Source organism: Bidens hawaiensis, unplaced genomic scaffold (genome assembly GCF_021521415.1).
Source record: "Bidens hawaiensis isolate Kalapana, Puna unplaced genomic scaffold, B.hawaiensis_p1.1 tig00013426_1, whole genome shotgun sequence".
Classification (NCBI taxonomy): domain Eukaryota; kingdom Viridiplantae; phylum Streptophyta; class Magnoliopsida; order Asterales; family Asteraceae; genus Bidens; species Bidens hawaiensis.
The window spans coordinates 331,961-404,049 of record NW_027492138.1 but is presented as its reverse complement, the minus strand read 5'-3'; the positions used below and the strand labels follow the sequence as shown (position 1 = coordinate 404,049).

General features: G+C 36.0%; 5 protein-coding genes and 2 pseudogenes across 7 annotated transcripts; 4 read left to right on the top strand and 3 right to left on the bottom strand.

Annotated features, from left to right (window-relative positions):
* The first annotated feature begins 11,987 nt into the window (after nt 1-11,987).
* Nucleotides 11,988-15,296, top strand: LOC143544086 (receptor-like cytoplasmic kinase 176). Its single transcript, XM_077036245.1, has 6 exons — nt 11,988-12,278; nt 13,012-13,319; nt 14,011-14,146; nt 14,234-14,376; nt 14,527-14,650; nt 14,748-15,296. Exons 1-6 carry the CDS (start codon nt 12,227-12,229, stop codon nt 15,182-15,184), a joined length of 1,200 nt encoding a protein of 399 aa, XP_076892360.1. The 5' UTR covers nt 11,988-12,226; the 3' UTR covers nt 15,185-15,296.
* Nucleotides 15,297-15,416: 120 nt separating this feature from the next.
* Nucleotides 15,417-19,791, bottom strand: LOC143544088 (serine/threonine-protein kinase PCRK1-like; annotated as a pseudogene). Its single transcript, XR_013137191.1, has 4 exons — nt 19,117-19,791; nt 17,565-17,825; nt 17,357-17,479; nt 15,417-16,563 (listed from the first exon to the last, which is right to left on the bottom strand). The product of XR_013137191.1 is annotated as a serine/threonine-protein kinase PCRK1-like (transcript).
* A 19,962-nt stretch (nt 19,792-39,753) lies between these two features.
* On the bottom strand, nt 39,754-42,876 carry LOC143544085 (expansin-A4-like). The gene is made up of 3 exons (XM_077036244.1): nt 42,699-42,876; nt 41,674-41,992; nt 39,754-40,410 (listed from the first exon to the last, which is right to left on the bottom strand). The coding sequence occupies exons 1-3, from the start codon at nt 42,841-42,843 to the stop codon at nt 40,101-40,103; spliced, it is 774 nt and encodes a 257-aa protein (XP_076892359.1). The 5' UTR covers nt 42,844-42,876; the 3' UTR covers nt 39,754-40,100.
* A 6,362-nt stretch (nt 42,877-49,238) lies between these two features.
* LOC143544055 (putative xyloglucan galactosyltransferase GT12) lies at nt 49,239-51,091 on the top strand. Its single transcript, XM_077036223.1, has one exon. The coding sequence runs from the start codon at nt 49,388-49,390 to the stop codon at nt 51,089-51,091; it is 1,704 nt and encodes a 567-aa protein (XP_076892338.1). The 5' UTR covers nt 49,239-49,387.
* Nucleotides 51,092-55,451: 4,360 nt separating this feature from the next.
* LOC143544054 (telomere repeat-binding protein 5-like) lies at nt 55,452-59,516 on the top strand. Its single transcript, XM_077036222.1, has 9 exons — nt 55,452-55,590; nt 55,678-56,386; nt 56,466-56,660; nt 56,904-56,966; nt 57,044-57,123; nt 57,266-57,501; nt 58,220-58,558; nt 58,634-58,697; nt 58,762-59,516. Exons 1-9 carry the CDS (start codon nt 55,510-55,512, stop codon nt 58,936-58,938), a joined length of 1,944 nt encoding a protein of 647 aa, XP_076892337.1. The 5' UTR covers nt 55,452-55,509; the 3' UTR covers nt 58,939-59,516.
* A 1,900-nt stretch (nt 59,517-61,416) lies between these two features.
* On the bottom strand, nt 61,417-61,869 carry LOC143544033 (uncharacterized). Its single transcript, XM_077036211.1, has one exon. The coding sequence runs from the start codon at nt 61,867-61,869 to the stop codon at nt 61,417-61,419; it is 453 nt and encodes a 150-aa protein (XP_076892326.1).
* A 4,834-nt stretch (nt 61,870-66,703) lies between these two features.
* LOC143544084 (scarecrow-like protein 14) lies at nt 66,704-70,870 on the top strand (annotated as a pseudogene). Its single transcript, XR_013137190.1, has 3 exons — nt 66,704-66,884; nt 67,546-69,844; nt 70,643-70,870. The product of XR_013137190.1 is annotated as a scarecrow-like protein 14 (transcript).
* Nucleotides 70,871-72,089: the final 1,219 nt, after the last annotated feature.

Genomic DNA, 72,089 nt, shown 5'->3' with positions numbered 1-72,089 from the left:
TGATCAAAATAGTTATTTCCGCAATTAGTGTTTCACCACGTATATTGTATAGTCTACGTGGAATCAGGGCCGGCCTTGGGGGGTGGCGGGGTGGTCGACGGCCACAGGCCCGACACTCCGCTAGGCCCGAATTTTTTTTTTAATTATATGTATTTTTATTAAATAAAATATGTATATTTAGTGTTTAAACTCAATTATATAACTACTAACTTGGTCTAGTGGCAAATGGTATTACTCACAACCAAAGATTACGGGTTCTAGTCTCATTTGAAACATTTTTAATCATACTTTTATACAAAAGTTTTTTACACAACCCAAATTATAAACAAGTAAACCCATATAAAAATTAAATTATTTAAACCTAACAAAATACTTATTTTACTTAAGGCCCAAAAAAATTTCGCCTTTAACCTAAAACTTTTTTTGCTTTTTCGGAGCCGGCTCTGCGTGGAATTCACTAACCAAATTTGACTTAGGCCAGTTTACCTCATAAGAGGTGAAAAGTCCTCTTGTTTCCCGGTTTCTCCCAGTTTCCTCCAAAATCACACGCTGTCTAGAAAAGTTTGGTGTTTACCACATTATTTATTGAAGTTATTTAGCTTGGATCTAAATTTGTATTCAAGTTTATTAAAAAGTGGTTTAGATGGCACAATGCCATAACTATAGGGTTGTTTAGTTTTGTTGAATGAAGAAGATATTTGGTTTACTTAAAATGGTTATATTATCTTGTTTAAGTAATAGCGATTTTTTTTAATTAAAATATTGTAATTCACGCGATTGGCTGACGTGGTATTGACAGGTCATACCATTTGTATATTTAAAAGGACAACAAAATTAGGGACCATTTATTTATATTTTGTTTCATGTGTGATTCACTTTATATCAACTAGTAATTTACCATCCCGCATTCTGGCGGGAATTCGAACGATATCTACTCAATAAATTACAGTGTTGATATGTTACCTGAAACTCAGTATAGCAATCTAAAAAGGAAAACCGCCCAAAAGAATAAAGTTGTGATATATGCCATGATAAAAAAAATAAAGCATACCTTATTTATATTTCAAAGAAAAACGAAAAAGAATACTCTAAAAGTAAAATCCTAGTATTTCAAAAATATCTTGACACGTGTTCGGTTTGTGAAAAAGGTCAAACTGAAACCAAATAAAAAGAATAATTAAGCATAGACAAACAAAAATGAATTAAACTAAAGCCATAAGAAAACAAATACTTAATTAACGGCAAACAACAAAAATTAAATTAAAGCTTGACAACACTCATCGTTCAACTGTGCCAATTACGCTTGCTATCATATATAGCTAGAGGTTGCCATTGGCGCGTTTCGTTGGTTTCTTTTAAAACTAACAATAGAAATAGAAATTGAGCACTACTTTATCAGACATGTGGTTTATAACATCAAAACCACACCACCAGACCATCTTCCATTTTTTTGTTAAGTTGTAGTCTAAAATCAATAAATACTAAAGTAATATCGTAAATATAAAAAAAAAGAAATTCAGTAGCTGCCACAACATGGCAGCCACTTATTGGACCTCCACTAAAGTACTGTAGCTTTATGTTTCCCTTTATATATAGTATTATGTTTATATAAGGACAACATAGACTACTTTTGTTTGGTTGATAAGGTTTAGCATTGTCGTCGTTAAACCAACACTTTTGCATACTAAGGGGCATTAAGGGGGTGGCAAGGGCGTGAGCGGTAGAAGGTTAACACTCGAAGAGGAAAAGAGGGACCGTAAGGGAACGTGGCCGGTGGTTGTACCCCGACGTTACTCCATAACATTCAGCCTAATAGGAAAAGAAAAAAAGGCCAACTAAATTAACTATTGCAACACTTATAATCTTGTTGATTTGTTTTTTTTAATAGCGTTTGGAATAACCACCAATACCCGAGTGAGCCTTCCTGAGAAGATATGTCAGCCGTTTATTTTGATTAGGCTTGTTTAATTTCTAAATGCATATAACTTGGATTTGTTTAATTTCTAAATTCAAATATTTCTTAGACTGTAAAAAATAATTTAATCACACGTAAATTAAGTTGATGTATGTAATTATAAGAGTTAAAATTGTTAAAGATAATTAAAAATATTAATTTTATTAATATGGGGATATTATTTTATTTTCCCGCAACTATAGTTATTACTTTTATGAGTGTAAATATCATTAAAAATTAACACATAGTGACATTGAAGGTGGACATAGCACATGAACTATTCGTATATTTTTTCTTCTTAAATTTATAGCATGCATGATATAACATTGTTCTTGAATAAGATAAACACCTACGTACCTAGTCTAGTTAAGTACCGTATAGTTACTTTGATTTAGGTCGACCGATTATTAATTAGACTGGTTAAGTTCATGATCTATACAGATGATAGAACATGATTAGATATACAAATACATATAGACACGACACAATCCACTTATGAATAACTTTATAAACACACATCAAAATTAAAATACTTTTGTATGTTTCATTTATGTTCATGATCATTTAACTAAATAAACACAAAACTTTTGTTCATATTCATTCGGTTATTAAAATGAATTTACATAAACAAACTTCTCATCAAACAGTTTAGTTAACGCTTGGTTCATTTGCAGGCATAAATAAGCATTGTTCTTGAAATCAGACAAGATAACGCCTATGTAACAAGTCTAAATAAGTGTCCCCAAACAACCTCGATCTAGGCCGACTGGGTTATAGACTAATTAGACTGGTTAAACTCATGATCTAGACATTAGATTTGTTTAACTTCTAAATTCATATATCTTGGATTTGTTTAATTTTTAAATTCAAATATTTCTTACTGTAAAAAATAATTTAATCACACGTAGAGTAAATTGATGTATGTAATTATAAGAGTTAAAATTGTTAAAAGATAAGAAAAAATTACAAATTTTGTCCTTTTAAATTTGCTAAATTATGGAACGGGTCCTTTTCGGAAATGAGTTTCACTTTTTATCCTTTATTTGAATGTTTAGCTCGGTTTTAGTCCTTTACACTAACGAATGTTAAGTTTTTCAGTTAAGTCACACGATGTGCAATTAATACAACCTTGAAGGGCTATTTGTCTAATTAACAAAACCTTTATCAATTTAGAATTTCCTTATTATTATGGGATATTGGTTTTTAATACTCCCAACTTTCCCTCATTGGTAGATAACACTCATAACTTTCGATTTATCACCCAACACTCCCAACTTTCACCCTATTTTCCTGTACCACTCCCCGTCTAAATGAACACTAATCTCGTTAACATTTTGGACTAAAAATGTCATTCAAAATAGTTGAGGGGGTGAAAAAGAAAATTAAATTGTTTAACATATACCAAATATGTCTCAAACCAACCCTAGATCAAGCATCACCACTCCATCCTCATCTGTTACCACCACCACTACACCTCTGGTTCAACACAAACCCATCTGCAACATATCAATTCGAAGTAACCCTTTACGCTGGAAAACGAGTTGCAGGTTTTCGGCGAACACCATATCCATCATTTCACCGCCCACCGCCCAAAACCGCAATCCCCGCCCCCGCCACCACCAGTGTCTCACCCAGCCACCTTCCGGGATCGCCTATATGCCGGAAACATGAGTTGCAGGTTTTCGGCGAGCACCATCTTCATCATATCTTCACCGGCGCACAATCTTCATGATCTCCATTACCTTTTTGCACCTCTGAACCATCTCCATTTTTCTAAAAGACGAGATAGCCGGAAAACTCAAATTCGCCGAAAAAACGAGGTCGCCGGAAAAACGAGGTCACCGGAAATGGAGGTTGTTGAGGTTGTACAATTACCATCGGAAAAACTCAAATCTCATTTTTCCGGCGAATTTGAGTTTTCCGGTTATCTCGTCTTTCAGAAAATGGTGGTGCTTGATCTAGGGTTGGTTTGAGGCAAATTGGTATATGTTAAACAATTTAATTTTCTTTTTCACACCCTCAACTAATTTGAATGACATTTTTAGTCCAAAACATTAACGAGGTTAGTGTTCATTTATATGGGGAGTGGTACAGGAAAATATGGTGAAAGTTGGGAGTGGTGGGTGATAAATCAAAAGTTGAGAGTGTTATCTACCAATGAGGGAAAGTTGAGAGTATTAAAAACCAATATCCCTATTATTAATAAATAACATTGGTAATATCTAATGTTGAAAAACTTATAATATATATTATTAAAAAAACCATGTTATCATTTCCAGAAAACAACCTCTTTATTCATCCACCAACTACCACCATCACCACCAATGGCCACCGCCACTACAACCACCGACTCACTGCCGTCATCAACAACCCAACATTAACAGTCCACACCTGCAAATCCCATTGGACACCCTCCACCACCGACTCCAACCCCAATCCCCTTTTCCCATTATAGCCGAGCATCAACAAAGTTCCATCATCGCCGGTGCCCAAGCACCACCAAATCTTCATCTTCATCTTCATCCACGCACTATCAACCCCTTTCACCATCACTGTTTTGTCCGATTGGCCTGAAAAACGGAACTAAGGCCCTAGTTATGTCTGATTCAGGTTTGATTTGGTCGCTAACCTCCAATTTGGTACGATTCAAGTATGATTTGGTATGTGTTGTTTCAAATCTGAACGATCAGAAGAAGGTGGTGGTTGTCGTTTTGTGTTTTCCGGCAATGAGTCACAACCATCAAACACATTCTGATTTCTAGTCCCTTTTTATTGTATGATGGTCATGTGTGTGGGGTGGTAGGAGAGTTGTGGTGGCGGCGGTGGTGATATGAGGAGGTAACCCTAAATATTTGGGGAAATAGGTTTAAATTGATAAATATCATGTTATAAAACCTGAAAAGAATATTGAAATTTTGAATTGATAAAGGTTGTGTTAATTACAAAAATAGTCTTTTTAAAGGGTGAAAAGGCTAAAATGACTCGTGTGAAGTGCACATGATTATTTAACTGAAAAACTTAACATACGTTAGTATAAAGGACTAAAACCGAGCTAAACATGCAAATAAAGGATTAAAAGTGAAACTCATTTTCGAAAAGGACCCATTCTATAATTTAGCAAATTCATATGGACAAAATTTGTATTTTTTTCTAAAGATAATTAAAAATATTAATTTTATTAATATGGGGATATTATTTTATTTTCCCGCAACTATAGTTATTACTTTTGTGAGTGTAAATATCATTAGAAATAAAACATAGAGACATCGAATGTGGACATAAAGCATGAACTATTCATGTATTTTTTCTTCTTATAATTTATATCATACATGATATACACTATTCTTGAATTAGATTAACACTTATTACCTAGTCTAGTTAAGTACCATTGAACTACTTTGATTTAGGTCGACCGATTATTGATTACTGGTTAAGCTCATGATCTAGACAGATGACAAAACTTGATTACATATACAAATACATATAGACATGCCAAAATCCACTTATGAATATCATTATAAACACGCATCAAAATTAAAATACTTGTACATGTTTCATTTTTGTTCATGATCATTTAATTAAATGAACACAAGCCTTTTGTTCATGTTTGTTCAGTTATTAAAATGAATATACATAAACGAACTTCCCATCAAACAGTTCACGAACGCTTTAGTCAACGCCCGGTTCATTTACATGCATAGATATAGCAGTGTTCTTGAAATCAGACAAGATAACACCTACGTAACAGGTCTAGATAAGCGCCCCCAAACTACCTCGATCTAGTCCGACTGGGTTATAGACTAGTTAGACTGGTTAAACTCATGATCTAGACAGATAATGTTACAAGACTTAGATTATATATACATATAGTTATACGGACACGCCACAAGCCCACAATCCACTAACAAATCTCTCTTACTAATAAATGAGTGGATTTTCCACAAAATTCTCCTCTTACTTTTCACCAAAACTCATTTTTTGTCCACGTGTAATTTTCTTCTTTTATTGTTAATTTTAATTTTAATCAATTAGTATAATCCCAAATCTGTTAGTTCTCTCTCTTTCTTCAATCTCAATTGCTCTGATAAATATCCTCTAACCCTAATGATTTCATAACGAGGCGGCCGCTGATCTTTAATCATGCATTCATCATCAACAAATCAGGTATTAATTATCTACATATTCGGTTGTCTTCAACATTAGAAGAAAGGGGTTATATTTAAAACCCAAATATTTTGATCTATTTCATCTGTTATTGGGTTTTCAGATCTGTCGTTTCTCATTCAATTCGGATGTTCTAGGAATCTCCTTCATTTCTAACTGTTCTACAATCATCAATCTACCTCATCTGTGTTTCGTCTGGTTAGGGTTTTGTTAGATTATTTTTTATTTTTGATTGTTTCTTGCTCTATGTGCTGAATTGGGTTGACCTGAACAATTCATGATCGTTCTAAATTCATCTTCTATGTTTTTGTTGTCTGTTGCACTGTTCGATTGTGGAGCAATATCACTTATCAATACTTTGTGTCTCCGTCAATTTCAGTATTCAAAGGTATGTTATGTTCCAACTCTAAATTAGTTTTCTTGATTGAGTAATTTTATTAGGTTACCTGAAATTTATTGTTTGATGATATTCGATTTGGTAAACTGTTTGTTTGGTTAGGCTCGATTGGGTGCTTGATGAATGAACTATTTGGAGATAAACCATCTAAAAATTATAGTTGAGAATAAATTTATCTTTGAAAATTTGAGATGGACCATCTAAAAATTATCTTTGGAAATGAACCATTAGAAAATTGTGTTAGGATTAAACGCACACACGAAACCGAACACACACACGAAAGCAGTAAACGAACACGAGGATTTAACGTGGTTCGGTCTAAAATGACCTACGTCCACGGGTTGCAACTAGATATATCTTTATTGAGTGACCAAATATTACAAGTACATAATGTTGTTTATATATAGACTGAACTAGGGTTAGTAAATTATTATGCAAGAAATCTAAACCGGGCCGGGCTTGGGCCCGACCGCCCACACCCGTCTCCTCTTTTGACTTCATATAATAAACCGGGCCAACAAGGCCTACGAACCCAACAATCTCCCACTCGGAGGCCTTGAGTACTCTCGTCTGCACTCCTGATTGTACTTCTGTAATCTGAACATTAAACTTCTTCTAGTTGCCACCGCCTTCTTATCAATTAACCTGAAGGCGCGTTGAAGCTCCCCGGAGCTCCAACACGTCAGTCATGGCTGAAACTGCCCCTGACCCGTTCTCTGTCCCTACCGGCTCCCACTGTAACGAACTACCGGATCCTGAGATAACCTGAGAACAAACACTCTCCATATTCAGCAAGTAATTCATTGGAGAGACTTTTACAGCTGGAATACTGGTTTTCTTAATCCACTGTCGACCTGGAACTGTAACTGAAACACGACCTGTGCTCCCACTGTCACGATGTCCCCCAACTGATTTAACCTTCCTAGCTCGTTCATCCTGAATCTTCACTTTGGCTCTGGGTTTGTTACTTGCAAAACGAACCTTCTTCTGCCCACGAGATTCTGTGAACCGGATTTTGTCTTTCACCAAAACTGGATCCACTCCTTTCGATGACATATCGACCATATACAACGAACCCATTTTCTTGCCACGAGCAACAACGAGATTCCCTTTGACTACTTTCCACTGCCCATTCCCGTACTTAACATCGTGCCCCTGGTCATCCAACTGCCCAACTGAAATCAAACGTTTCTTCAAACTTGGAATAACCCTCACGTCTTAAAAATCCAAGAAGTACCGGCTGAAGTTATCAAATCAACGTCTCCCATACCCGTAACCTCTAAAATATCATCATTCGCTAGTCGAACCTTTCCAAAATCCCCAAATTTAAGATTCTTCATCGTTTCACTACAGTGAGTGGCATGAAACGATGCACCAGAATCCATCACCCAAGCATCAACGCTACTCTCAACACTACAAACCAAAGCCTCATCACTACTGACCCCGTCATCTGTGTCGTCTTCTGTAACGTTCACCTCTTTCTTACCATTCGGACACTGATTCCTGAAGTGTCCTTTCTCTTTACAACCCCAACATTCAATATCCTTACGAGTCTTAGACTGACTCCTCTTCCTGCTCCCACTGCCTCGCTGTTTTCCCCTACCTCTACCTTCTGTGACTAGCATATTGCCTGATGATTCACCTGAACTTCTGCGTCTTGAATCTTCTCCCAGAATCAGATCTCGAATCCCATCGAAAGTAATATTTGTAGACGAACTACAAACTGCAGTCACTGTTTGCGACCAACTGTCGGGCAAAGAGGATAATAACAAGAGGCCTTGAACTTCATCATCAAACTTAATGTCAACTGACACTAAGCGGGACAAGATCGAATTAAGATTATTGATATAAGTTGTAACTGACCCACCCTCTTTCATTCTTGTTGTCACTAGCTCTCGGATAAGATAGACTTTATTCGCTGCCGAAGGCTTCTCATACATGTTGGATAGTGCGTCCATCATACCACGGGCTGTGGTTTCTTTCATGACGTTAAACGCCACATCTTCCGACAACGACAATGTAATACAAGCCCTAGCTTTCTTGTCTAACTTCTTCCAATCTGCTTCTGACAACTTTTCTGGTTTTTCATCCTCAAGTACTACATCCAAGTCTTTCTGACAAAGTAGTGCCTCAATCTGCATCTTCCACCAACCGAACTTCTGTCCGTCAAACTTCTGTATCGAAACCTTTCCGTCTTCTGCCATGGCAATGACTAAAACAAAAAACTGGATAAAACAGAGACAGACACAACAATGGCACGAGCCTGAACTTAACGGCTGTTCAACTGAACTCTGTTAAACAATCAACCTATTTTAAACGTGCAGCAGAATAACGAACTGTAAATCAGAAACCGAAACTTTAAACTGAAACGATAAACCTGACAAACGCGGTTGGCACTGGTTCTCCGTTTCTTTAAACGACTTCAACTGTTCTTCAACAAAAAAAGGATCTTGATTGGCTCGTTCTTGACTCGTTGAAACTGTTAAAAAATATCTTGTCCTTGTGCCTCGGCTAAACTGCCCGATAAAACTTTCGAACCTAAATAGAGAAAACTTGGCCCACACAAAAAATTGATCTTTTAAAACAAAAAAGAATCAAGAATTTTGGTCAAATCTGGCTATTGGTCAAAAGGTATGCTGCAACTTGAACAAATATAATTAACCATGGTCACGTCTCTCTCTACCAAGCACACGCTCTTAGTGAGAAAATATCGATTAAGCTTCTGCCTCAAAATCAATATCTTACAAAAAACTCCGGCGTCTGACCCACAACTAAACAACGGTACACGGTGGTTATGCGGTGGTAAAATGCTTTCGAAAATAAAACCGAACCTGAACAACTCCGGCGACTGGGTATGGCGGAACCCTACCGGAGATCACCCCTTTCTTCCCTGCGGCTGAGTCGGTAAGACTCTAGCGGTGTTGCGAAAGCAACAGCAAGGTTTTCTCGCGGCGAAAAAAAAACGATGACGGCGGAACCCTAGCGCAGTAGGGTGGCGGCGGCGGAAGGTTGGTTCCCGTGTTCTTCGTGTGATCCGAACCTAAGCTCTAGATACCACTTGTTATGATTAAACGCACACACGAAACCGAACACACACACGAAAGCAGTAAACGAACACGAGGATTTAACGTGGTTCGGTCTAAACTGACCTACGTCCACGGGTGGCAACTAGATATATCTTTATTGAGTGACCAAATATTACAAGTACATAATGTTGTTTATATATAGACTGAACTAGGGTTAGTAAATTATTATGCAAGAAATCTAAACCGGGCTGGGCTTGGGCCCGACCGCCCACACCCGTCTCCTCTTTTGACTTCATATAATAAACCGGGCCAACAAGGCCTACGAACCCAACAAATTGTTCTTATGATATGAAAGCTAACAATTTGAAAATTTTGCTCTTTTGTTATCTTCGATTTTTTGCTGGGAAAGATACATACATGTTGGCTTCTTAAGAATCAAATAAAACATATTTTTTAAGTACTAAAAATGATAGGTTTTGTATTGGTTTTTGTTGTGAAAGATTGATACATTTTTTCTCATGAATGACTTGTTATTGCAATGTATTATTGTAGCTACTGTGCAACAATCATCTCAGTGACGATTAAACATGCAAAATTAATTAGTGATACCTCAAGTTGTTGGCCTATGCTAAAACATTGGTTACTTAAAGTCAATAAAAGGTATAATTTAATATTGGCTTATGTATTTAGAATTACATGGTTCAAGTCAGTTCTAATAATCATGCTGTTAGGACTCTAAAATTAGTGTAATATGGAAACGTTTGATGCATTTATATTAATATTAATTGATTGATATACTAGGGGTGTTCATCGATTCAGGTTATTCCGTTTGGTTTGGTTTTCGTTGTAATGAGACGATATCGTTGTAGATTTTTTAGAAGAAGTTACAAATAAAAATGAAGCTGTGATTGCAACATTGGAATGAATTACATGTAGTCATGTGTGTTCTTCAGAATGTGAGAATATTGAGGCGGTTTTGATGATTGGTGTGAATTTAATTTCAAAATAAAGGTTGTCCTCAAAAGATTAGTAAGCATGTATTTATGATACTTGATTGTTGCCGGTGTATTAACTAAGAAAGTTTCATACTTGACCTTCTGCTAACATTATTAACCTCATTTCATGTTGCCAATTTGCAGTTCAAAAACATGTAAATGTTTCATATATGAAATCTTTTGTGGCTAGGATTGTAGCATGGTTTACTGGATATTTACTTCTCAGGTTAGTTATTTTTTTAATTTTATTTTTTTTCCTTTTGATGATTTTGGCCACTTTTTTTTTAAATTGGCCTATTTTGATCGAAACCTATTTTGATCAAATCAATTTTTTTTGACACATATTGGATTTCCAAGGTCCTTTTTGTAGTAAAACTTAAATTGTTGTGCCATTGTATTAATGCTATTATAGTGTTGTAGATTTTTTTTTTATTAAAATGTAGATTTTTGAACAAATTGATTTCAGATGTATTATTTACTGAATACACATTGTGGGTTGTGGGCGAATAATTATTTGTTTGTCTTTAGGTCAAAATTGAGGCCTTAAGTGGATGTGGTTTGTATTGAATAAAAGATCTTGAATCCATGGGTTATGTTTGCCAAATAATATAATTTCCTTCCACTTATTATTCGTGGATCTACCAAGTATTACTCAGTTTTCATCTTATTAACTTTAAATTATTTTTGTAACACATGAAAGTTAACAGCTTAAATGGAATGCTATTTTTTAACACTTTAGAATATATTGTGCCTTTTATGTATTAATATGTATTTGAATTGTCACTTACACTTCGTTATAGATGTTAAACAACAAGAATGATGATAAATACATGCATACTCACCAAGAATTTCTTAATTTAAAATGTGCCTAAAAGAAGAGATATCGATGAATTTGGGCATAGATAGAAAAAGAATCACTTATATTTTGACTTAATATAAATTTGGCTTTTCAATATTAATTCGATGAAGATACAAAGTATAGCGTATGTGATAATCCCAAATACTTGTAAACTGTTTTCGGATGTTATAGATGACATTAATAGCATGCGGTCAATTTAACGGCAACTTTTTTCCTTCACTTTATCAAATGCTTTTTATTCATATATTCTAGCCTTTAATTATGTATTATTCGATCCTGTTATTTGATGGTGTTCTTTTGTCAATATACGATAAACATAATTACTGGCGTTAAGTTAAAAGTTTTTGTACCTAGCCCCGTGTAGTACACGGGTTATAACCTAGTAACATTATAAACGCACATAAAGGTTTAAAATAGTTTATATTAAAATTATTTGTTACAAAACTAGAAACAAAAGTCACTTTCAACATTCAATTATCCTTCCATTTGCAATTTGCATGGCCCAAAAACTTGCCCATATGAATTACTTTGTTATTATAATAATAATAATAATAATAATAATAATATAATATTTACAAGAAACCATCTACATCAATGTAAAGTGTTAGCCTCCATTAATATCATCATCTTCCCCAACCTTCATCCACCTTCACCCCCTTTTATTAGCCACCATCACCTTCTCTCTCAGATCACACACTTTAAAATATTTCAACATTTGACTTAAAAGATTTGTACCCATGAACATTCAATGAGTCCTCTGTTTCTTTAAAGTTTAAACCATCAAATTCAACAACTTTGGGAAGGTGAAGTCACCAAGAATCAAGAATCTCAATGGGTGTTTGTTTCAGTTATGAAATCCAAGATAAAAGCCCATTTCACAGAGGTATGATTACTGCAATTTGTTATCTTTTGAGATTTTGTTTCATGCATATTTACCGGCAGAGGAGTAAACGAGCCGAGCTTAACTTGTTTTAACTTGCTCAGGCTTGAGTTCGATTTGTTTAGAGCTCTATCTTTTAAGCTCGAGTTTGACTCATTAGTAGATTTTCAAATCCGAGTTTAGTTTGTTTATTATTTATTAATTATTTAATTATATTATGTATTTTTTTCAAAAACTTTTACACATATATTTATAGTTATAATTTTTTATATATAATATAATATAATAAAAGGAAATTACATAATTAGTTTTATACATAATATAATATTATATGTTATAATTATATTTATAGTGTTAGATCAAACACAAACAATTTTTAATACGAGAAACATACAAATAACTAAAGTAAATATTTTTACGCTTTGCAAGTTTTTAACTGATTATTATTACTTTACTTCACTTTTTGTAGTGTAATTCATCTGGTTATTTACCGTTTATTAGGTTAATTTCATTTATACTTAATCCACTCCTTTATTAATATATTAAACAAAAATTATATAAATAATAGTCTCGGGCTCATACATTAAACGAGCCTCAATAAAAGCTTGAGTTCAGGCTCAATCTGATTTAAGCTCAGCCCAATTGTTTTTAACAAGCCGATCTCGAGTAGCTCATGAGCGGCTCAGTTTACGTTGAATTCTGGAGCAAACTGAATGGTTTTTGTGAATGATTTCAGGGTCAGATTCAGATGCTAATGATGTTAGCCCAACAAATAGCAGTAAGGTTTCAAGTGTGCCGCCAACTCCCCGGACCGAAGGGGAGATTTTAGAGGCATCTAACTTGAAAAGTTTTAGCTTTTCAGACCTGAAAATGGCCACCCGAAATTTTCGACCCGATAGCGTGTTGGGTGAAGGCGGATTCGGGCCGGTATTTAAGGGTTGGATTGATGAGCAGTCTTATGCAGCTTCTAAGCCTGGAACTGGGATTGTTATTGCAGTTAAAAAGCTTAATCTAGAAAGTTTTCAAGGTCACAGGGAGTGGCTGGTGAGACACTTTAGTCTTTATCACTACTTTAGAATAGTCAAATATTTAACAGGAAAATAGAATAATGGATATTGGTAATGAAAGATTTAACCAAAATATCTGTTTATACTCGTTTGGGCACTTTTGATAATCTAAGTAAGCTGCGGTTTTCGTCTTTGTGGTTTGTCCAAATTTGCTTTTTTAGTCCAGTAGTTTTAAATTTGTGATTTTCGTCCCTGTGATTTCATTTTTGTTGCAATTAAACCCGAATTCACTAACCCCGTTAAGTTTGGTCGTTAAATCTATCAGCGTGCCCCTCACGTGAGAGGCAAATTTATCCATTTTCTCCCCAAATACAACCCAGCCCCTCACCGGGGGGGGGGGGGGTTGCAAATTAGGATTGGGGTTTATTTTGGGAGAAAAAAAGACAAAAATGCCTCTGACGTGAGGGGCATATTGATGGGTTTAACGACCAAACTTAACGGGGTTAGTGATTTTGGGTTTAATTGCAAGTAAAATGAAACCACAGGGACGAAATCGCAAATTTAAAACTATTGGACTAAAACCGTAAATTTGGACAAACCACAGGGACGAAAACCGCAGTTTACTCTAAATATTAATTACATACAAAAAGTTAAGATATAGTTTTTTTTTTCCATTTCAAGAGTTCTTGATTGTTGAACTTATTTGAATTCGAATTCGGGTTTTGTAGGCAGAAGTGAATTACCTTGGACAATTTTCACATCCAAATCTTGTCCAACTGATCGGGTATTGTTTGGAGGATGAACAACGGCTTCTAGTCTACGAGTTCATGCCTCGTGGGAGCTTGGAAAACCACTTGTTTAGGAGTGAGTTCGGTTTATATCCTATGTTTCTGGATTTATAGAAGTAAAACATAAAATAAATATTTAACTTTTTTTATGATTGATCAATAGGAGGATCTTACTTTCAACCTTTATCGTGGAGTCTTCGTTTGAAGGCTGCTCTTGGGGCTGCTAAAGGGCTTGCATTTCTTCATAACGCGAAAACAAAAGTGATTTATCGTGATTTCAAGACTTCTAATGTGTTACTGGATTCGGTATGTTTTGTTGTCGAAAAACGATAATAATATGTTTTTTGTTAAATATTTATTTCAATAAGATGGTGTCTCGATTTCTGTTTCGAAACTGATATTCTGAAGTCAAAATAATTAAAATATAATGATTCGTTTGTTACTATGAAAATGTAGAACTATAACGCAAAGCTATCGGATTTTGGGCTAGCCAAGGATGGGCCCACCGGTGATAAGAGCCATGTCTCGACTAGGGTCATGGGGACCTACGGATACGCGGCTCCTGAGTATCTAGCCACTGGTATGCAAACGGGCCGTGTCAAAAAGCACAATTTTTTATTTTCTTTTTAAATTTATGCCTAATACTTTTCTCGGTTCGGGCCTTTGTCTCATTTTAGGTCATTTGACATCTAAGAGTGACGTCTACAGTTTCGGGGTGGTTCTTCTTGAAATGTTATCGGGCCAAAGAGTAGTAGACAAAACCAGACCGTCAGGCAAATACAGTTTAGTCGAGTGGGCCAAGCCCTACCTAGCCCACAAACGCAAAATCTTTCGGGTTATGGATAACCGTCTTGAAGGCCAGTACACACCGGAAGCAGCCCATGCTGTCGCAAATTTATCATTACGGTGTTTATCAGTCGAGCCCAGGTTCAGGCCCAGTATGGCAGAAGTGGTCAAAGAACTCGAGCGACTTCAGGATCCAAAAGGAGCCCGGCCCAGAAGACACTCGACTCATGCCCGGCTCAAGAGACAGAGCACTGACAACCTTGCTGCTTCGGGCGGTGGTGGGCCCGCTGCATATCCTAGGCCTCAAGCTTCTCTAAGTAGCAAGTGAGTCAAATGATTGTATAGTTTATCTTGACCCATTTCTAAACTGAAGTAACTTACAAAAGTCATCCATGTACTTTATTTTGTTCTTATTTTATTGTAGCTGTTTTGAGTGTTGATTTTGCAATATTGGTCCAAAGTATATAACAAGATGTGTGTTAAAAAACCGTTAAAACCATCCAAACCAAAACAAGTCGGTCGGTTTGGCAGATTTAAGATCCAAACAGTTTGGTTCACGTTTTAGTTTCTGCAACTTAACGGTTTAAATATTTCGTACTCTTCGAAATTGAAACAGGCCATGTAAATCCAACTGGTTGTCCAACCATATTATTTTGTGTTTTTTATTTCCGGTTTCTTGAGTATGTAGTATGTATATGCCTTATAATCATAGACAATCTTTTCTCTTTCATTTTAAATTTTATGACGGACAAACCCAGTGAACGAGGCTTCCGCATGTGCGGGTCTGGGATGCCGGGCCAACTTGGCCCGATGTAAGCATCCGTACGCTGCATTTTAAAGATTTTAATACAAACAAATAATTTAAAAAGTCGGTTCAAAACACAAAGCCGAACCATTAAATTGTCAAATCACCAACCCGGCCTGTTCGGTCTGTCGCTTTCCAAAACCGTAGTTAGCAGTTTAACCCAGATTTTTTCTTTTATTGAAGTTTAGAATAAAATGAGACATTTGTCCCATTAACATTGATGAACTCTAGGAGATTTTTATTATTGTTGATAAATCTTTCAAAATTCTATCCACAAATCTTTAAAAACATCTTCAACTTTATGAAGTGTGTTTAACCATTCCTAGTGGCCAAGGCCTCCAATCAAATCTCCCAATTGATCTATTTCTCAACTCTTTAAAATCAAAAACTTTCTTCAAACAACTCCCATTTCCTTGTTTTCTTAAAACAACTTCCTCATCCTTTTCTTTTGAAACGGGCTCGGGCTCAGGCTTGGACACGGTCTTAGGCTCAGGCGTGGGCTCAAGCTTGGGTTCAGGTTCGGGCTCACTTTTAGCTTGTGGTGGTGACAAATCATCGATAATTTTCCGAATAATCTCAACCACTTCGCTCATTTTGGGCCGGGCTTTTGGGTTTTTGTTAAGACATTTATTAGCTAACGATGAAATTTTTCGGGCCGATTTCAGCACGTAGTCTCCTTCGAGATGTGGGTCCATTAACTGATGAAACTTTTTTGAATCTGCGACGTACGGTTTCACCTAATCTATTAGTTTTTGCTCGTTTTTGGGTAAGTTTCGCTCTACTGCTCGTCGGCCCGTGATAAGCTCGTATAGGACCACGCCGAAGCTCCAAACATCGTTTTTTGATGTTAATCTACCCGTGTGCATATACTCTGGTGCTGCGTAACCTACCGTTCCAACAACCTAAAAAAAATCATGTGACAGGAAATGGTGTTGTTAGTTATTATTAATAGTTATAAACATTTTACATAGAGGTGGTGAAATGAGTAACGGGTCAAAACGAGTATTTTCAGTTGTATTCGACAACCGTTTTTAAAAAAAGTTACTAATGTGGCCCGTTAGACATAGAAAGAAGTGTAGGTGTGTAAATGAGCCAAGCCGTTCATGAGTTGCTCGAGATCGGCTCATCAAAAGCTTAAACAAGCTCAAGCCTGAGAGTGTAAAATAAGCTTGCATAATAAACAAACTTGAGCTTCACTTTTGGAGCCAGAAATGACCCACTGTCCTAAACGAGCCTATTATTTATTTGACTTCTGTTTAATATATTAGATATATGTTTAATAATAATTACACATAAAATTATGATAAACATAACTAAAAATTATATTATTATATGAGAAAATTTATAATTATAAATAAAAATAAATACAAATAATAGTGATAAATACATAAAGAAATAAATACAAACGCATATAATTGAATAAATAAATAATAAGCAAGTCGAGCCCGCCCAAACTTAAGCTTTAAAAACCACTCACGAGCCAAGCTCGAGCATAAAGTTAAAGCTTGTTAATAAACTAGCGTAGTTGAGCTCGGGCTCGGCTCGTTTACACCCTAGAAAGAATCCAACTTTGACCATGTGAATTGGGTTTTAATTTTTATATTCAAAATGAAATTCTTTTATTTTATAATTATTCCAAAAAACAAAATAACAAACTAATGTGTTGACTTTTTGTGATCAAAGAGAAAATCATACTGCAGTTGAAACATGTCCCAGTCCAGCAGCTGGGCCCTGTCTTGCAAGCCCAAAGTCAGAAAGCTTTGGATTAAAATCTTCATCCCAAAGAATATTTGATGTTTTAAAATCACGAAATATTAACTGCACAAAATAAATAAATAAAATATATAAATATAAAAATTTTCAAGTTCGCAAATAATTATCCAAAATTTTTTTAAAAAAATACCTGAAAATCCATTTCTTCATGTAAATAAGCCAGCCCGCAGGCCGCACCTTGGGCTATTTTTAACCGGGCCCTCCATGAAAGGGTCGACCCGACCCGGCCCAGTAAATGGTCTTCTAAGCTTTTGTTTTTCATAAGCTCGTATACTAATAACCTTTGGATCCCTCTTTCATCATCTTCTGCACAATATCCTACCAACTTTACAAGATTTGGATGGTTGACCACACCCAATATGTTGACTTCATTAATCCACTCTTTATGCCCCTGAATACTAGAACATGTGATTTCAACCAGCATCCAATAAGATGACAAAAAAGTGATCAAAAGAATAATATAATGGAAGTCAACTTTGGCGAATCACATGACTAAAGTTGTTAACTCTATAAAGTCTGGCCAGACACGTGAACCTGAATACGACATGAAACGTCTCGGGTTGACTCGAACATGACTTGTTTGATCCGAAAGTTTCTTATTTTTTTTATTATTTTCACATATTAATATTTAAATCTACATTTTTACAATGAAAAATACAAAACTTATACAAAACATTTACATTTATAATTTTTAATTATAAAATTTTACACAATTTCTTGTTAGGTTCGGGTCATGTCAGAAATTCACCCCTTGGTCATGATATTCGCATTTAAAGACATGCTCAATTATTATATGATTAGGCACTAAATTATGAGCTACACAAAACAAACTTTTACTTATTAAAAAGATATAAAAGACAATTAAAAGTTAATCATTCTAAACTATTAATTGTTTAGTTCAACCACTACATTATCTGCATCATTAGGGTGTACAATATGCTATTAGACTTCTACATGGTAACTTATATGAAGAAAAGTTCAATAAAAGACATTTGTGTCCCATTAAAATCTTAAAAATTAATGTAAAAAGACAATACCATTCTCAGATTTATTGTAATATTCATTTTGTTAACAAAAATTCCCAGTCATTCATAAAGTTGTTTCCATAATATAATTTTTACTTATAATTTTGCCAAATCAATGGTGCAAAATCATGGTCATGGTTCCAGGATATAGGAATAACATATTTGAGTGTTTAATAAAAGTTAATAAAATAAAGTACATATGAATTAATAATTATAAATAAAACGATTTAAAAAATGTATTTTAACAGGAAATTGATTGTTTACATAATCTAGAGAAATCAGAAGTAGTCTAACTAATTAATGGTATTTAATTATTTTCCCATTATTTATAAACAATATTAATGTGTTACTTTTTTTGTATTTAATCATTCAATTGTAATGTAAAAGATAATTAAGATAGTTAATGACTTAATTCTTAAAATAACATTTCTGTCCCCTCAAACTCTTAAAATTTAATGTCAAATTAATGTAAAAGATAACATCGTTCTGAAATGTGTTATAATTATTAAATATTATTATTCATTTTGTTATCATTTTACTTATGATTTTGCCAAATTAATGGTGCAAAATCATGGATTCAGTTCAAGAATATGAATTTGTCTAAAAATCAACAAACAAAATAAACAAATAAATAAAATAAAAAGTTGGAAAACTTGCCTGGAATCCATTACGACTCAGTTGCTTAATAGCAACTTCCATATTCCGAACGCTGTCGTAACTGCTATCAGCAGTTACGCCAGCAATCTGAATAACTCCTCTATAAACACACCCGAACCCGCCTTCGCCGATCACAAGTGATCGGTTAAAGCCCTTAGTCGCGGCTTTCAACTCTGCGAACTTAAAAACTCGCAGATCATTCGCCCGAAGTTGCAACAAGAGCTCAGAAAACCCGACGGTGTCGCTAAGGTCTCGAGAATTGTCATTCGAGTCAAATTCCATTCGACGATCGAAGCTGGTGGATGCAACGCTGAGGGACCGGGCCCATGAGACTCGGGTGGACGACCGTGAGAGCGCGTGGTCGTTATCCGCAGTAGGGGATTTTCTGTCGCCAATGCTGAAGTGAAAGCATTTCATGTTTGAGGTTTGAATAATTAGCGACGAAAGAGTGGTCGTTGGAAAAAATAATATTATGGGAGAGGGAAGACTTGTTCAACTGATTGGAATGTTAGAAGGTTGAATATTTTTTTAGTGTTTATATTATGTTACATGTATTTTTATATTTATAAGTCAAAAAACGACTGCTAATAATTAATAAATACTCTAAACTTGATTTAGGAATTATTATATTTTGGATATGGAATTAGTACGTTTTAATAGGTCCAGGAGATTAGGTGAGTTTCTCATTTACACAAAAATTTAACAGTTTTGAGTAGAAGTGGGTAAACAAACCGCTTAACTGAACCAACACGAAAATCGAATCAAGATCGAACTGTTTTGAAACCGATTATGTAAAAACCGGTTTGGAACCGATTAAACTGTAGGTTTGGAACCGGTTTGTAGTTTTCTTCACCGAAACCGGTTCCAAACCAGTTAACCGAACCGAAACCGGCCAAGACCGGTCAAAACCCAAACTGAAACCGATCAAAACCCGAACCGAAACCGATTGTAACATGGTAAGAAACTCGTTTCCACCCAAACCTATCATAAACTGGTTTTGACTTAGTTGACCAAACCGAACCGGTTTTAACCCAAACCGGTTCTGAGTTTTAAACCGGTTTGTGCACCTCTAGCTCTAGTTTTGAGACTATAAAAAGATTGCCAGCCGCATAAAACGCATCTTACCTAAATATGAATAATAGAATAGTGGTATTGTTTCTTATTAGTGGTATACACTTGTTGAAATTGAACTGGTACACACCAAGATATTTCGATAAAATTCTTGTCACATGGATGATTCGAATCATAATGCATTCTCTTAGCCTCACGCTTTAACCCATTCACATGACTTGAGGATGTTTATTGGTTTGTGCTTAATTAGTTAAAACTAATACCTAATTGTTTTCAGAAAGCTTAAATCAAACAAAAAACGGATTAGAATTTGATTCATGTTTCGATTTTTGACCGATTAATGTAGAAAAATATTTTTTTTTAAAATAATATACCTTATTTATTGGATTGGGTAAATTACAATGCTTAAATAACCATTATTTGATATTCGATTTATTTGGTTTGTTTGATTTGAATTGTATTTAGAATTCTAAAACCAAAAACCAAATATGTAATTAGGTTTGGTTCAAAATGATTTTGGTTTTGTTTGAGATTTATTAAAGTGGTTTGATATCGAATAATGAACATACCTAACCTGGTTCAAAACCAAATATGTATTTATAGTATATAATCTAAAATTAGTGTAAATAGAAAAATAGTAACGTCTTACTATTAATATATCGAATCGTGGATTCCAAAACATTTTTTAGATGAGCTTAAAATCGGGCAAGTAATGAACATTATAAACGGCTAGTTTTAAAGACATGATAATGTTGCACACCGGATGAGTAATATGTGGATATCCTGATATGAGATATAGTTTTATAATAAGGTTAGGGTCCGCCCTTATGTGTATTAAGGTAAAGCGATCGCTTTAGGCCTCCAAAATTTTAGGGCTTCCGTTGTTTAAAACAAAAGTTATTTATACAGTCTATATTTATGTTTTCTTTCCAAAATTAGTAAATATTGCTATTGAAGTGTAGTGGTTAGGGTTCAGCACTTAAAACTTCCACACTCAAGCTCGAGTCCATGCTGCAACCATTCTTTCTACACCTTTTGCATTTGTTCACAAATCAACCAATTTTTTTATTGCTTCCCTTTTGCAACATTTTACTCAGACGAACCCATAGGTTTTCATTTAATCAGTCTTTTATACTATTTTGTTTGTAATTTGTGGTATGTGATCTACAGTTTTGTAAACTATGTTGATATTAAAAGCATCACATTTATACTGTTAGTAATACTATACTACCTAGCTATACACTTAATGTTTTAATACTGGCATATAGATGGTAAAATGTGATATTTTGGTCTATTTTATGAATCACTATATATTCATTAATCGTGCCCTTTTATGCATGCAAAACTATGTGATAATATTGAGTCTGAATTTCTCGTTTTGATGTTGCTAGTTGACTAAGTACATGAACTTTGTTACTCAAGTGTATTCCTGAGCCCGTTATGATACATCACCCGACTCGACCGCCCCACTCGTTTTGTCATACTTATTTGATAGTAAAAAGGCCTCAAATTCAAATACTGCTTTAGATCTCCAAAAAGATTGGGCCGGCCCTGAATAAGGTATGAAACTAATATTAGCAAAATATGTTTCATACCTAAATTACCATCTATATAAAGTATAAACCACTATATGAAAAGGTAAACATAAACAACGTGTCTTCAAAATTCACTTAACTTCTTAAAAAGATTAAGCCGGTCATGAAATAAAATATAACAATAAATAAATTTCTAATTTTACCACAGAATATAATATACTAAATGAATGAATTTCTAACTATCATTGATCTTATTTGATCCTGCAATGATATGAACATGTATTGATGTAACATCTATGCACATGTATAATATAACATCCAAAATTCCAAGAGAAAATATACATTGTCACCAATGTGTTACGTCTATATATGTACTTTAACATTGGGTTCTTGACTTCTTGGTACGAAGCTAAATCAGAAAACAACAAATTATACTTGTAATAACAAGACAGGAGTGATTAATGAAGGGGTTAGAAACAAAGCCAACTTAAAAAAAAGGCATAATATGGGTCATGTTTAGAGTCACATATCTATAAGTAATAGACAGGGTCGTCTCCGAGAATTTAAATACCTCGGTCGAGCCAAAACAAAAAAACATGTAGGCCTAAACGAAAATTTTTTATTCGCTAATGTATATGGATAAAACTTTTATCGACCGAATTATTATAAGCAGAAACCATTCTGAGCATGTAATTATCTCATAAACCATTGCAAATAACCTTATTTTTAACACAAAAAAACATATATATGTAATATATAAAGAAGCTTGTGCCTCCATAAACTTATGTACCCCGGCCGATGGTGTGGCTCGCACACTCTCCGAGCCTCCCCTGGTACTAGACCATTTTAATGGACAGTATCATGTAGTAAATTGCGAGAAACGATTTGTCCCAATTATTGGGCACGATTTGTGTCATCTTGAGCCTCAATATCATACCTAACTTAACATTTTTTTTTGTTGATTTACGATTTTTGACTTATTTGTTTTTACTTAAAGAGCGTGTTTTTTATTAGATTAAAATACACGTTTAGTTAGTAAGTCAACTTCTAAATTCCTAGTCAATTTAAGTTTTCCAAAGGGTGCACTACTTGGCCCTATTACATTGCCATGCTCGTGGAAACGCCGTAATTTTCAACTGCAGTATCAGAATAAAAGAAAAAAAAAACAAAAATTCGTCGGTGACATGTGTATCAATTAGTCCTGTACCCATTATAAAGCTTGTACAAGAACTCAAGAAGGAATCATCAACTGTTGGCATGTTGCCATCACCATGCTGGCCACTAAACTATCCACACTAATTAACTGGTGTACCATGTACGTATATTTAAGTTTTAAGTGTTTAACAACCATGGCATGATGTTGCCATGCATGATCATGTCCAATATCAAAATGAAAAGGATAAAAAAAAAAGAATTGTAGCATAGAGTATAGACCACTTTATATATCTTACAACCATTGCAGTTACATAGACACATAGTAATGTATATTGGTGTGTTGTCTTGACTTTAAACTCTAAACCTAATGATAATTAGATTATAATATAACCAATTTTAAGACTTGACCATAGATTAACCGGAGAGTGAGTATAGGGTAAGAAATTGTTTAATTACACCGTAGTTGTAATATTTGGTCTCTCATACTAACCACTTTTGTCCGTTTTATCTAATAAAAACTCAAAAAGATAAAAAGAAAAACGTTTCAACCGACCATTGCAATACGGACTGCTTCTCCTAAACACGTTTAAGTGTAAACTACAAGAAAATAAAAGATGATGGAATTTTAAATTTTGAAAATGTAAAAATGCGTTAGATTTTTATACAAAATACAATCATATAATTTATGAAATATAATAAAATGTATGAATACAATTCTGTAGTTCACTATAGATGGTCCATGTTTTGACACTTCACGTTGTAGAGGAAATAGAGTCACGGACTTCTACTCAGTTATATTTTGGGAAGACTACAATTGTGTAGTCCAATCGTCATAGCTTCCAGAAAAGTTTTGAGAATAAGTTAAAAGATATAAATATTTTCTAAATAAATTATTATGGAACTTATAAGTATAAAATGATAAGAGGCACCTGCGTGGGGTGGGGGTTGGTTTATTGTTACAGATAGACTCGGAAAACACGTTTGTTAAAAATATGTCTAAAGTCTAAACCTATCAGTTTTGACAAAATAATTAAAACCTTAGACCTTTACAAATTGCAAGTCAATTTAGATAACTACTCAATGATGTCATGTTTGAATTTAATGTAACTTTTGAATGGCTACATAATTGACATGAGATACAAAAAGTAATTTATCTCTTTATAAACTTCTAATAGAAACCTTCAAAGTGAATCTAAAATGATAGAGAAGGGTTTTTGAATGAACTTTTATAACTAGTCTCTTGATCCATAATTTTGATGTACAAAGTTAAATTAAATATTAGTATTCGGAAAAGATTTTATAATACGATTAAGGTTAAAATTGGACTCCACTTCTGACTAACAAATATATTAATATAACTTTACAAAATTTGATCAGAAATTAAAATTCCAATTTTCACAATGAAACATTCAATAAATATTAAACTACGAGCATACAGAATAACATAAACCTAACCATTACACTTTCCTGAATAAACTGTTGACAGCCAAAACCGAGTTTAAATACGTTCAAAGGCGCTATCCTCCATTCACTCACAAAACTCGCTTACCATCTCTCCTTGCATCATCTACTATGTCCTAAAAGTGTCTCAAAACCGACTATTGTTAATGCTCTAACCAATTAAAATAATAAGACCTAAAACAAAAACTGATAGATACAATTTTTGGTTATAAAACTAACCGAAACTTCTTATTAGATTGGGTCTGCCCAGAAAACAAAACCAAACCAATGAAAACGACACAACCTATGCCCATAATTTGATTTTAATATATTTTTATAATTTTAATATTATGTAATGTATTTAGTAACCAGCAATCCACATTTGGGCTGGCCTCACTATTTCACAAGCCCAAAACAAGGTTTAAATTATGTTTGTTTTATGTCTACAGTCTACTCTACACCCCCATAATGTATACACCAAATGAAGAACTAATGGTCCAAAACCACGACCATAGTTTTGGTTAATTATCGAATTAGTCAAAATCAAACTAAACTCTTGACTTAACGTCCTTAAGGGACATGATATGGTGGTAAGGTGGTTCTCAGAGTCATTAATAATTATGTGAAAATACTGATATTATGACTAATAAAACTAAAATGTTCACAAGTTTATATCCAATAAAACAATTAAATTATGGTGTATAATTTAAAACCAAATATTATACTACGTATGGGGTCTGAATAAATAAAATAGGACTAAATGAGATATCATAATGGGGGAAAATAAATAAAAGGTTCTAATACGATTAACCACGTATTCAGGTTGCGGATTTAATTGGTTGGCTTCAAATCTGGCCTTTAAAAAAATGAAACTTGTTCAAAAGTACTAATCAAGTCAGTTGTGTAAGCAAATCTTGGCCTGATCGGTCCGGCTATGATAACAATACATATAACCGATAAATAAATATATGCACTAACACAAATTTTACTTAATTATGGATTATGAAATAAATTTGTGAGTAGGTGTTAAAACTGAATATAAAAATTGAAATTTTTTCTTGTTATGTTTTCAAATTTGGTTAATGATTTTTGAAATTCATAAAGGAATATTTTATTTAACTAAGCTTGGGCATTGAATTATTAAAATGTGTTGACTTAGAACAAAGATGCATCACTTAGCAAGCAGCCCTGCTCCCCTGCTTACTGGGCCCAACAAAACTCGTGTGGCCTTTTCACAAAGGCTCGTTATGAAGCCCAAGCTGACAGCTCCAAGAATTGGAGTTAATAGGTACAATTGTGCAAACCCTAACCGGTTAACCGAATCTAAACCGCATTAGGACCCGAAACTGAAACTAGTTAGTAACTGTAGGCGACGAATCCCATTAAGGGACTTTCAAATGGACCCTAGTTAACCAAAACTAATTAATTTCAATAGGTTAATAAACGGTTATTAACAATAGCTTTTAGAATTTGTACGGAAAAAAAAAAGATTTTTACAATCGGTTATCGGATTGTATAATAACCTAGTTTTAGACATGTTAAAACCGGTTACTACCCATAACTGGTTATTGGATAACCGATAATGACGTATTAACCAGTAATCAGTTTAGTTAATAAACGAGAGTCCATAAACCGATTAACCGACATTTACATCAGTACTTGAGCTCTTGGCATTTGGATAACAATAAAATCAAGACAAAAGAAGAATCCATTTCATTTAAATAAATGAATACATGGAATTTCAAACTTACTCATTGCGTCACATGAAACTACATGACAGAGGTTATTACTTACTAGTTAGTTGGCACTAGCATGAAGTTACCACTTGAGTCGGTAACGGGCCATTGATACAACTTACGTTTTGTCACAAATTGCAATATGTCATGTTCTAGAAAAGGTCTAAAGTTATATTTTGTTTCTGGTCTCGCTTGAATCGCTGGGTCTCAGTCAATAGAAGCCATCGTTGAACAAGTTCGTGATCGAAGCTTGCTTCGTGTTTGTTTGCTTCTAGACTTATCATTTGTCAAGCACTTACGAAATTTTGATGTTAATGTAACATATTGATGTTTTGTGTTGTAGACTTGTAGCGTAACTACACTGCAACACAAAATATAACTAGAGTAATTTTATTACGCTATATTATTTTCATGTAAAGTTATCTTATAACACTATAGCATGTACATGTAGAGTAATTTTCTTACGCTGTAATTTTACAATTTCATTACTCAACTTGTAAAATTGTAATGTTATTATATTAAGCTACTTGTAAATACTATACGTAGTAAAATTACTCTATTTCTTACGGCCCGATACTGATAGAGCCCAAAATCTTTTTAAGTGTCATACATATATGCATATATGTAAAAAAAAACCGGTTTGGGACCGGTTCAAAGCAAACCGAACGAAACCAGTTTGGCAATAAAACCAGTTCCCAAACCTACCCAACCCATCGGTTCTAGGATCAGTTCCCCTTCTGAATACCAAACCGGTTTGAGGGAAACCGATTTTAAACCCAACTGAACCGACTTGGACTAGTTCGACTTTTCAAGCTCCTAAACCGGTTTTTAAACCAAACCGGGTTAGATCATGGACCAAACCGGTTCGGTTTAAAAACTAGCTCGGTTTGAAAAAAAAACATAATTTTGTACACCTCTACAAGACTACAATAGGTTCTATAATAGACCCTTTTTATTTACTTAAGCCCACAATAAGTCTGGTTTAGCATTGAAGCTCAAAGTGAATATGGCCATATGGGTAGTGGACACTTAACATTTTATTTGTTTATCGCTACAATAATTTTGTTTTTCCTTTTTATTACAATTATTATCGAACTTTGGGAAAAACATTTATACATGTGAAGAAACACTAAGTGACCCCGGCAGATTACGGATAATCTTAGGGTTAAGTAGATGTTTCCCACGAGGGTTAAGTCCGGCAAAGATAACCATTCTTAACCTGCAAAACAGACACCGGGAGCTCGTCACTGAGAAGGGGGGGGGGGTTCCTTCTTGTGACCACCCTCCGGCGTGAGAATCAGACTAGGTTGCTATGAATATAAGTGTATATTAAGAGAAATAGCTAGAGAAGATAAGATAATATGAGATGATAATACCGTTCCAAGGTGTTGGAGTATTTATAGCCGAAGGAAGGTTTCCAAGCAAGTGCGGCCAGCTGTATATAATATTCCTTTTCCACCAACTACGGGCTATGTTCGTGCCACGATAGGAGTTGGTGGGTAGGCAGCGGCTGATAGTGACATTTAGTACTGGAGCGTGCTCCTCCTGGTACTATTGTCAGTGAGCTGTCACCCTATGATTGGTTCATGGGTCGCTTTTGTCAGATCTTGTCTATTTGTCCATACCTTGGTAGGTATAGTACAAAAGATCTTCTAGAAGCGTACGGACTGGCTCTTTTGGGCGGGAATATTCTCGCCCTGCTCATTCCTTCTTCAGGTGACATTACTGAAGTATAAGAGTTAGTGCCTTATGTGTGTAGCCTTACTATTAGTGCGGGTAGCCTTCCTTCTTGGCTTGTATCTGCAGCTGCGGGGACAAGCAGGGTACTTTACCAAGGGAGGCTTTCCTGAGGGAACAGCTGGCTTACTGCGTGTAAGGTCTTCATCTCTCTGAGCATGGTGGGTCCTGCGGATCCAGTTGGTCTTTGCGTAGACGTCCCTCTTCAAGGTGAGTCTTGCGGGTCCAACATGGCTTTTCTGGGACCTACCTCTTCAAGTCCCCCCAGTCCATTGTTCTTCTCATGAATTGTTAGTGAGGGGAACTTTTGGACTTTAAGCAAGGGGTTTTGAAAAGGGTTTTTCGTTTTTAAAGGTTTTCCGTGGGGATTCTTCCCGCAGTTTTCCTAATGTCACTTGCAGAAATTCCCGACTTTTCTGCTTGATCTTTGGGTATGATGCGGGTAGGTGTGTAACCTCTTCGCAAGTCGGGAGCGTTGAGTTTCACTTGTGTAGATTCTCCACGGGGTATTGGTAGTTTTAGACATAGTGATCAGTTATGTTAAACAACCAATTCCACCTTGAAGCTTCAAACAATCTAGTTCTCAACGTTCCCGCCATGCGAGGGTGTTATTTCCCTTTCCGCAAGCATGACCCATAAGATCCATCTTGGGTTCAATTCCCTGCAAGTGCTAAGTATGTGAAGGGTTTCGCCTTGACACTGTACCCGCACTTGTCTTATGGTTTCTTGTTTTCCAATGTAAGGGGGTATATTCCCTCTTATTTTTGAATCTTTTTGAATCTTTTTGAAATTCGAAGAGTTGGTGAAAGGATAAGAACAGTCCAAACGGCTGAAGGGACGTTAGCGTCTTCTGACGGTTTCAGGACGTGCAGGAAGTTATGGCGACGTGACAGTATATGGTCATTCCAGACGCTTTTTCAGGCGCGTGGGCGCGAGTTTTCGGGCGCGTGGGCGCGAATTTTACGGCACGCGTCCTTTCGACAGCTATTGCCAGCTTGCGCTTTCCACGTGTCGCCATTTCATTGCACCTGCGCTCCCTCTCTCATCCGCATTAAATTCATCGCATTCATTGCGATGAGTATATAAAGGGGGGAGAGAGTGCATTTCAATTCACACATTTACTTCACTCTTCTTCTTCTAAGCGATTTCTGGCGAATACTCTAACTTCTATGTCAAGCATTCTTCTGAAATCGTTCTCTTTTCTACCTTAAAACATGTCTTCCATTCATGATCCTGAGGTTACTGCCAAAGAGTCCGACGTATATCCTGAAAACCCGATGTCCACGTCTGACAAGTACGACAAGAGTACTGCTGGCGAGTGCCAGTGTGCTCTTTCTGTCGATTTGTATCACTACATTGTCAAGAAGTTCATGCTCGAGCCCTACGAGCCTGAGTTTCCAGAGCCTCACCAGACGGTGTATGATGCCCCCAAGGGCAAGATAGGGGTTTATGCCTCATTCTTCATGTATGGGAATCACATATTCCCATTAACGAAGTTTGTATACCGTGTTTTGGAGAAACACGGTGTACACTTGACGGAGGTACACCCAATGGCGATCGCTAAGGTCCGCCATTTTGAATGGGTGTGCCAAAATTTGGGCATTGAGCCCCGTGTCGACCGCCTGATGACCTTCTACTCCTGGAGGTGCATCCAGGGTTGGTATACCTTGGTCACTCGGATCAAGGGTTTGAAGATCTGCGCTACCGAGCGCGGTCTTCGGTCTTGGAAACGGGAGTTCTTCTACATCTCTGTCCGCGTCGTCCCCATTGCGATGGCGTTCAAGAACGGGAGAGCACTCCCCAACCTTCACGCCTCCAACTATCAGGAGACGGAATGGTTTACCAAGATCTCCCAGATCCAGACTCCGGTTTACCGCTTTGCGGAGTCTGGGATGGTGATGCTCGGGATGAGCCGGGTATGGAAGGATGCTGGTTCTGGGACGCCGCAAGTGCCTATCATCCTCAAATACGGTTTGAATTCTACTCCCTACGGTATGCTCCGTCTTTTTTGCTGATTTAGGGTTTTTCTTCTAACTGTTTCTTTCTTTTTATTTTCAGAGGGAAACAACTTACAATCGCTTCTGCAACCGCGGGAGACTGGTGGTCCCGCTCGACCGGGTACTCGTGATCTTGATGAGAACGAGTTGCCCATTTTGGAGCAAACGGCGGATAGGTTCGTGGAGGTTTACCCGCCGGGCCACGAGATTTTGAGCGCCACGCGGCCAGGTAAGGGGTTCTTTAATCCTCGCCCTCTGCATGCTCAGACTTCTGCTGGAGTTCCTCTAATTTTGTCATCTTCTGATGAGGAATCCGCAGATGGGCCTGTCTTCGTGAGGAAGAAGAAAGCTGCTGCCGTGAAGGCAAGGCGAAGGTTACCTCCGCCGTCAACCTAGGAGATCAGTCTGACTCTGAGACTGAAAGAGAGGGGGCGGCGGGGAACCCTGGTGGTGGTGAGACAATTGTCTCGGAGGTTGAGACAGCTGTCACCTCCAAGCAATCAAGTTCCACGACGGTGGCTGGCGTGAAGAGGCCAGTTCCATCAGGTTCATCCCCGCCCGTCAGAACTTTCAAGATTAAGAAAACCTGTAAGTATACTTTTTATATATCTTTCCCGCATTTCTTTCCGCCATTGTTTTTATATTTTGTTCATGCAGGCGTGGATGCAACCGCATTCCAAAGTGGTGCAGGAAGGAGCAGTTATAGACCCACGACGTTAGGCTTGGTCAACCTACCCGAGGCGATGACCCAGGCGGCTGCGCCTGTTTGCAGTGTTGGTTCAGTTGCTCATCCTGTTGAGGCAACTGTTCCAATTGTGACGTCATCTCCGCCGGCTGTCAGTGCCATCTTCACTGCATCCTTCACCGAGCCGACGGTGATTTTTTCTGCGGGCTCCTCCGCAGCGGCGGCCACGGTTGTGAGTTCACCTCCAGTGAGTTCACCTCCGATGGTCTCTACCGCGGCGGCTTCTACCATGCCTCCTCCGGCACCGGCGACTGTCTCGTCCATGGCCGGTTCCTCAGGTATGTCCAGGGTTGGGGCTTCTAGCCAATCTTTGCCTCATTCCCATCTCTTTGACCTCTTGGATGGATATCCCTTAGGTTCAGGTGATGGGTTTGGTGGCTACCGGCCTGTTACCGATCCTACAGGTGCGTGGGGTTATTTTGGCCTATCATTTATTTTTATCATTTTTTCTTAACTGTTTTTTGTTTTTGCAGTTTCAGATTCCAATGAGGTGTATGTTCCACGGTGGAACATCCGCCGGGGAACAACCCTTTGAACGGCTGTGGATTGCGTCGAATGGGCGCTCCACGCCGCCCCAAGCGGTGCGTTGGGGGAGGCAATGGCTAGCTACCAGGAGGGTAGGCTAACCAATGAGCTTCGGATTCTCCTTGCTCGAATGCAGCCGCGCGTCGAGTTGCTTTGTCGTGAAAACGACAAGTTAAAGACGGCGCGTAGCCTGGAAGTGGCTCAGGCGCGTGCATTGCGGGAGGAGAACAAAAGGCTTGCCACGATTGCTGCGGAGAAGGAGAAGGCATTTAAGGACCTTGAGGTCGAGGTCCAGGCCACATGAGGCCCGTTCCAAGGCTACCCAAGCTGTTAACGAACAGCTTAGGTTGGCTAAGGAAACTGCGCGGAACGCGACCGAGAGGGCCACCAAAGCTGAAGCCATTGCTGAGCCTCTGCGCGCCGAGAATGAGGAGCTTAAAGCCAAACTAGAGAGGCATCAGCAGGCTCATGATGCTTTGGCCTTAGAAGATGCCAAGAACCTCCAAGAGCTTCTGGACCAGAAGGGTATACTTGACCGCACTGAGCGTAAACTGAAGGGCGTTGAAGAGGCTGCTGCTAAGGATGTGTTGCTTGCCAACCTTAACAAAAATGAAGCCTAACGCGCCCGTGATCAAGCTCAAGCTGCCCTCCAGGAAGCTCTGATCACCAAAGAATGGCTTCTACGAGAAGCGTTGTCGCAGTTATGCGTAATTCCGTAATTTCTTTACGCTTTTCTTCATACTTAGAAAAGTTGATATATTTTTATTTTGTAGGTTGTGCGTCGGATTTTCACGAACACATCATATGACGATGCTATGAGCGCAGCCCTCAACGCTTCTCATGAGGATGGGGAAAAGGCTGGTTTCCTGCTTGGTCTGGGGTTTGTTGAGAAGGGCATCCCGCCTTCCAACTTCCCTCTTTATGACGTGGACACTGAAGCTGCTTACGACCAAGCAGTGAACCAGTATGCTGCCTTCTCGCATCCGGTGGTGGAGAAGGTGAACGAGATTGCTGCTGCTGATGATGGGCTAACTATTCTCAAGGCTTTCCTTGAACCGCCGCAGCCAACTGATGGTGCGGGTTCAAGTGGGTTTGGAGGGAGTGGTCCTGAAGTTTGAACCTTGAGATCCCTTCCCACCATTAGGATAGATTTATATATTTGTAGGCGGGTAGATACCCAACCATTCTTGTAATGTTTGAACTTTTATGGAATATAAATGTTTTGTTAATGTCTTGCCTTGTAAACCTTATATGTTGTGCTCATACATATTTTAGTTTAACTTAGCAATTTCCTAAGTGTTTAGGATAAGTTAACCTGTCAACGTGGTAGATAATAAGTTCAAGTTTTGCTTCCTCTATCATGATTGTGCGGGTAAGACCGTCACTTTCACTTAGTAGGATGGCCAAACTTTACCTATATCTGACCTGCGTGAAGGTTTTCCTCATCTTTTCCTTAGAAATTTTTACCGTTTTTATGTTTATGCGGGTTTGCCGCCTTCCACACGCAACGACTTACTTCTTTCCATACTTATTTATGCGGTGAATACCGGCATATCAGTCTGGAAAGTTCATAAGTATAAAGGTAAGGCTATCAACATCAATGTGATAAGGAGAATCATTTCCATTAGAAGTGGCTCTAGGCCTTTTCTTTACAAGTTTGGAATTGATCTACATGTAACATTTGCGTAATTGAGCTCCATTCCATGTTCTTGGGATGGGGGTGCCATCGAGCCTTTCGAGCGGGTATGCGCCATTTCCCAAAACTTCTTTGATAATATATGGCCCTTCCCAGACCGGGGCCAGTTTTCCTGGGCGTTCTTGGTTCGAAGCCTCGTTGTTACGCAGTATGTAGTCTCCGATATTGAAGTTGCAGAGTTTTACCCGCGTGTTGTAGTACTTTTGCATTTGTCGCTTGTAGTTCTCTTCACGCGCTGCGGCTAAGTCTCTGCGTTCTTCGGTTAGCATAAGGTCTAATCGTCTTTCCGCATCCTTGTCTTCTGGTTAAGTCAAGACCCTTGGTGAGGGTAGACCAATTTCGACCGGGACCATGGCTTCAGTGCCGTAGGTGAGGCTGAACGGGGTTTCTCCCGTACTTGCCTTTTTTAGCGTTCTGTTTGCCCAAAGGACGTGTGGAACTTCGTCCACCCAGCCAGATCTATGTTCCAAGAGTCTTTTCTTTATGCCGTTGACGATGCTCTTATTTGCTCTTTCCACCTCACCATTACCCTGCGGGTGTGCCACTGAGGAAAAGGTGTGGGTGATTTGAAGTTATTCCAGCCACTTTTGTAACTTCTTGTCAGCAAAGTCGGTGCCGTTATCACTCACCAAATTCTGTGGAAGTCCAAAACGACAAATAATAAATTCCCAAATAAATTTTTTGATATGTTTTGCGGTTATTTGGGCTAAGGGTTTTGCTTCTATCCACTTGGTAAAGTAATCGATAGCTACCACTAGGAACTGAACGTTCCCTGCTGCTGTGGGAAATGGGCCCGTCACATCGATGGCCCACTTCTGAAATGGCCATGAAGAAGTAACTGGAACGAGTTCATTTTTCGGGCGATGCGTGTTGGGTGCGTAGAGCTGACAGGACCTACATTTTCTGATGTATGCCAGCGCATCCGTATGCATCCCCGGCCAAAAGTATCCCGCGTTGTTTAGCTTAGCTACAACAGCGCGTGGGCCTGCGTGTACTCCACATATGCCTTCGTGTACTTCCCTTAGGAGGTAATCAGCATCTTGGTCGTCCACGCATCTTAGGAATGGGCCAAGAAAATTACGCCTGTAAAGTATGTCATCAACGAGTTGATAGTTCAGTGCTTTACAGCGTATCTTTCTTGCCTGTGCTTTTGACTCTGGTAGTATACTCGTCGCAAGGTAATTTATGATTGGTGTCATCCACGTTTCCGTGCCGGTTTGGATGACACAAATTTCCTTGTGCGGGACTGACGGTGCTCCAAGGAGTTCAACGCGGATGTCCTTTCCCAAGTGGATGAAGGCTAACGATGCAAGCTTCCTTAACGCGTCCGCAGATTTGTTCTCGCTTCGCTTGATGTGCATGACTTTGCAATCGTTGAAATCGCGCATAAGGGTTTTTGCTTGTGCGAGGTATAGGGCCATTGTGTCGTTAACGGCCGTGTACGTCCCGTTTATCTGGTTGGCTACTAACATGGAATCCACGTGGGCTTCCAGGTTTTTCACTCCCATCTTACGCGCAATTCTCAATCCGGCCAAGAATGCTTCGTACTCCGCTTCGTTATTCGTACTTGGAAAATCCAGTCGAATAGCGTAAGTGTACTCTTGGCCTGCTGGGTTAGTTAGTTTCAACCCTGCGCCTGAACCTTCGTTGTTGGCTGCTCCATCAGTATAGAGTCGCCAGACATCATCAATGTCTTGTGCTGAAGGGTTGAGCCTCTTCCTGGCATTCTTTTTCCCGCGAAGCGGGGACTTCTGCAATAAAGTCGGCCAAGACCTGGCCTTTTATGGCTGGTCTTGGCTTGTACTTTATTGCGTATTCTCCCAATTCTATTGCCCATTTGGCTAAGCGTCCTGACAATTCGGGTTTGCCTAGAACGTTTGCAAGTTTGAAATTGGTGAGAATGGTGATTGGGTGACCTTGGAAATATCGTCTTAGCCTGCGTGAAGCCTGTACAAGCGCTAAGACTAATTTTTCCAGAGTAGAGTACCGGGTTTCTACGTCTGTTAAGACGCGGCTAACATAGTAGATTGGCATCTGGATGCCTTTCCGTTCTACTAATAGGACTGCCCCGGTTGCTCTGTCTGTGTCGGAGAGGTATAAAATTAACTCCTCCCCCGCTCCTGGTGCTGTGAGCGTTGGGAGTTCGATCAGGCGTGACCGAATCTCTTGAAAAGCTGCTTCCGCTTCTGGTGTCCAGCGGAAGTGCGTTTTCTTTAAACAATTACTCAATGTTGACACGAATGGAAACGACCTATCCGCATGATTCGCCAAAAAACGGTTAAGTGCGACTAGTCGTCCATTCAGTGTCTGAGCTTGTTTGATGGTAGTAGGTGATTCCATTTTGATAATGGCTTCGACCTTTTCAGGGTTCGCTCTGAAGCCATCATTGGTAACGATGACTCCTAAGAACTTCCCTTCTTCCATTCCAAAGGAACACTTGCTCGGGTTGAGCTTCATGTTTATCTTTCTGAGCGTGTTGAAAGTTTCCTCGATGTCTTTCAACATCGCTTCTGGCTCAGGGCTTTTGATGACCAAGTCATCCATGTAAATTTCCAAGTTCCTCCCAATTTGGGCATGAAACTTTTTGTCCATCAGGCGTTGGTATGTGGACCCGGCATTCTTAAGTCCGAATGGCATCATTTGATAACAAAACGTGCCATCGGGCGTCCGAAATGCGGTTTTGTCCTGATCGTCAACGGCCATGTGGATTTGATGGTATCCCTTATACGCATCAAGGAAGCATTTAAGGCGAAACGGTGCTAACGAATCTACCTTAAGGTCAATTTCGGGTAACGGGTAACAATCTTTGGGGCATGCTTTGTTTAGGTCTTTGAAATCTATGCACATGCGCCATTGTTTGTTAGATTTCGGTACCATGACGGGATTTGCAACCCATGTTTGATATCTACTAACGCGTACGATGCCCGCGTCTAGGAGTTCCTTGACTTGGGTTCTACACGCGTTAGCCTGTTCCGCCCCCATTACTCGACGCTTTTGTTTATCGCTACAATAATTTTGTTTTTCTTTTTTATAACAATTATCATCGAACTTTGGGAAAAACATTTATACATGAGAACCTTTTTTTTTATTACTTTGTCTAAGACACCAAAAATCTCGAAGACGGTCCTGTTTGATGAACAAATGATAAAAGTTTACGTACATGTGAGATATTGAATGCCAATAAAAGTTGTTTTAGGAGATCTTTAGTAAAATCAACGAATTTAAGTGATGCGATTATAAAGTAAATAGTTTTATCTCATATGGTCCATCAAGATTCGGGTTTCCGTAAGTTATCTTTGAAATCATAAATGAATACTACGTGAGATAACCAGAAAAAAAAAATCTGAGCCAACTGAGAAAACCGGAAATCTGAAACACCCGTGACGGGTATTTGGTTTGTTACAGGGTATGAGACTGAAACATTAACAATAATAATAATACTTATCATAATTTATGTACAAACACAAAAAGTCACTACTTGCCTGTTCTTTTTCTGAATTTATAAAAAAATATTGATTAATACTAATAACATTATTGATCTTCATAGCAATACCTAAAGAAGAATGTGCAATTGTGTATGGCATCTTGCCAAACCTTTGTTTGGGCTTGAAAAAGCATTGACCATGTTAGTAGTACTTAATAGCCCATACATGATTTATATATATTTTTTAATTTTTTAAAATTTGGTATGGAGGGGTGAGTAAATGAGAGTAGTTGATTTGTGGAAATTGCAAATGGGCAACCATGAAAAATCTGTAGGTTTTTGAGTGGTGTAAAAAGCATTTGTCCCAAGAGAGAATTGAATGGTGTCTGGTTAATTAAAGGACAAAGGGGAAGGGTGGGGTACCCCCACCACCTCTTGTTTACTTTGTAAAATTTTATTTTCTTGTTTGGGTGCTGTTGAAGGAAGTAAAGAATCCAAGGATAATAAAACATTCTAAAGTGATATATCAACATTTTAGTTGTATTTAATTTGTGTTTAAACTTGTTGAGAAATAATTGAATGTTAGCTTTTGAAGGTTTCCACAATGGGTATGATTTGGCTCCCCACATGGGGCTACTTGTGTACAATTTTCCTCATACTATGCTTTTACTTTTATTTCAAAAGGAACACTCAACATCTAGAGCCACTTTATTTTTAATGTCTTTAATCATCAAATTTCAACAATTTCCCTCCCCCGCCTAAATTTATATATTTTTTTAAAAAATAAAGAAAAGGAAATTATAATACATAATTCTTCTCTTTCAATTTCACGTGACCTCTTTAATAATAATTGAAAATTGAAATAATTTGAATTTTAGTCTTTTGTAATGAAAAAAAATAAGAGAATATTAGTGATTTATTGAGAGTGAGATATAGGGTTGATGATTACAACCATTTAGACTATACGCTATGGACGCCCGTTTGCCCCTTTTTTTGGGCACGGTGGGCTCCGAACACCATTGTGAGGCGTCGATGGAGAGATCGTTCAAACGGCCGGTGCGGAAGATGAATTATGTGGGACCTCCCCCTTTCCAACGGCTATTTTTTGACCGTTTGAGATGTATGTATATATATATATATATCAAACTAAACCATACAATATCAATTTTTATAATTTTCTCTCAAAAATGTCTTCCGATTCGTCTTCGACGCCCGACTACTACCCTGATCCCGACGTTATTTCAGACTCCGATTCAGGGATGAGGTAATATTTAGTGCTATTTTAAATGCTGCCAGAGTCTTAGTCGAGCATTGCAAAAGCTCACAACCGCTAACAAGACGTCCTTATCGACAACGGGATCGTGTCGGTGCTCATGAAAGGTTGATGCAAGATTATTTTTCGCCGGACGCGACTTTTGATGCGGAACAATTCCAGCGGCGTTTTTGGATGACTCGGCCAACATTTTTTTACGAATTGTTGGTGATTTAGAACGCGATTATGATTTTTTCCAACAATGGAATGACGCGAGAGGTAAGCCTGGTTATTCTCCATTGCAAAAATGCACGCGCGGCAATTCGTCAACTCTCGTACGGGACCACGAGCGACGCCATGGAAGAGTATTTACAAATGTCGGAAACAATGGCTCGTGAAGCCCTTCACACGTTCTGCGAATGTGAGTATTATCATTTTTTAATATGTATTTATAAATCCTCTCATTTTAAATGCAAAGTTAATAAATTGACATTAAAAATTTAATATTAGGTATTCCTCAACTATATCATAAAAAATATTTGAGGAAACCGACTCAAGCCGACATACAAAAAATATATGAGGTGCATGAACAGAGGCACGGTTTTCCTGGGATGCTTGGTAGTCTTGATTGCACACATTGGGCTTGGGAAGCTTGCTCAGTTGCTTGGCAAGGTCAATATCATCGGGGTGATCATGATGGACCAACGGTTATCCTTGAGGCTGCTGCATCATTTGATCTTTGGATATGACATGCTTTCTTTGGGATGCCCGGTGCAAACAATGATATAGCTGTGATAAATGCGTATCCTCTTTTCGACCGTCTTGTAAACGGGGTTGGACCCGACGCCTCATTTTCCACTAATGGTGTCAACTACGAATACAGATATTATTTAGTCAATGGCATTTATCCAGATCGGGCAACGTTGGTTCATAGCTTTACGTGCCTGACTGATGATAAACGACAATATTATAAGAAAAACCACGAGTCGGCCAGAAAGGACATCGAAAGGGCATTCGGGGTATTAAAGAAACGTTGGTCTATAATTAGACATCCGGCTCATATTCTGCACATAGATAAGTTAAGAAATGTAATGTACACTTGTATTATCTTGCATAATATGATACTGGAGGACTCGGGTAGAGCAATATGTCAAGGCGAGTACGACGATGCGCCGGATCCGATGACAACACTAAACGAAGATGAGAGATTTGCTATTTTATTAAGAACACGAAAAAAAGAAACGAATTTCAATCTTCGAGCGGATTTGGTTGAACATATTTGGAGAAACAAACAACAAAACGGTAACGCCGCCGCCGACGACTAAAATTAGTTGATTTTTTTATGTATATGTTTTTAATTTTAATTTAGTTTGTATTTGATAATTATTGTATTTAATAAATTTGCTAGTTTATTAAAATAAAAAAAATTAAGGGGCTTCGAAACCCCCTCGCCATTGAGGGGCATCTTTGGGGTGGGGCTTTGATGCCCTAGTGCACATGTGACGCTGAGGTGGCACTGAAGAGGGACTTCGAAGCCCCTCACCATAACAAGTAGTCTTGGTAAAAACTGTAAAATATGACCCGAGGAGCTAAAAATAGTCATTTGTTTTAATTTCTTTAATGGTTCCTGTTTCAACATTCCAATATGTTTGTGTTGCCGCTAATAATTTCCTTCTAAATCTATGTAACATGCTTAATGCACGATTTAAACCTCAATCGCCAAAGAAGATCGTATATTACACCATCAGATACCATTAAACCAATTTTTTTTTTATTTAACACTCGAATATTTATTAGGAAAGAAATAGCAAATCATTTGGTACTCCATACTTATAAGGATAAATACTTGAATGCATATGCACTAAAACCAGTATTTTAAATGTATTTAACTTGAATATTTTACAATGTTATGTTAATTGGCGTAATTATGTGCATAAATTAAAAGAAAATTATTTATTTTATAAATAACCATAGTTTTAACTTTTCTAATTCAATAGCTTTTGTTATGGTCACCTGCTATATAAAATGACGAATTTTCTAGTTAGAAACATCTAAAGATGATATTTTTATATCTTACATACTCATAAAACGTGTAATTTATATTTTTATATATTTTATTTTAATGCATTCAGTCTCTTTTTTTTACACGAGATTGGCCATCTAGAAGTTGGCCTTCTATATAAAATATTTTCAACCTTTTTATAATGCATTCAGTTCTCATATGTTATCATTAAATTTTTAAAAGTATAACTAAAAGCTGGCCATCTAGAAGTTGTTCACATAGAATGAATATATTTGATTTCAGAATAATTTAACTGAAAACGAAACTAATAAACATTCTATTATAGTAAACTCAGTAACATCATAGTTCACACAATTAGATTAATACAAACCAAGTCAAGTTAAACACAAATCCTAAATACAATTCACTTTTAAAACCAAAACACGAAAACAAAGCCACCATTTTTCGACTAAAAAGACTTTAGCACCACTTACTGCGGGCTGCACCTTTTTCCTGCAGCCGCCTCAGCTTAACTGTAACCTAAATGTCCGGAAATCTGAAAACGTTTCCGGACATGTTAACTTTCACCACCCTTGATAAAAGTAAAAACCAAACAACCATACCCAAAAAAAAAAACTAAAACATACTTAAATTCCTTAAAGACCAAGATTACACTCGGAAATTCTTTCCGGTGTAGGTTTGACCAAACTGCCAGTGCGCAGGTGCAATGTTCCACGAGGTGGAGGTGCGACGGTCACTAGCAGTCACTCTGAAAGAAAGTGCTTGACCAACAAGGACCGCATTTGATTGCCAGTTTTGCCCCCAGTTCCGGCTCATGCTCATCCAGTTGGTTTTCGTGCCTTTGATCCACACCCTTTGGATATCACCCGCACCCGCAACGTTGCTAATCAAAACCAAGTTAAAGTAACGGAAACCGTTAATTGTGAACCTGATCCCACCTGATTTTCTACAAGGAACCCTGTATAATAAACAAACAAACTTATTCAATAAAATCAATTAGAAAAATTATATAAAAATGTTATAAATGTTGGCAAGTTACTAGGGACAGTAGATTAAACATAGGGACACACCGCAACAATAAATCAACGGTTGTGATGTTGTAATCAATTTCTATTTAACGGATACACCCACAAATCACGTGCTAGGATCCACCGTAATTATGGTGGGACCAAAAACCTAAAGAAGATCACGTGGCTAGCATAGTAACTTATAATCTTTAACATCCCACATGGTGTCAACTAAACGACACCGTACACATTCAATTACCTGCTATTATTTACCACTGAATCTTTTAACACATTAAAGTTTAGCCATGTGAAATAACTACCCTTAAAAACAGTTGGAATCCACTTTTATACCCGTCAAGGTTTAAATGCTTTTTTTTTACTTGTACCTCATGCATCTAGAGTTGTACCTTACCAGAAAGTCCTATATTAAATTACTAGCCTACATTAAAAAAATAATTATAGGTCATGAAAGGCTTGTTTAAAATGGAATCGGTTTAAACGAGTCGAGTACAAGTCAAGCTAAGCTAAATGTTAGCTAGCTCGTTTTGACTGGTTTAAAATTTATTACCAGACTCATAACATAAATTGTAATGTATAAAAATTTAAAAACTCTTAACAAGTTTAAAATGTTATTATATGTTTTTACATAAATGAGCTGACTCAAAGCTTTGACAAACCAGGCTCAAGCTCAAATTTTCAGCTTGCTAAAACAAACAAGCCATGCCAAGCCACAACTTGACTTGGCTCAGCTCGTTTGCAGCGCTAATGCAAGCCGAATCATGCTTAGTATGATATGTTTAATGCTTAGCTACACTCATTTATTGTTAAATTATATTATTTAAATCGATCTATGATTACGTTCGGTTACATTCAAGTTTTTAACAAGCCGAACTAAAGTAACTCAAGTAGCTCACATTTGTCTTGACTAATTTACAACACCACAAGAGCTGGTTTTTAACAATCTGTAAAAAACTAGGGTAGCTTTTGTAAATGTTGCATAGTTAAAGGGTAAAAATAAAAAGTAAAAGCATTAATATTCGCCGGAATTTTGGGTAAACGGATTTCGATTCTCTGAAAAAGAAGGTTTGTAGCAGACAAACATAACTTATTCCAGGGGCATTTCAGTAAATCAACACCTCATTAAACACTTAAAAAGTTAAAAGTTAAAAAACACACTAATAAACACTATTAACAAAAGCGTGTGAAATGTATACCTGCGGTATGAAACCGGAACAATACCCGCACGGTACTCGGCAATCTTAAGAAACATAGGCATTGCAAGGTCGAAGTGGGTTCGAGGCGGGTTGCACCAACCGCCGTTGTCGCTGGGTTGAGCGAAATTTGGGGGGCAGAAATTAGTGGCGGTGACGAAAATGGAGGGGCTGCCCGGATGACACCACCTAGGGTCATCCGCGCACTTAATTTCAAAGCACGCGCCGCAACTTAGCCCGTTGTTGAACAATGCAGTGCTGAGTGCGGCAGTGTTAACACCATACCCTTGACTATATAAGTTTCCGTACCCGCAAGCACCACCTGTAAAATAATAATATTAGATTAATCTAAAAAAATTACAATTTACGAGAAATGCTTTTAAAAAACCGGATTAGATAACAAACCAGTCATCTTACAAGTTTACTAGTTGGGCTAATTAGATTTAAAAACCGGATGATGTCATAAATAATATAAAATTCAAATACATTTTTATGCATATAATGTTAATTAAACAATAAATACATTTACATAAATACAAGTCGTTAGACGAGGACACGACAAAAGTATGTTCGGTATCGGTTCAATCCCAAAAATCAAGCAGCAGAAATAAAAACCCAAAGTAAATAAAGTTGTAACATGCGCAAGAGGATATATCTAAACATGTTATGTTCGTTTTCTTCTTTAATATTTAACTTAAGATTTTTTTTAATAATTTTCTTTTATAAAGTTAACTAAAATTAAAAACAAAATAAAAAAAAATAATAAAACAGAAAAAAAAATACTTAGTAAAAAAACAAAAAATAAAACAGAAAAAAAATCTTGGTAAAAAAACCAAAAAAATGAAAAAGTGGAGTATTTAGTAACAAATGAATTATAAAATGATATTTTGAATAAAAAAAAAGTTGAAAATTAAACAACTTCTTAAATCAACATTTTACATGAGAATGTAGCATAATTCAAAGTTGTTACATAGCATAACTCTACTTTAGAACAACAAAAAGACAAAATGTAGGTAGCTATAACATACCCATGGTACCAGAAGCATCACTTCCACCGTAGAAGGTTGCATGAGCACCTTGCCAAGCGCCGGCGGCGAAGTTTCCGGGATGTCTGGCATCGGCGACGGCGAAAGCTGTGAAAATGATGAAGAAGACACCGGAGACAACCGCCATATTAATTATGGTAATAGTGAGAAAAGATAATGTGGGGTGAGAATAAAGGGTAGGGAGTGTTAATACTTATGGAAGTGTGTGGAGGGTAAATATGTAATTTCGATATTTTATTTGTAAAAAAAGTTGATGGGTGGAATTGTAATTTTGGTAGTTAATGGATACGACGGCGTATCAAAAATCCCTTTGCTTACGCCCTCGGATAAACGTAGTGGGACCCACCTTTTGTTTTAAGGATGAAGTTTTTAATATGTAAAATGGATGAATTTAAGTTGACGTAAAGTATACAAATATTTTATGTAATGTTAAAGTTATACTCCTTATGATTTTGTTTTAAACAATAATATTAAAAATGACCAAAAGAACTCAATTATAATAAAGAGGTAGATAATTCAGTAGACAGTTGTGCTGTCATTTTCTTTTGAAATGGGAAAACCGTTCATATTGTAAATAAAATTAGCGATATTTGTTAATAATATGTTGTTAAAATTCTTTTTTCTATATGATTTTGTTGATATAAATGTTGTTTGATTTTGAAGGGTTGTTTGAGAAATGAGAATGTAAATATGTAATATTAGCTAATGTGATGAAAATAAGATCTACATACTGCTATGAATAAAGGGGTGAACATATTTAAACTTTTAAATGAAACGAAAGAGGTTCAAATATAATACGTCATGTGAAGTAAATTGATTTTACTAATGTGTTGAAAATATGGATTCAGGGTAGCAAAGGTAAATATTAAATTTGGGCAATTTCATCACTAAACATAATTGAAGTCCTTCATTTGAGTGTTAGGTAAAAATAAGTAAAACTATTAGCAGTGGAAGTCCATGTTTTTTTTATGAGGAAGACGCGATAAATAAAATATGTGTGTGACACTTGATAGAGGGAGAGGATCAAAGGAGAAGACGAATTCAAAAAAGTTAATATTTTATGTCTAACTCGAGTTTTGATCTTCTTAAAGTGGTTTAGTAGCTTTAACTCACGTTGTTAAGCCATATTCGGTTACCTTATATCTGATTCTTGAATCTTTTAATCAAATAGTTTGAAATCATTTAGGTCATGCGTTGTAGAATGCCGTCATCTATCACTTAATCAGTGAGATAGTGATTTGGGTTTGGGTAATTTAATGCTCAAAACTAAAATTCTAGAGAGTGATGATGATTATGGGGTTTTAGAGGTTTATAAACATCATAAGAGTAGAGATTAAGAGAGATTCATAATAAGAAAAGATTCAAATATTTTGATATCATATCCTAGATTAATGCATGGCTATCTGTGTTCTTAATAAAACTTAACTTAAAGCATGTTTATGATCGTCATCGGTTAATGAGAATGAATTGGTTTTGCTATTAGGACAAGTTTGAATCAAAACATGAGATTGGTATATGAAAACATGATTTTTAGTAAATTGGCATTTTGAACTAATTGGACTTTAAAGTTAAAATTCTAATTTGGTGGGTTTAATTTGGTTAATGTTATTTAACCTAAATAAATAAATGTTGTTAGGTTATTAAGAGCAAAATTCTCGAAAATTTATCATCTATAAAGAGCGATTTTATTTATGTTCCCACAGATAAAGAGTTTTATAAATGTCAACTTCAAACACGTCATCGTGAACTTTTTTTTTCTGTTCACCCAATGTGTTTGTCCTCCAATCAAGTAACGCCGATTGCCCCCAAACATGCTGTTTCAGACGAGTTTGGTGAACAAAACAAATCGTCCAGACAAGTTTGCTGAGCAAACAGGTCGCCTCGACGAATTTTGTTAAACAAATATGTCATCCATTGAGTTATTAATTACACGTTACACCTACTTATTGGTCTTACAGGCGCGTCGTTCCGTCTTTAAAACACGTCGATAACAACATTTGTAGAGGGGAAATTTTCCATAAGTCTTGTTTTATAACAACTAAAGGGGATCTCTTTTACAGAGGGACAATTTAAAACATTTTTCATTAAATGGGTAAGTAAAAAACCGAAAATGATATATTCATGTCACCACATTTAAGTATGTTTAAATGGGATGTGATGGTCCATTTGTTGGTTTTCAGTTTTCATTAAGCTTGACATGATTATATGCTTTAATTTATTTTTGACTATATTATACGTTCCATGTATTGTTGTTTGAGCTATGTATAGCATTGACACATATCACATATGTGATGATTCTTGAAAAGGGGAGTAAAATTGGATGGATTTTGAGGTTCCTAATTTAGTTAAAAGTTATTTAGTTACTGAAGTTGCCAATATTCAAATAAACACACAAAACCAAATAAACAATACTTCCATTAACTTGGCTTCATTTTCATTAACAATAACAAGAAACAATTATGTTACAATAAAATGACGGGTAAACGGGTAATAAGTTGCGTCGCAACCCTATCTAAATAGCAAACCCAATCTCGGTAAAAACGAACGTGGAGACTTGGAGGCCAAAGAGGTACCATGTAGATTGCTAGATTTTTATGTCATGCAACATTGTTTCACCAATTCCCCCAGATTATGATTTAATTACACTTAGAACCTACATAAATTGCAAGTAATAGCTAGAATTACCAAACAATAATATTAAATTTGAACTTCTTAAGTGGCATACTTAACATACAAATGTTAAGAACCAAGAAAGGGGATTAAAGTTATACAAAAGATTTTACTTGGACTGTAACTTTACTTTTAAAAGTTATAAGTATACAAGTTTCACAAACTTTAATGATATGGGGACAACTTATGTAATTTCTAAGGCCAAAAGAAATAAGAATATCAATAACGTATGGTGTGGTGTGGAAAAACTTTATCTGCTTTGTTATCTTGGGTTTTGATTTTTCAGGAATTATTTCTATGTGTTCATGTTCGGAAAATATGTTCAAATATGAAAAGATATCATAACGTATGGTGGTGAAGGATGACAATCAATGGTTTAAGTGACGATGAATGGTGATCACATGTGACGACAATGACTGTCGATCGAAGAATATGTGAGCAATTAAATTTTGTTTCATTGTGCTTTTAACATCAAGGTGGAAGTTCATAGCTCAAATGCTCGATCACCCACACTTGAGTACGCAAATTTTACATAAGTCTCAAGTTTGTTAATTGTTATAAACTTATAATTGTATATAAAGTCTCAAGTTTAAATGTTTTCTTTTGTAGGCCACTATAGGCTAAAACTAAAATGCTTGCTAAAACCTATTAGTAAACTCATCATGGTATCCAAATAAAATTTTAAAGTTTAAAAATGGGTAGAAATACAATTTTAGGAGCAAATTATGAATGTTTCTTAATAAAATATGTGTATAGATAAAATATATATATAATTTGACAAGTATCCGGATGTATCTATATCAATCATTCTAAAAAACTACAAGTAAACAAAATACACACCCTTGCATCATTTAATCAGGGCTAGTTATTCATCAATTATGCTTACATGAATTGACGAATCTTTACATACGCATATATATTAACAAGAATGAACATTCTTTAAAACATGTACGATATGTCATAAACGGATCTAGCTTGAAAGGATTAGTATGGTACAATACCGTTTGAAGTTTCATTTGCATGTATTTGATTGTTGAGTCCAAAAGATGATCGATATGAAGCTGTTCTAATCATAGCATGTGTTGACTCTCAATACTGCTTATATGATTATTATGAGTACTTATTTTCTTTTATAAATCTATCACTAGAATATGTTAACAGATGTAGGAATGAATTTTGTTATGCAAGAACAATATCAACATAGAGTTCAAAGAATAAATAAAAGAAAATTGTCATGTCAGTAGTAAAAATGAAACAGTCCTTGAATGCACCCCCATGTGCAATTTGTCACCCCCTACCCACCCTTCATTATAAAGATTCCAGCATTTAATTGGTCAAAAACAATGAAACTAAATTCAGATGTCATTTTTACCCCCTTCAAAACAGCTGCCATTTTTATTCATTGCATTTTGTTTTCTATAAAGACAATTTCATAATAAAAAAGTAGTAATATCCTAGCAATGTGTTACAAATGAGTGAACTACAATCATCATACAAAAAAAATAATAAAGAGGAACAAAACCAATCAATCCAATTTTAACTATAACCCGAGACACACATTAACGAGCTTAACTAAACTCAGCTAATTTAATTTACAAGAGCTTAGGCTTAACTCGTCACACGAGCTACTGTTTATCTAATGTTCAAATGACTTGCTAATAAGTTTTATACTCAAGCTCGGTTTGACTCGCTACACACACACAGGCAAGAATTCATTCTTCGGTGAGTGAATTTGCGGCTATGGATGGCGCAAGGTTTCGGGTAGCTCGGGGCACTGCCACCAGTGAAAGCATATTTTACGAGTTCAGTTCGCACAGATGAGGCGTACACCAATGATTGGATGTTGGGATTTGGGAGGGTACCGACGGTTTACAACCTGTCCACCACTATGTGGAATCTATGATTATGTAGGGATAATGGAAAATCGTGGCATCTTGCTACAATTTAATTTGGGGAATTACTCTATATGATGGTAACCAAGTTTTAAAGTTGTTCTAATCAGGTCACTCATAAAATATTTTGTTCCAACCACGTCACTAAATTTTTTGTTCTCAATTTTTAATAATTTTGTCAATTAAAAAAAATTGCATGTCAAACTATTTAAAAATTAAAAAAAAACCTATATAATCTGCTATACAAGTAAAATATCTAGGATTAGAACAAAAAAGAAAACTTTAGTGACCAGAATGGAACAAAACATTTTATGAATGGTCTGATTAGAACAATTTTAAAACTTTATTACGATTAATCCTTTTAATTGAACTCATCATGGTCCAAGGATGACTCGTTAATATATAACGTAGTTAAAATATATATATTGTTTGGTTATTCTACTTGTATAAATTGGGTTAGTTAGTTGTTTGTTATTGTATGTTATAGGCCTGTGTATGTTTGGTTCGGCCCGGCTTCTTTTAGCTTTTGGGCTTATTTTTCCTGTTAACATTTGACGTAGTTCTAAAATAAAAAAGGAAAATGTTTTTTCATTCTTGATTTTTAACAACTTTTACACTCTATCCAGACTCCATAATATAGGAACTAGATATAGGGATAATTGCAAGTTAAATCCGATATGTTAACATATTCGTTTGACGCTTGTGTAGAACCAAATAATCAAACTATAGAGATTAAAAATATCAAATCGAATAATCAAGTTGGTTAATAGATGTATGGCTCCCTATTGAATTTTTGGCAACCCGATTATTTATTATTCGGTAATAATTATATGTGTATAATAGTCAAATTAATTGAACTAAATCGACATTATGATCAACTTTAAAAATAGCATTCAAACACATGTAAGGTATAACACATTATAACATTATAACGTTAAGGAGGATTCTATTGGCCAATTAGAAAAATGATTTACTTGTTTTATGATATATTGTAACAAAAAGAGAATTGACAAGGTACGTCGTATGGAGCGACCCAATAGCAACGTATCTTTTAAAGAATAAATAAAATCACCCATTTGTTGATATTATTTCTATAAGTAATCTAGCATAAGTTTAGGAGACTTGGATTTTAAGATTTTCGACATCAATCGCTACATGTTATTGGTGTAGGAGAAGAAGAACGAGATTATGAATATGGCTTCAAGTACAATATTCATACTTGCAATATTCGCCTTATCCTTGTTTTGTTACGAATAATCTTTGTTTTTGAATATTTTTGGTATATTTGTATAATTGTATGGGATTATTCGATTAATATGGGCATTTTCACATTTTGCTACGAATCTTTATTGTTTTTCTTAAATCACGATAAAAGGACATGCTACGTTTGTTTAAAGAAAACAATTGAGTTACGTAAATACTAACTATTTAAAGTATGGGTAATATTATAAATTTAAATTAATAATAATTAAATTTTAATAATAACTTAGTAAGCGTTCTAGTCCCATGTAAACATTGATATAGATTTACGAGCATTTACAAGTTTACACTTTTTTTTATCCATATACAAATTTCATCGTTATTTACTTAGGTTATATATTCTCATCACTTCAATTTTTTTATATTTAATTTACTTATTTAACAAAAATAAAACTAGATAAAAAGAATTAAATGATTGCCTTTTTAAAAAATAAATTGATTAAAAAAATCCTATAAGTTTATTAAAATGATGAAAATAATACAAGAACAGGATATAAAAAAATGTAAAGAAAAAAAGAAGGTAAATAGTTACCAAAATGGCATATTTTGTTATTTAGTGGTAAAGAAAAACAGTAAAGCTATATGAAAACTAACGTAAGTTACATAAAATAACAAAAGAGTAGTTAATGAATATTAAGCATGAAACGTTCGATTTTAAAGAAAACCATTGTTTTGCATTAATTTTTTTTGACAAAACAATTATTAAATAAAATTTCATAAATTTAAGTTTCCTTAATTCCAAATTGACTTGTTCATGCAAACAATCCTATCATCCACCATTTTTGTTGCAACTCAACAACCTTTGTATCTAATATTCCGATGACCTAAATAATTGTTACATGAAGAAAAATGGACCAAACGCCAAGATGCCGTTGCAAAATATGGCTAGTGCTTTGTGTATTCTTCATATGTTGGTATTTCATGATCCACAATGCTAAATGGTACAATCTATCCACCTTCCAACCCGAAACAACCCCGGTCGAAATCATCGACACAACCGAAAAAACGATACCCGAATCCACTAATTCCCAAAGCAACAACGAGCCCGTTGACTGGCTTCACGACACGGCTCAATTGCGCGCCCTCGAAAACGAATTGGAACCGATACTTAAAAAGATTAAACCGAAACCCGAAAAGGAGAAGGGGAAGGAGAAGAAGAACGAAACGAATGTCGAGAAAGTATCCGAAAAGTTGGGGAAAATTCGGTACCGAAACAGACGGACGTGTTCGGGTAGGTATATTTATATGTACGATCTTCCATCGAGGTTTAATGATGATATCCTCGACGATTGCCAGTTGTTTAACAAGTGGCAAAACATGTGTCCATTTATTGATAATAGTGGGATGGGCCCGAATCTCGAGAACCCCCAGAGGGTGTTCTCGAAATCCGGATGGTACGCAACAAATCAATTTATGTTGGAACCAATTTTTCATAATCGAATGAAAAATTACGATTGTTTAACGAACGAGTCATCGGTCGCGTCTGCGATATACGTCCCGTATTACGCGGGACTCGATGTTTGGAGATATTTGTTTGATCATAACGTCTCGACTCGTGACGCGTTAGCGATTGATTTAGCCGAGTGGTTACGCGAACAACCCGAGTGGAAGACGTACGACGGTAAAAACCACTTTATTGTCGCGGGAAGGGTAATTTGGGAATTTCGAAGGGAGGTCGACGAGGACGAAGCGTGGGGGAACAAGTTAATGTTACTACCCGAGTTCAAAAATATGACGACTTTAACGATCGAGAAAAGCCCGTGGCATAGTAACAATTTCGGTATCCCGTACCCGACATATTTCCATCCAAAAAGCGATAATGATATCGCTGAGTGGCAAGGGAAGATGAGGAGGCACCGGCGAAGAGCATTGTTTTCCTTCGCTGGTGCCCCTCGTCCTGATATGGAAGACTCATATCGGGAGGAGATAATCCAGCAATGTATAGATTCGACAAAATGCCGAATCATACGTTGCTCAAACGAGAATTTAAAATGTTACCAACCAATCGACGTGATGAAACTATTTCAAAACTCGGTTTTTTGTCTACAACCTCCGGGTGACTCATTCACCCGTCGGTCAACGTTTGACTCGATCCTCGCGGGGTGTATTCCGGTGTTTTTCAACCCGGGGTCGGCTTACGTGCAATACTTATGGCATTTACCGAAAGAATTCGATAAGTATTCAGTTTTGATCAATGAGGATGATGTGAGGAACAAGAATGTTAGCATTGAACATGTGTTATCTAGGATCCCGGCTAGGAAGGTAGCGGAAATGAGGAACGAAGTGATTCGGTTGATCCCAACGGTGGTTTACGCTCACCCGAAGTCGAAATTGGAGAGGTTTAAAGATGCATTTGATGTGAGTGTAAGTAAAGTTCTTGATGTTATTGAAAATGTGACAAACAAGACTACGAGTTATGAGTTTGATGAGAGGCTTAGTTGGAAATATTTTTTGTTTGGGTCAGTTGAGAAGCATGATTGGGATCATTACTTTAGGTATTCTATGACACACAAAGCTAAACAGGCAGATTTAGAAGCTAATGAATCAAGATGAAGATGATTAAATTTTTTCCCTTATTGTAGCATGTGTTTTTTTAGAAGAAGTTTATGTTTCTAGGTTTGTTTGTGTGGATTGTTTGATACATTTTTGTTGACTTTTTTTTAAATAAATCTATTTTTTTATTGAGATCGTATAGTTAGGTGCAGACAGGCACATAGTTACCTAATTCGCGGTTCGTTTCAGTACGGGCTCGTGAATCGGGTATGCAATTCGCTAAGTCTAACGTATTCGGTACGAACCGGTACGATGTACCATGTAGTTCGGTTCGATGTACCCAAAACCTATTTATAATTTGTATATATATAATGTTCATTTAATACTTTTTATGCATAAAAGTATAAGCTTAAGTATCAAATGTAAACTACTGAAAATATAGGAAGTAAATTGTTAAAATAACAAATTAATTTTATACTTTTTAATAGCTTTTATGTAAGAGTTTACAAATTTCAGGGACTAAATGTAAAGAATGTTAAATATTAAAGTACCTAAAACCCTAAAAATATTAATCCCGCCGCTCTTTCTCTTCCGTCTTTTTCCTTCTTCTTCTTTCAGTTACACTTTTCAACATTTAACCCTAAAAATGTCCATTAAACTCAAATTTATGGACCTAATTCACCATAATCGTACCCCTTAGTTGAATTTTAGGACCTAATTCGCAGAATCAACAACGATCGGATCGAAATTTTAGGCTTAAACGGAACGCCGAATCGGGCTTAATCGGAACGCCGAACCAAAGCGATTGAATTCGCTTTCGAATTCCGATTCGGTACGAACCAATCCAATACGAAATTCGCGGCTAGGGTAGCGAATTAGGTAACTATGGACAGGCATAATAAGAATTTAACATGACATTATTTTAAACTCTTAAAATCTACTGTTTTTGTAGAAGAAGTTTATGTTTCTAGTTAGATAACTTGACATTATAAATGTAGCATATGGATTTGGAAAAAAGGTTCAAGTATACAATTTAGTATGTTAATTGTTAGTAATCACGCAATAGATTTATGGGGATTTATGGTTTTGTTTGAAACCGTGAAATCGGTTGTTGGTATAGGTAGATTAAATTTTTTTTATTTTAAACTCAATCATTTCCTTATTGGCTCCTTTTATATTTCATAGAAACATCCAAACGATTTACAATAAACTCAATTTATTATTGAAGTACAAATCAAATCGGAACAAACCGTTGGTAATGATTCGGTTTGGTTGGTTACAATTTTCAACGACCCGGTTTCAGTTTTCGACGACAAAATACCGTTACTAACAATTTGGCTTACGGTTTAGCTATCAAAACCGGACTACAAACACCTATACTTAAAATGTTATTTTTAAAACTAAAACAAACTATGACAATACAATACTCAAATTAAATAGAATGAAACAATCGTTTTTATGGTGCATTTAAATAAAAATAAAATACTAACGTACGAAAAAGTCATGAACAACAACAATCATACCCATTATTTCCCACAAATAGCCTAAGCTATCATTAAGGTTTTGTGAAGGGTGAGATGTAGACAAACCTTACCTCTATCCCTAAGGATAAAGATGTTGCTTCCGGCGAGACCCCCTAACTAGAAAGTAGTACGAAAAAATTTATGATCGTTTAAAAATGATAGGGAAAGTTGGGTTAAAAGTTAAATTAATAAGGGTAGATAAGTAAAATATAGATGTTAAATTTTTAACTATTCATTAAATTTACAAATTAATGATTAAAGCAGAGAGACTAAGATTGTAACTATCTTGAATAAATATGAAAGACAAGTAATATTTAAAATGTTACAATGAAAACTCTACCTCTCTTTAAAGTTGTGACATATACTTAAAAATTTTTAAAACTCTTAAAATCTACCGTTTTAATTTGACTATGACTTCTATATTATATATAAAAAGAATAAGTATAGATAAGGAACGCCTTAACAACCATCACATCGATGTCTATTTCTATTTTAGGAACTAAGATAAGATTTTTATAAAGTAAGATTCGTTTTTTTTTTAAATAATATATTTCTTACACATATAAACACAAATCGAACTACATCTGGATAATGGGTAAGCGAGCAACAAACTGCGTCGCTATCCCCTTTTGAATCGCAAAGCCTATTCTACTAAAGATCAATCATTGGTTCCTCGGGCTCTGCGAGTCACTTTGGACACCTTCTGCACCCGCTCCAAAAAGCGAACGCCTCGGGAGCTAGGGATCCAAATGTGTCGAAGGCAAAAGGAATGAACTCGTGCTGATTCTCCAAACACGTTGTCTCGTGCTTAGCAACCTTTCTAGATTCCGCCCTTAAATCCGTATGTTCTGGAACGAAGTAATTGTCTCTCATCCCCACCAACGGGGACACCCCAGTGAGGTCGACACACAGATGCTTACCCCTGCCCATCCAAACACAAAAACGTCCGCAATACGCATGGTAGATCTCCCCTCTCGTGGATTAGTCAGAAAGTTAACAGGTGCCTCTTTCTTGGCTGAGATCCCGGCACGCATAAGCACATCTCATAAGACATCTCTAACCCAGTCGTGACGATACTTGAATCCAGGCAATTCCTTACAGTGGAGGGCATGCTCACCAAATCTATCCAAACATGCTTTTTTACAAATGGGGCATGATTCATCTGGAGGAAAAAAAGGAATCATAAGCCGGTATTTAAGGATGGATTTGTATTCAATTGCCGACATCCGTTGCCCAAGACCTTCAATGGGCACAACAGTCAAAAAATCATGGGCATGAGCCCCCTTGAGACAAGCAAAAACTGTCTTTTGTCTCGGGGTCATATCGAATCGCTCATTCAAATCATGTGTGTGTTTACCATAAACAAACTTGTCGAAACAATAATCTATCACCTATTTGTTACGTAGCAATGATCTATGACGTGAGATTAAAGCACGTCAAAGCACCTTAAGCAAGTTGTATTTATGTAAAACATATAACTACATTTGCCTAGTCACGGGGAGAGATAATTTGTCATCGTGGCCAACATTTGACTTGAAAGTAAGTATTCATCTTTAACTTTTTCCCTTAATATTGTCGTACACTGATTTCCCAAGACGAAACAAGTCTTTTAGATGTGTGGAATAACATTCGATACATGGCAAGTAATTGTCATTCCATGTTGTTTTAGAGGTTTATTTGGGTCACGTGTCAAAGTCTTACCTTGCCATATAAGCTGGTATACGACATGTCGGATACAAACACGACACTCCTGTCGTATATATTAGTGTTATGATTATACGCAAACAGAATTGAACGTGTCAAATGTACAAATAACTATAATTATTATCATAACACTAGATTAAACGTGTCAAATGTGAAAATAATTATAATTTCATTTCGATCCTATCTCACCATGTATAAAAGTGTCTTCTTTTTAATTCAATCATTAAATTGACATAAAACTAAATATAAAAACATACATTTAAATATTAAATTAAAAAAAAAAGACAAAACGAAAAAGACGACATCCATAGAATAAAAAGGTCATAAATTTAAGCAAACAGGGTCAACATTAGTTGTTGAACAGTTTACTTTCTATAAACAACAACCCACCTGAAATCCCCAAACTACCCTTACTAACTCTGTGACCCAACGTTGTTTTCGATGGCACTAAGGTAGTGAGAACCGTAGGTTGTCGTAGGTGGTGGCACGTGGATCCATCTGGTGTTTTGTTATTGCGAAGAAGCGGTCTTATAGGGTGTGTGTAAGTTTGGAAGGCAGTTAGAACCACAAGGCTCAATGAGTATAAACTGCTGGGGGGTTTAAGCCCTTCTGAGGGTTTTTCTTATTATTAATTAACAACATTATTATTATTATTATTGCTTTTAATTGTTCATATATTGGTATTATTACTGTTAAGATTATTGTTGTACGTCGTCGTTTTGAGGATTTGAAACAAGAGAAGGTTGAATTTGGATTCCGACGATATAATAAAGATGAATCGATGAATTTGAAGGAATGTGTTGGGGTAATGATATTATTATTATTATAATTGAATTTGGTGCGATCTGACGTGGTGAATTTTGGTGGGAATTTGGTTTATATGGTGAAATTGGTGTGTTGTTTATTGGTCGCTGATTATGGTGTCCACCAGGTGTTTGTTAAAATGCCTCTGTGAGTTTTGTTATTATTCTTCAGGGTTTTGTGAGGGTTTTGAATTATGTTCATTCCATCATACATACCCTTTATCATCTTCAAGTTCAGGTTTTTTTTTGAGATTTCGAAATCTTATATGAAAGTTATGTGTTTTATGGCATTTAAGATTTGATTATGGAAATGTGGATTTGTGTTTGTGATCTATGTGTTATGTTTGATGATTGTGAATGCTTAGATTAATTTTTTTTAAATATTTTTTTTTATTAAAAATGCTTTCTTTGGTGTTTAAGTAGGTTTTCTTGATATGATCACTGAGAAATGGTGCTGCAAAAGCGGTTAGAATATGGATTTAATGGCTATCAAGTACCTCCAACGCCCCGGGCTGCCAGATCAGCCACGGTAAACATTTCGTTACTATAAGAAATTATTCCATTTTCTTCATAATCTTGAAATAATTTTGTTTCTTTTGTTTTTATGTTTATATAGAGGAGGGTTCCATCTTGGAAGAAAATCGAAGACAGTAACATTATCAGTAATAGTAACAATAACAGTAATAATAACAATAACAAGCAAATGTGTGCGTTTGATTTACTGGCTACGGTAGCTGGAAAGCTACTGCAGGAGGGTGGTGAAAAGGAATCTGAATCCGTTAAAGATTCGGCTACAAAGATTGAACAACAAAATGTCGATAATGCCCCTTTGAATATTAACATTTGTGATCAAGGAAGCTGCAACAGGAGTTTTTTTGTGTCTGAAATAATCTCACAAGCACCTGCGATTCAAGATTCTAATTCGGGACCGTCATCAGGTATAACTGTTTCTGATTGCTCGGAGAAGTCAAAGATAGACAATGTCAAAGTCAAAGTCCCGTTTAGCGTCAAAACAGACGAAAGGAATAGTAAATCGATAACACATGAGGCTCCAAAGCCAAAGCCACTAGTGGTTCATAGTATAGATAATAATAACAATAATTATAATAATAATAATAATGTCGAGTTTTCATTTTGCAAAGATAATGTAAATTTAGTTGTTAGAGAAAATGATGATGATGAAAAATTTTCTGGGGTCACTCGGGATGTTAATAAGAACTTTAAGCAACCACCGCGTATTGGAGATCGAAGGATTAGACGGTTTTTGGCATCTAAATACTGGAAAGCGAGCCCGAAATTGAACGAGGATGTGAATTGTGACGATGGTGAGTCGTTTTGAACTTTTGAATTTTTGGTCATTTTTTAAATATAAAAATGTGAATTATGTGAAATATTGTTTTGCAGATGTTTATAGTAACAAGAAAACATGTTTCAAAAGACAAAGGTCAATGAAGGATTATCCTTTTAAGAAAAGACGACTCTATGAACTAGATAATTTTTCGAATAACGATGATGTGGTTGATAGTGAAGCTAAACCTAGCCCGCCTCGAAAGGATCCAATCGATAACGGGTTTAGTTCGGGTGTCAAATCTGAAGGAGGTTTGTCGCATTTTTACAAATTGATTATCTGATTATTGTGACTTTTATAGATAATGATTAGTGTTAATGTTTGTATATGTAAAATTAATCCGTTGATATGGATTAACTTTTTAAAAAAATAAACAGAATTTGTTAAAACACTAAAACGAGTTATTTTATGATTATCACAACATTAAACAGCATGATCACATTCCAAATACTATCTTCTACTTCATATGTGTTCTTCATTTTTGTGATTGATAGGTACGAAAACATTGGGATTATTATCAAAGCACAATCCCGCTTTTCAGTCTCGGGATTCCCATGGTAATAAACCCCTTTCAGTTATATTATTGGTATCCAGTCAAAGTTCACATGTGAAAGATATTTTTGCGTTTACTCAGTGAAACTGAAGATAAAATCTTTTCGAGTTCCCGAGCTTTTCTTTGAGTTACCAAAAACTGCAACTGTTGGTTCTCTAAAGGTATTATCTTTATTGTGTTTCCCTGTGTAGAAGATAATATTTGGATGTGTTTCTGTCTTTTGACATTATAATAAAACTGATTATTATGATTTGCAATCCATATAGTCATGAGTTGACTTTGGTTGACTTATTTTTTCAACAGAGGACCGTTATGGAGGCTGTGACTTCCTTACTTAGCAGTGATCTACATGTTGGTGTGTTGCTTCAAGGGAAAAAAATTAGAGATGATGAGAAAACTTTGCTACAAACCGGCATTCATAACAAGCTAGATGCAGTAGGTTTCGCATTGGAACCTAACCATTTGCAAAATCAGCCATCGTTATGCCATAAAGATCAGCCGGTTCAACTAACTCCTGACATGCCTAAGCCCTTAATAAGGTATATATTCATGGCGGTAGTTAAAGAGGTGGCAAAATGGGCTACTAAAAACTTGCTCCCATCAAATTGTGTAAATTTGTGCGGGTCAAAACGGGGCGGTTTGATCCAAAACACCTTTTGGTCCCAATATTTTCAATTTCTCCATATTGTTAGTGGTGGGAAAATGGGTGGGCCAGAATCATTAGGTAACGGCTTGAAACGGGTTCGGGTCAAAATGGATAATTTTGTGAGGGTTAAATCAAGGTTGGGTTGACCCAAAACACTTTTTGGTCCAAATCTTTTTTAGTTTTTACATAATTAGTGGTGGAATATAGGCGGGCCATAAAGATTGGGTAAAGGCTCAAAATGGCGTCAGTTGACCCAAACAGTTTTGGCCCAAATCTTTATTAAGTTTTACGTATAGTTAGCGGTGGGAAAATGGACGTGTCAGAACAACTGGGTAACAGCTCAAAACGGGTTTGGGTCAAAATTTGTAATTTTTTGCAGGTCAAATCAGGGTTGGGTTGACCCAGAACACCTTTTCCCTTTTTCTAGTTAATGTGTCAACTAAGATTACAAAGAATATATTAGTTCAATAATGATTCAGTTTCTTGAATAAATTGAGTTAAAAGGTTTGTGCATGTAAATAACACTTTTTGGCAATTTTTGACCCGTTATAGATAAAATTATTTTGAATCGACCCATTAACTAAAATTTTGTTTTTCTGTTATGGTATTAGGTATACACCGGCACCAAATATAAGCAACAAGTTGGTGGTTCAACCTGCAGTACCACCTCATGCCTCACCAGATACACCCATGACAAACTATGGTGGTTCGGTTGAAAGTGACCATGACTCGGCACCATCACCACCCACTCTATCTATGGATCACAAAAGTGGTCCGGACGCAAGGGCTTTGGTCATGGTCCCAGCTATGAACCACCCAAGGGCATTGGCTGCGGTTCCGTTAAGAAAATGCAAGCGGTCTGAGGTGGCGCAAAGAAGAATTCGTCGACCTTTCTCGGTTTCGGAGGTTGAAGCTTTGGTTCAAGCCGTTGAGAAGCTCGGAACCGGAAGGTGTGCTTCTTTTAAAGTTATATTTAAGTTTTATAGAATAAACCCTTTTTTTTTAATTGTTTTTTGATATTTCAGATGGCGTGATGTCAAATTACGAGCCTTTGATAATGCAAAGCATCGCACTTATGTCGATTTGAAGGTAAATGATCTACTTGATTGGTACATTATGACACGTGGCTTGTTATGATTGGTCCATGATGCAGGATAAGTGGAAAACACTGGTTCACACTGCAAGAATATCACCACAACAAAGAAGAGGTGAGCCGGTGCCACAACAACTCTTAGACCGGGTGCTAGCCGCACACGCGTATTGGTCACATCACCAAGCTAAACAACAATTCAAACAACCATCACAACTCGAAAGTAATCGGCTCATTTGAATAAAGAGATAAAAGTTATTAAAGAAAAAGTAAAGTAGACCCTATTTATCTTTCTTTCTTACACTCGTCCTCCCTTTATGTTGTTATATCTGTAATTATCATAACTATTTTAACAAGAAAAGGGAGGACGGGTAGTAATTAAAGTGTTTTACTGGGTTGGCGCGACGTTTGTAAATGGGTCAACCGAATAAGAGCTAATATAGCTAAACAGATTCTATCGGAGAACGCCTATCGGTGTTATCCTGTTAATGTTTCCGGGGTTTTTTTGTGTAGTTTAAAGAGTTAATGAGAGGTGTATTTGGATTATGTTGTTGAATAAGATGGCCAAAGTATGGGAGTTTTGATGTATTTGTGCCTTTTATATACATTTATGTTTGTTGCCAAATGATGCCATTATGGGCATTAGTCATGTAATCATGTGTATGCCTAGCAAGAAGTGATAGCCGATTTGGGTTGAGTGTCGGGTTATAACGGGTTTGTCTCACACTAGGTACATATCAGAACGAGTTTAGATCAAAATTAACCTAGGCTAAACTGAGTAGTTTTATATAGAAAAAAAGGTATCAAAATAAGTTCACATGTATGTATTAATCTTTTTTGATGGCGAGTGATGAATGGTGGATATTGGCCGTGAAGACGGAGACCCGCAGACGAGGTCACGCTGATGGCGTGGATGTGGCGATGAGGAGAAGGTGTTGTAAGTGACATGGTGGTGTCAATGGTGGTGTTTACGTCGGCGACAATGGTGATTGGGGTGTTCTGGGGGTGACGGTCGTTTGGTGGAGGTGACAACTAACAATGGCCGTGAGTGTTACTCGCTTATTTGGACCCTTTTTTTATTAGAGCTATCAAGAGTTCTTAAAGCGACTCATTCTAACCTGTTGAATAATTTGAACCGACCCATGTGAACCCGTACACATTTTTCTTTTATTATCAAAAACCCATATATTGATTAGTCAGTCATGAGTGTTTGGTTAAGGATTGTCACCAAAATCAGTCAAAAGAAAAAAGGTTTAGGATTATGAAAACCATGAAATAGGACTAAGAATACATCAGGAGAAGAGAGTGAATTATGTATCCAAATCAAATATGTTCACTTGATATACTTAGGTGTAACATGTGACTTTAAAATCGAGTATCCATCACACTTATGAATTGGATAACTCCTAAAACATTTTTTATTAACCAATAAATTATTTGAAAACTTAGTTGGATTCAAATTCAAACACCAATATCCCCATTTTAATAAATTATTTTTAATTAACACCATTTTAGTAAATACTTTTTAAAAAACACTCATTTGAAAATAAAGAAAGTTGTGTCTTTCTATTTGAGTTGTGTTATTATAAAGGGTTTCATATTTGTTTTTATCTTATTTTATTATTATTTATGAGTCAATTGCTTCGTTGATCCATGGTATAATATGTATATCTCAACAAATGCATTTCTCACTAACATTAGATTATAAGATGTCAACAATGCAATTTACGGATGGCTACGGACACCCTCATGAAGGTGAAGGATGCACGAAGCCACAAATGAAACTTTGGTGACGAGATACGAGCCAAGTAACGAATGTCACCGTATCAATAGATAGCGAGTGAAGCCGTGGCACCGTATTGAGCGGGTTTGCCTGTGGCCGAAGGATGAACCAAAGTTCGTAGCAATGGGCGAGCTCACATCTGTCTGTCGATGGGCCCCTTTCTAAAAAAGTAGTAACAGGTTAATGAACTTATAAACTCTACATAATACTTGAATTTGCATACCAATTGTTATTTGAATTTAACTTTATATATTTGATATAATATAAGTTAGATAGTATTTAAACTGTAATAGTCAACCCCATATACCAACAGATATGGTTTGTTTTGCACGTTAGGAGCCATCATATTTGTTTTTTTGTTTCCAAGTAAAAACTATTCAGTTGAGTACCCTTTTTATTTTTAAGACAAAGCAAATTAAATTAGAAAGCAAAGAGCCTCTAGCTAGATGGAACAATATATATTAGACGTGGCTCAATGGTAGAGCACTCACTTTACTAGTGAGAGTTAGATGGTTCAAACTTTACTATCACCAATTTATATGAGAGATATGAGGGATTACCCTGGTTTGCCGGGGTTTGAGTCCTGATCTCACCCGGTTTTACCATCTCCTCGCTGTCGTGCCGTTTGGTGGGTGTGGGGTCGGGTTTTATCCTTCAATAGGTGGACTGCTAGGGGCTCCGTCCGTCCGGACTCATGACCGGCTCGGGCTACCTTTAGCCAATGGAGGCCACGTACGAAATACCCGGCGTTACTTAATTGGTCGTTAAAAAAATAAAGGAAGCTGGATGGAACAAACAGTCTACAGCCAAATAACAAATTACTTAAACCAAGAAAAAGGCCAAAGGAGAGACCATCCTATCTTGCCAAACAATCTCCTTATGTGAAGATATGTGCTTTCCATAAAGATTAATTTTAATGTTCACTGGAACGAACTCTATGGTGAAAACTCTTTTGTTGAACGTTTCGCGTTTCTTTGTTTCCAAATGCTCCAAATATAAGAGTAGATAATAGCCTTCAGAATTCTTTTCCTCGAATGAGAAGACAGGTGAGAGGCTACCTCGAGAAGTTGTTCCATCGACCCAAGAGCGGTTAAGTCCCATCCACACCATAAAGAAACAACCCTCCAAACCTCTTTAGCCCGAACACAATTAAGAAAGACATGATCCGGAAATTCATCTGACAACGAGAAAAAAGTACAAGTTCGTGATATTGAAACCAAACTCATAGCCAAAAGATTAACCGCCACCGGGATTCTATTTAGAAGTAGTTTCCATACGAAACAGTTTAGTTTAATAGGAATCCAACCTTCCCAAATGCAACGAGTAACATCAAAATCATCATAAATCTTCGAAGCCATAAGCACCACCACGCTAACTCCAATTGTCATCTTTACCGGAAGGGAACAAATACAGTACCACCATTAATTACGAACTACTATATCTGTTGTGAACATGTTTAACTATAAAGTTATCATCTCGTTCGTAAACAATGAATCCAAAACACGATAAATGATATTAAAAACATGACATTTATTACGAACTACTATATCAGTTGTAAACATAACAAAATGGTGTGAGATTCACCTTACATGTCATATTACTACAACAATTTAATTATTATATTTTTTTCACTATTTGAAAATTAAGTAGTTTATTATAATAAATAATTTAATCATAAAACAAACACATATAAAAGATGGTGACTGTATAAAATATCTTAGATATGTGAGTTGACGGATTGTTTGAATAATCTTTATTCAAATGTTACCCATAAAAAAAAAGATATAAAACAATTTTAATTTATTATTGTTGTTATTAATAATCGAATTTATGGTGAATTTCAAAGATATTTGAATATTCATAGAAGAATATTGAATGAAAGATTTGGTTAGATTTAAGACACGCGTTCATGCTGTTTTGAGATTGAGATCGCATCCACATATTTTCTCGGATCAGTCAAATGTGCGTAGATTTCTTTTAAATATTTATTTATACTTACTAAAATAATAAGACAAAATAAAATAAGATAATGTCATTCTCACTGGGTGGCTTATTCCCCAAGCATTTGAGTTGAACAAGAAAAAAAATATTCACTCACAAACTTATCTATAAAAAGCCACACATCTTGCATAAACAATTAAATTATATAAAAGAATACAAGAATTTATATAAGTTAAGCATAGGAAAATATTTAATATTTTTAATAAATTCATAATATTAAAGAGTAGTTTGATCGGTCAGAGTTTACCTCTTAGTCGGTCAAACCTCTAAATATTCAGTATAAGATTGCTAAACAATCTCTAATTGTCTTGAAAATAAACAAAAGATATTGTATTCTTTTATATAATTTATTCAAATGTTACCCATAAAAAAAAGATATAAAACAATTTTAATTTATTATTGTTGTTATTAATAATCGAATTTATGGTGAATTTCAAAGATATTTGAATATTCATAGAAGAATATTGAATGAAAGATTTGGTTAGATTTAAGACACGCGTTCATGCTGTTTTGAGATTGAGATCGCATCCACATATTTTCTCGGATCAGTCAAATGTGCGTAGATTTCTTTTAAATATTTATTTATACTTACTAAAATAATAAGACAAAATAAAATAAGATAATGTCATTCTCACTGGGTGGCTTATTCCCCAAGCATTTGAGTTGAACAAGAAAAAAAATATTCACTCACAAACTTATCTATAAAAAGCCACACATCTTGCATAAACAATTAAATTATATAAAAGAATACAAGAATTTATATAAGTTAAGCATAGGAAAATATTTAATATTTTTAATAAATTCATAATATTAAAGAGTAGTTTGATCGGTCAGAGTTTACCTCTTAGTCGGTCAAACCTCTAAATATTCAGTATAAGATTGCTAAACAATCTCTAATTGTCTTGAAAATAAACAAAAGATATTGTTCTGTTTTGATAGAATATATGTCTTGAGCAAACATCGATATCATCCCTTGTTGATCAAATTGCATAGGTTGCCACTAATTTTATTTTGTCATTTTAACACGAGATAAAACAGTTATATTTTTATTTGGACTCAACGAAATAGATAAAGGTTGTGAAAAAATATTTATATATACCAACCAGGGTTGATGCATAGTCAGATAGTGACATAGGCTGCCAGATCGCACGTTGTTCACCAAGCACGGTGAATGCATAGTCAGACCGTGACATATGCCGTAAGATCACACCTAATTTACAAAAAAAAAAAACACTACTTTACAAAAGGGAAAATTACCTAAATAAACAAGTTTGACTAAAAAATTACCAAAATAGACATGTCTATTTAGCCTACATCTTTTCAATCATTGGTTTTTTAACCAATAAACAACTGCTACGTCATTGAAGCCGGCTAAGGCGGCTAAGCCTTAGCCTCCACTTTATGGGCACGGAATTTTATAAAAAGTAAACGGGTCCCACCTTTAACCAATAAAAATTCGACACGTGTCAAAGGCGGCTAAACTTAGCCTACATCTATGGTTATTTAGCCGGCATCTTTGACTCTTAGCCGGCTTCGGGATATGTGTCTATTTAGTTAGCCGGCTCCAACTCGGCTTGTAGGCTAAGGCTTCACTTAGTCGCCTTCAATCTTTTCATTTAGCCGTCTAATTTTAGCCGCCAAAATTGAATATTTTGTACCTTATTAAATATTTAGCCGGCTTCACTTAGCCGTCTTCTTAGCCGGTGTAAATTTAGCCGCCAAAATTGAATATTTTACCAACTTACCAACTCTATTAAATATTTAGCCGGCTTCACTTAGCCGTTTTCTTAGCCGGTGTAAATTTAGCCCCCAAAATTAAATATTTTACCTACTCACTTAATTATTTAGCCGGCTTCGCTTAGCCGCCAATTTTTTTTCTCTTAGCCGACACGTTTTAGCCATCAGCAATAAATACAGAGGGTGAAGATGGTTTTATAATATGTAGGGAATGTAGTTGTTAGTTTTATAAAAATGGTTGGTGAAAAATTAAATTTGGGTAGCTAAGTATTTATTGTTGATGGCTAAAACGTGCCGACTAAGAGAAAAAAATTGGCGGCTAAGCGAAGCCGGCTAAATAATTAAGTGAGTAGGTAAAATATTTAATTTTGAGGGCTAAATTTACACCGGCTAAGAAAACGGCTAAATGAAGCCGGCTAAATATTTAATAAGGTACGGAATATTCAATTTTGACGGCTAAAATTAGACGGCTAAATGAAAAGATTAAGGGCGGCTAAGTGAAGCCTTAGCCTACAAGCCGAGTTGGAGCAGGGCTAAGAAGGAATCTTTGGAGCCGGCTAACTAAATAGACACGTATCCCGAAGCTGGCTAAGAGTCAAAGATGCCGGCTAAATAACCATAGATGTAGGCTAAGTTTAGCCGCCTTTGACACGTGTCGAATTTTTATTGGTTAAAGGTGGGACCCATTTACTTTTTATAAAATTTCGTGCCCATAAAGTGGAGGCTAAGGCTTAGTCGCCTTAGCCGGCTTCGATGACGTGGTAGTTGTTTATTGGTTAAAAAATCAATGATTGAAGAGATGTAGACTAAATAGACATGTCTATTTTGGTAATTTTTTAGTCAAACTTGTCTATTTGGGTAATTTTCCCTTTACAAAACCTTCAACTTCTGATTTTTCCAAACTTAAAAATAATCATCATATATCATCATCATCATCATCATCATCATCATCATCATCGTACTCACTATCGCACCAATAGTAAAGCTAGGCTTGAGCAACCTTACATCTACCCTTTATGAATAGATAAGTTGTTGTCTGCTTCCGGTGAGACCCCCAGCTCGATAGTAGTTTTGCATCAAGCATTGGACATAAGACACATAACACTCAACAATCGAAACCATGTCGATTGGTGTATGTACCCTTGTCTTTCGGCTATCAATGCCAGCACATGATGCAAGATTAACTTTCACCACTTTTAATGTTATTTTCACGAGATTGGTAAAACAACGTTAAAATTAGTACAATTTCACTTTTGCTCACTCGAGGGTTCACACATATATATACATTAAATTAGTGCAAACTTAAAAATAATCCATAATAGAAAAACACATTCAGGGGTGATTAATTTATATACACCCTAAATTCCTAAAAATCAGATTCTAAAGAAAATAAAAAAGCTAGAAAGAACAAAATAAGTTCCATTATTCGTTCATAATGCTTGTAAAAGTCGATAACTTTATTGAAAGTGAGAAGCACCGTTCTCTCTTATGATAAGATAGACTATGATGAATTATTGTAAAAGTTGATCACATTTTACATTGTTGATCTATACTATTTAATCTTATTTACAGTGAATTATTGTTGCTACTTTGGTATATATAGATAAAAGAACTTAACCGAGCCGAACAAGACCTTGTTTATGTTCGATCGTTTAACACTTTTATCCAACAAGCGAACGGTTCACGAACAAGTAACCGAACGAAATTTCTAATTCGTGTTAAGTCATTAAGGAAATTAACTTGTTCGTAAACGGTTCATGAACACAAACATTGTTTAATTTGATTTGATTAATCGAAAATGATCATTCATTCCGGCTACCAAGTTTGTGTTGGTATTTTCTTAACATTTATATTCATATAGTTTTACATATAAACTAATCACACAATACTCATATGCATACATATATATATATATATTATTGTTTATATTTATATTATAAAGGAAACTAATCACACAACAAGACTATACAAGTATTTTAAAGAAAAATTAAATTTTTTGACAAACAAACATTAAAGAAATGTATGGGTTTGAATCAAATACAAATGAAATTAACGTGCTAAACGTGAGAATCAAGTAGAGTAATTATATATACAAGTAGTGTAATTATGTTATTACATTATTGAGTAATTATCATAGAGTAACTACATAATTACTCTACTTGTATATATAATTACTCTATTTGATTCTCACGTTTAGCACGCTAATTAAATTTGTACGTTAATCTTCCCCAAAGAATGCAATTAGATGTAAACAAATATAAAGCAACGTAACTAAATAAATGAACGAACTTAAACGAACATTTCCACGTCGAATGTTGTCGAATCTTTTATTCTTGTCATTTACAAGAGAAAAACTAAATAAATGGACGAGGTTTTCTTGGTCGAACGTTGTCTTATCTTGTATTCTATTCTATTCTATTCTATTCTATTATCGTCAACATAATTTATAAGTGAAAAATAAGTGGTCAAAGAGATGCCACCTTCCAATCCCGACTGTAACATAGCATATACATATACGTCATGGTGACGGCAGAGTCAACTCACCTCTAACCTCGAACATTCGTTCACAAATCAAACTAAACGCTAGGGTTTATAAAATGTAAAATCGACAGCTAAATTCCTTCAATTCTTTCTTTCATTATCTTTTTCCACCCGCTGTTATCAGGTTTCTCATACACGCTTTGTTTTAGGTTTTATTTATTGATTGCTTATGAGCTAGCGGTTATTATTATTATTATCTATAAAGTTCGAAATCATTAGGTTTGATTTATTAATATTATTAGGTTTAGTTTGTGATTATTTACTAAATTCACGATGATTAGGTTTGATTTGTTGATTATTTACTAGTTCTTGATGATTAGGTTTGATTTATTGATATTATTAAGTTGATTCATTGATTATTTACTAGTTCGCGGTTATCAGGCTTAATTTATTGTTGTTACTAGGTTTGATTTTTTGATTAGTTACTAGTTCACGATTATCAGGTTTGATTTATTGATATTATTAGGTTTGAATATTTGATTATTTACTAGTTCGTGCCTATTAGGTTTGATTTATTGATTAAGTAGGATTACGTCATTTGCTTTTTTTATTGAAGCGGATGGACTGGTACCAGTTAGATTCAATTTTTTTGTCTAGAAATTGATAATTTGATAGATCATCCTGTTTACGTTACAGCTCTCCATTGATCGTTACTTTGTTGAATTTGTGGAAGTTATGAAGATGATCTGTTTCTTTTTTTACGCTTTAAATTTTAGAAACCGCTTGTAGAAATGATAGCTGAAGACTCCGCCTGATAACTTTTTTGCTTGCTAATGATGATTCAGGTGTGTTCCTGCTGTTGAGGTTTAGTTTTGGCTTGTGTTTTGTGAAGATCAAAGCTTAGATGGTTATGGAATCAGGAGACGATGACTACTTGGCTTACTTAAACGGTTTCTCTTTGAATGACGAGAGCATCATGCCTCTCTTTGGCTCAAATACTGGTCTCACCAATGGATATAGATTCAGAGATGAACGTTTAGATTTCAGTTTTCTAGAATCTTCTAACTCAGCACTTAAGTCTGCTCCCTGCACTTCAGATCTTTCTTCGTGTGTATCTACGGAGTCAGACTATGCTGAGGAGTTTGGTGACTGCGTCATCAAGTACATAAACCAGATTCTTGTGGATGAAGATGTTGAGGCTAAACAAAGCATGTTTCATGACCCGTTAGCCTTGCAAGCCACCGAAAAATCATTCTATGAGGCATTAGGTGAAAATCACCATCTTCCACAACAAATACCATCTAATGTTGAAACCCCTGAAACCTTTTTCTGTAGTTTAAGCGAATACAGTCCAAAAAGTAGCACAAATGGCAGCAACACCGCTGATTCTCACTGGTCTGGTGGTGATTCCTTAGAGGCAAAATCATCTGTTCAAACTCCTTCTCTTGAATACCCTTTATTGTCTTCATTTAGCTCTACCACTAGTGTTGCTAATGATGTGACGTTGGACACGTTGACTAGTCAACAGCTAGTTGAAAACATATTTAGTGACAGCGAGTCTATCTTGCAGTTCAATAGAGGGATGCAAGAAGCTAGTAAGTTTCTTCCTTCTATTAAACCTCTTGTTATCGATTTGGATCAGTACAACTTGCCTTCAAATACACGAGGTAATAATATTGTTGTCAAGGAAGAGACTGTGGAGACAGATAATATATTCAAAGGACGAAAACATTACCAAATTGAAGATAATTGTTACGAGGAAGAAAGAAGTAGAAAGCAATCTGCCATTTATGTAGAAGAAGTTATATCTGAAATGTTTGATAGAGTTGCTATCTGTACTGATCCTGGTGGTCCGTCAATGTCTGCTTGTGAAGAACCACCTAAAGGTGTAACAAAAAAGTTTCAAAAAAATCAATCATATGGGTACAGCAGTGGTTGGATTACTCGTTCTTGGGGAGGAAACTCTGGTGAACTTATGGATGTTAGAACACTATTGGTCAACTGTGCACAATCAGTTGCTGCTAATGACCGTTTGTCCGCAAACGAACAGTTGAAACAAATAAGACAGCACGCTTCTCCTGTAGGTGATGCTCCACAAAGGTTAGCTTATATCTTTGCCACTGGTCTCGAGGCCCGTTTAGCTGGCACTGGTTCTCAGCTTTATGCTGCCAACAGCGCCATATCAATATCAGCTTCTGAAAAGTTGAAAGCCTATCAACTTTACCTTTCCGCCTGCCCGTTCAAGAAAATCGCCATTTTCTTCGCTAATAAAATGTTATACGATGCAGCTTTAACGTCCTCCACCCTTCATATAATAGATTTTGGCTTCGCATACGGTTTTCAGTGGCCCGTTCTCATTAAGCATCTTTCACAGAGGCCTGGTGGGCCACCAAAGTTAAGGATTACTGGAATCGAGCTCCCAAGGTCTGGATTTAGGCCCGCTGAAGGTGTAGAGGAAACAGGCCGACGTTTGGCTGATTATTGTGCAAAACATAACGTCCCGTTTGAATATAACGCAATAGCAACTCAAAACTGGGAGTCAGTTAAAGTTGAAGATTTAAAGCTTCAAAGAAATGAGTGTGTTGCTGTGAACACACTAATTCGATTCAGGAACTTGCTTGACGAGTCGGTTACTGTCGATAGCCCACGTGACAGTGTTTTGAAATTAATAAGAGAGATGAAACCCGATATTTTTGTTCAAACGGTGGTGAACGGATCTTACAACTCCCCATATTTTGTCACGCGTTTCAAGGAAGCTCTTTTTCATTTTTCATCTATGTTTGATATGTTTGATGCTACATTAGACCGTAACGATGAACAAAGGATGAATTTTGAAAAGGAGTTTTTCGGGCGTGAGGCTATAAATGTGATTGCGTGTGAAGGTGGCGAGCGGGTTGAGAGGCCCGAGACCCTACAAGCAATGGCAAGAACGGCTCTCACGGGCTGGGTTCAAGGTCAAACCGTTGAACCGTGAGCTTGTGTCAAGACTGCGGGCCAGTGTGAAATCAGGGTATCATAGGGACTTTGTGTTTGATGATGACGGGAATGGGTGTTACAGGGTTGGAAAGGTCGGATTTTGCGGGCTAGTTCGTGTTGGGTGCCTGCATAGGGGGAATCCACATGATGCTTCAAAGTTTACAAAAGGTATTATTTTAGTATGAGTTTTATTATTATCTTGTTATATAATCATTAGTTAAGTACTTAATTTCTAGATAAATATTAATTAAACTCTTAAGGGCTATTATTAGCTACTAATCTTTTTAAAGTAAAAAAAAAGGTATATTAATTCAATACGTACTATTTATTAAGCAGAATGTGCATTCTTTATATAACTAAAAGCAATAAAAATGAATATATTAATCCAGCCCAATCACTTTCACCCTTTTTAATTGATATGAAAAATATAACCGTTGGACTATATAAGATTATAAGTCAAATTGAAACTAATAAAATAAAAGGGTTATTTTGGTCAAATCGCAGGGACTTAAACCGTATTTAACTCCTTTTTTTATATTTTGTTTTGAAGTAAATCTGCCTCAGTGCCTCCTAGAATTTCTCTCAAAACAACTGAAAGAAGTGAAAAATGGTTGTGAGAGAAAATAATAGGTGGTTAAGGTTTAATGTTAGATTCTTTTGAAATAAAATAAAATGTAGCTGTCAAGTATAGCCCCATGGTTTGTTGCTATCAGCCTATCAGAGCCCTTAAGTTATCTGAATTTTTGTTAATGTTATAATTTATAATTGTAGCTATCGTGTACATTAATATTTATATATTTAATAAACAAAAGGACATAAAATGTTCATTTAACACTGTTTAAGTTTAAACCCGACTCTTATTAGCTTTTGACATTAAATATTGTCCTTTCTGGTCCTAAAATGTTTCGATCTTTTTACCCAACCCATTTATTTAATTACAAATTAACAAGTTGCTCTTGTTGTCAGATGATGGCTTTTAACTAAGAAGGATGGGATATGAGGACTGAATTTGTGAGCTACTTGTAAGTCATGCATATCATAATTTTGTCATTAAGTAGTTGTTTGATTATTGTTTAGGAAACCGTGTTTGATCAGATACATTATGGTATATGCTAATTTACTAGGATTGTTATAGAAACATAATTAATGTAACTGAAGTTGTCTGTAAGTGATCTCTGTTTGAAGTTAGTTTTATATCGTCTTTCGGGCATGCAGGGTTCTGCCTTATTGTTTGCTGTACACTTATACTGAACCCTGATGGCCTGATGTATTTACAGGTGAATCAGACATCTTCCTCTATAAACAGAGCATGTTGTTCACTGGATTTTGTCCAGAATACAGGGAACTTTTAGGCCTGGCAGACAAGTCGGTTAGGGTGGGTTCGGGTCAAAACGTGTCAATTCAAGAAATGGTTATTTTGGTTTGGGCCTGGACGGGTTCGGGCTGGATTTCAAAAATATTTCCAAAATGTTAAGTATTTCATCCATAGTACGCCCATTAGACACATAACCGGCTCCGCACGAGTAATCAAGGCTGACTATAGATTGCGGGTGTGCAATGACAGGACTAAGCAAAGAACAAGATAAAACATTTTGGCTACTAATTTAATGCTTAAATCCTTCCATAAACAGTGATTAAAATAAAAAGAAAATTCAGTTTTGGACATGAAGCAGACCAGAGGGGTAGTGAACGGACCGAGCCAAAAACTAGGTCAAATTAGATCTATTTCATAGCACGGACAGCGGTCTGGTTTAGTTATGGTTTGACGCGTTTTTGCACACCTGCATTACACAATTTCAGTCAAGTCCCAACTCCCAAGTATATGGCAGTAAAGTTATTGAATTGAGTCATAGTAACAGGTGGATTAAAAAAGACCTATAGGGATTTATAATCATGTTTTGGTTCTCGGTTTTGGGATGTTAAGAATTCTAATGATTAAAGATTTAATAAAGAGAAAAATTCCCTGATTCAATTTATACTAAAAGGACTTAACTTGTTTTGAAATATTAGGGTGTTCAATGTTAACTCCTTTGAGAAATATATTTATTTTTTTGAAAGAAAACTTTTATTAACAACCAGCCCGCCAACTCTGGCTCCATGAAAGAAAGAGAGCCGCGGGAAACCAAAGCCTATTATATCACGTCAAATTTACATCATGAATTCCAATCTATACAACCCTTTTTATATCTACATCTTAACCAAAGGAAGCTCAGAATTCTTATCTCCGCAACCACATCAGTGACCTTCAAATATTTATCCGAAAATAAGAGATCATTTCTAGCTAGTGATGCCATAAAAAGTCCAAAACATGTGCAACATATAGGTAGCGTTTGGTATGCAACAATCATAGGAGGAATGAAATGATTCATTGCTTGGGAATGAAAAAAGTAGTGTTTGGTTGCTCAATGGAATG

What these genes read in the sequence shown, in the direction of transcription:
- LOC143544055 (XM_077036223.1), top strand. Translation starts at nt 49,388, where the DNA reads ATGGACCAAACGCCAAGATGCCGTTGCAAAATATGGCTAGTGCTTTGT.
- LOC143544086 (XM_077036245.1), top strand. Translation starts at nt 12,227, where the DNA reads ATGGGTGTTTGTTTCAGTTATGAAATCCAAGATAAAAGCCCATTTCAC. An exon ending in GGAAAACCACTTGTTTAGGA is followed by an intron (nt 14,147 to 14,233) that starts GTGAGTTCGGTT and finishes ATTGATCAATAG; the next exon opens with GAGGATCTTACTTTCAACCT. An exon ending in TCCTGAGTATCTAGCCACTG is followed by an intron (nt 14,651 to 14,747) that starts GTATGCAAACGG and finishes GTCTCATTTTAG; the next exon opens with GTCATTTGACATCTAAGAGT.
- LOC143544085 (XM_077036244.1), bottom strand. Translation starts at nt 42,843, where the DNA reads ATGGCGGTTGTCTCCGGTGTCTTCTTCATCATTTTCACAGCTTTCGCC. An exon ending in TGATGCTTCTGGTACCATGG is followed by an intron (nt 41,993 to 42,698) that starts GTATGTTATAGC and finishes ATTATTTTACAG; the next exon opens with GTGGTGCTTGCGGGTACGGA. An exon ending in GTTCCGGTTTCATACCGCAG is followed by an intron (nt 40,411 to 41,673) that starts GTATACATTTCA and finishes TTTATTATACAG; the next exon opens with GGTTCCTTGTAGAAAATCAG.
- LOC143544033 (XM_077036211.1), bottom strand. Translation starts at nt 61,869, where the DNA reads ATGACAATTGGAGTTAGCGTGGTGGTGCTTATGGCTTCGAAGATTTAT.
- LOC143544054 (XM_077036222.1), top strand. Translation starts at nt 55,510, where the DNA reads ATGGTGCTGCAAAAGCGGTTAGAATATGGATTTAATGGCTATCAAGTA. An exon ending in GGATGTGAATTGTGACGATG is followed by an intron (nt 56,387 to 56,465) that starts GTGAGTCGTTTT and finishes ATTGTTTTGCAG; the next exon opens with ATGTTTATAGTAACAAGAAA. An exon ending in GAGAAGCTCGGAACCGGAAG is followed by an intron (nt 58,559 to 58,633) that starts GTGTGCTTCTTT and finishes TTGATATTTCAG; the next exon opens with ATGGCGTGATGTCAAATTAC.